Source organism: Lycium barbarum, chromosome 9 (assembly GCF_019175385.1).
Source record: "Lycium barbarum isolate Lr01 chromosome 9, ASM1917538v2, whole genome shotgun sequence".
NCBI classification, from domain to species: Eukaryota; Viridiplantae; Streptophyta; class Magnoliopsida; order Solanales; family Solanaceae; genus Lycium; species Lycium barbarum.
This window is the reverse complement of record NC_083345.1, coordinates 104,588,833-104,660,921: the sequence shown is the minus strand read 5'-3', so window position 1 is coordinate 104,660,921 and position 72,089 is coordinate 104,588,833. Positions and strand designations below refer to the sequence as shown.

At 36.9% G+C, this 72,089-nt stretch overlaps 2 protein-coding genes and 2 long non-coding RNA genes across 4 annotated transcripts; 3 read left to right on the top strand and 1 right to left on the bottom strand.

The window, feature by feature from the left end:
• Positions 1-21,074: 21,074 nt before the first annotated feature.
• Positions 21,075-22,697, top strand: LOC132609239 (uncharacterized). Its single transcript, XR_009570768.1, has 3 exons — positions 21,075-21,207; positions 21,627-21,673; positions 22,498-22,697. It is a non-coding gene; the product is annotated as an uncharacterized LOC132609239 (long non-coding RNA).
• A 12,577-nt stretch (positions 22,698-35,274) lies between these two features.
• LOC132609238 (uncharacterized) lies at positions 35,275-43,822 on the top strand. The gene is made up of 4 exons (XM_060323116.1): positions 35,275-35,664; positions 40,053-40,612; positions 42,253-43,164; positions 43,327-43,822. Exons 1-4 carry the CDS (start codon positions 35,497-35,499, stop codon positions 43,574-43,576), a joined length of 1,890 nt encoding a protein of 629 aa, XP_060179099.1. The 5' UTR covers positions 35,275-35,496; the 3' UTR covers positions 43,577-43,822.
• A 16,915-nt stretch (positions 43,823-60,737) lies between these two features.
• On the top strand, positions 60,738-63,583 carry LOC132611349 (uncharacterized). The gene is made up of 3 exons (XR_009571584.1): positions 60,738-60,881; positions 62,735-63,065; positions 63,192-63,583. It is a non-coding gene; the product is annotated as an uncharacterized LOC132611349 (long non-coding RNA).
• An 889-nt stretch (positions 63,584-64,472) lies between these two features.
• Positions 64,473-69,168, bottom strand: LOC132611348 (cation/H(+) antiporter 15-like). The gene is made up of 4 exons (XM_060325781.1): positions 68,667-69,168; positions 66,601-67,566; positions 65,654-66,345; positions 64,473-65,251 (listed from the first exon to the last, which is right to left on the bottom strand). The coding sequence occupies exons 1-4, from the start codon at positions 68,889-68,891 to the stop codon at positions 64,630-64,632; spliced, it is 2,505 nt and encodes an 834-aa protein (XP_060181764.1). The 5' UTR covers positions 68,892-69,168; the 3' UTR covers positions 64,473-64,629.
• Between the last annotated feature and the right edge of the window lie 2,921 nt (positions 69,169-72,089).

Below are 72,089 nucleotides of genomic sequence, written 5' to 3'. Positions count from 1 at the left end.
TTGTACCTCTGAATGCCTCTTAAGGCGGATGTCATGCATGCTTAGATTTTTAAAAACAAACACTTTCATACATACATATATAATATCATACCCCGCCATATAGGCTCGGTGTTATCATAATTATCCCCCATCCAGGGCATTCCGCGTCTGGGTAACGTCATAACGTAACCACTGGCGTGATATGCACATCTACGTGCCGCACCCTGCCAACTATAGCACGGCTCGGTATGAGAAAATAGCTACATATATAAAGCATGCGGAAGAGTCCAAAGAAAATGTTACAACTCTATCAAAGTGACATAAGGTCGGTAAACCCCCGATTACTATTATGGAACCGTCATCATCGCTATATCTTACCTTGAAGGAATAATTACAAAAGCATGAGATCAACAACAATGAACAAGATCAATAATCATGAAACAAAGTTCAATAATATGATAAGAACATCAAGAACTATAAGCTTTAGTATTTCTAGAAATGGAGTCATCATGGAGGGCATTTGAACATATGTTCGTATCGAAGTGATCATGCCATATAAAGGAAAGGGTTATCCTTAACATACCTTTTTCGTCTCCTTAACTACTTAACATTTTTCCTCCCAAGCTTGAAAATCTACATTCAAGAGGATTCATACTAGAGTTAAGTCTTGAAAACACTCATAAGTTCAAACTAGAGGAATTAGTGAGCTAGCAGAATTTAGGCAGCACTTCCCCTATTTTATCTACTTCCACCAATTTCCAAAACAACTTCCAATCAACAATAACAACATCAATAATACCATAATCAAAATATTTCATTCAAACTAACCTTAAATTAATCCAAATTCCCTTTCAAATTCAACTCATAGCCATCAACTTCAATTTAATACCCTGTGACTTCTCCACTATGATTCTTTTCCTTTCCAAGAATTGTTCTTGTTAAACCTTTAAGTCAACTCAATCATATAAATGAGATGAATAACATACCTTATAATAGAAGAACTTTATCTCACTCAACTCCTTTCAAGACCAAATTCATCACAACATTGAGTAGAGGCAAGAATAATCATCTTCCATGGATTCTCTTGGGGTTTAAGGTTTAATCTTCTCTTGTGATCGTGTGGAAGGTTTTGGAATGATGGAGAAACTTCAAGAAAATTCTAATAATATAGGGAGAGAAGTGTGGAAAGTGGATATGAAAAATGGGATCTTTTGGATATTAAAAAGGCCCTAAAACCATCCCACCGCCCTGTGTTGTGGGGGAGATGCGGCCCAACAATTTGGGACTTGCGGCTGCATACTCTCTCCACAATATAGGGAGGTTTTGGGAAGTAAATTCCCCTAAAATTTGGAGTTTACATCCCATATGCTACATAGCAAACTCAGTATGCGGCCGCAAACTGCCCACAAACTCTAATTTTCGCTAAACATACATTCTTTTCAATTCACTTGACCTCCAATCCTTATGATACCCTCTTGAAACTTATTTAAACCTTTATTAACCATATAAATAGCTCCATCACTCCCTCTCAAGCTAATGTTAAACAATGTATAGCACAAATTATGCGAAATTTTCCCAAAAACATGACACCAATTCCAACCTTCAATGAACTTGCTTCCGCCGATTCATTTAACTCTGAAACCTTAAGGTACATAATTAAAAATATTAGATATCCTCATTAACCTTGTAAGGTCTTCATTTCCACTTAGGGCTTACTTTAGTTTACTTATAATGCAAACGACGCGAATTTTTCCAAGGTGTAACACTGAGTGTCCTTAACGGGAACTAGATGATAACTTTACCCCTTCGAGATGATCTTACGAGCCTTTAGATAAGAAATAAATTTATCCCGAGGCTTAGCTATGTCACCCTTCCATTCGATAACAGCTTCATCAAGAAATTGAAGCCTAACTATTTTGATTGACAACCTAGAGCTTCATAACGCTTGGGAAGCTAGTCTATGCTTATAATCACATCAAATTTCACCATATCTAATTCATACAAATCAGCAGTAATCACATGACCCTTAACTACAACAACACAGTCTCTATAGACTCAAGAAGTAATAACAGGGACATTAGCAAGGGTATTCATAGAAAAGCGTTCTAACAATTGTTTAGGTCCCACTTAGGGAACCTTAAGTGGTCATCCCTTCGATATATTGATGTGGGTATTTATTGGCATGTGTTATACTTTGGTTGTCTGTTAGCGGCTTGCTGATGATCTTGAGTTCATGAATAAGAAGACTTAACGTGACAAACGGTACAATAAGTTGAAATTGATATATTTTCATGTAATTGGCTTTTACTGGTGATTTTACTAAGGTTATTGGCTTACCCTATCTTTGGATTTTGAACTGTTTTTGAAAGAACTTAAGGTATGAAAACAACTAAGGATTCGAATTGATTATTTCTCCATGATTGAATTATGCTGGATGTTCATGAGATGTTATCATTTGTTTTGAATTGTTTCTCAATATTGCTTTCAATTACACTTATTACTTATATATTTTTCTATTAATTCTTGTCCCGGAGACACTTACTGAGTATCCTGTACTCAGGCATACCATTGTTGTTTTTTATGGTATGTCATCTCAGAAAAACCCGTTTGCTAGCTTTTAGCGGGAAACTGAGGTATGTCTACTTTTGAAAACATTTTCTTATATATGTCTATATTTTGAAATCTTCTTTGAAGTAATTTTATGTTATGAAAGCATGATTGATGATTGAGAATCCTTCTTTGATTGTTTGTACAAGTTTAGAACCCTAGTTTAGTGGTTGTTCTTTGTTGAATTTCTTTTTTAAACTAAAGGATGACAATTGAACAAGGTCATGCGCAAGCAGGGTTTATCCCACATTGAACCTTACACGAATTATGCTATAGCGATGAACATGTTTTTCCCTGATGTGAACGATTAGACTTATTTTTATAAGGGTTTAAACTTTAAACAAGTTTTTCCTTGAATGGGTTTCTTGAACTTGAATGAATGGTTTGGCCATCAATTTCAAAATTGGTTATGACTTGAAATACCTCTATTGTGAGAAGGTGACTTGAGAATTTAATTCGGCTATAAGCCATGATTGATGATTCGGTTAATATGCAATGATATATATTTGTTTTTGTTTGGGCCGATATGGGCAAGTTGTGCTAGTCCAGAGGATGATTAGTTGTTACAGATCCTAACTTATCGCGTTTGAGGATTGAAGCGTCTCTGGGGTGTATAGCATGGTGTATCTATTGTTGTGTAAGTCCAGATGATGATTAACCTCCTAGGCGGGTAGCCCGTTCATCTTTTGTTGTGTTAGTCCATAGGACGATTAGCCTTCGAAGAATAATAACCCCGGTGTATCGAATGATTGTTCGCTCGTGAGTTGGAATGTATTGGTTCTTTGGCCATCCATAAGTTGGCTTGTTGATGATTTTTGATTCGTAAGTGAAAGATTTGATGTGGTAAACGGTAAATGAGTTAAACGCATGGTATTCTTTGTTATTGGTTTCTCTCTGATGAACTTAGTTAAGTTTGATGTTTTACTCTACCTTTGGTTGTTAAATTGTTACATAATCCATTTGTTAAATTGTTTGATATTTGATGTTTGATGTTTTACTCTGCCTTTGGTTGTTAAATTGTTACTTAATGCTTTATTGAGTTTTACTATCTTATTTTGTTTTATTAATGTCAAGACTGAACCGAAGGGCCGTGACAGGCACCCGAAGCTAACCTACCGAGCACCTCCTGACTTACATTCCATAATCCATATCTAAGTGGACCACAAAAACAACTCATAAATACCATAATCTGTAAGGGGCATAAGTCCAAGAGAACATGCATATGTATATCACCATCAAACTATGCCCACATATACAAACCGACAAAGCTCCCAAAAATGACATAACAAAATGCGAACCGAAGAAGTCATAGATTATCTAACTATATGCATCTGTCTACGAGCCTCTGCATGGAGTGCATAACATCATAAGGATAGGACAGGGCCCCTCCATGCCCATATATACACAAAAGAAATGGCAGTCTGAAACAAGCAGAGCGCTGCTGCACAATCACTGATAAAGCAGCCTAGGGGTTTGGTCAGTCTCCCTGTCTACCTGCAGACATGAACGCAGCGTCCACAATAAAAGGATGTCAGTACGAGTAATATGTTGAGTATGTAAGACATGAATAACAACATAAAAAAGATATAAAAGAAACATGAGATATAACTTGTACATCTGAATGCCTCTTAAGGCGGATGTCATGCATGCTTAGCATTTTTTTTTTTTATTTGAAAAAACATTTTCATACTAAAATATATAGTACTGTACACGGAAATATAGGCTCGGTATTATTATCAAATAATCATCATCCGACGTCCAGGGCATCTCGCTTCCAGGGTAACGTCACAACGTACCCACTGCAGTAGAGTGCACATCTACGTGCCTGCCCAGCCGACTATAGCACGGCTCGGTGTGAGAAAACATAGATATACATATAAAGCATGCATGAGAGCCCAAATACAATTTATGACTCTATCGGAGTAATGTAAGGTCGGTAAACCTTCGATTATCATTATAGATCTATCATCGTCAACATATCTCATCTTGAAGGAATCAATTCATATGATGAGTTCAATGTCAATAAACAAGATCAATGATCAATAATCATGAGACAAGGATCAGTAATATCATAAGAGAGTCAATATCATAAGCTTCTAGCATTTCTATGAGTGTAGCCATTGTAGATATCCTTCGTGTAAGCTCGAAACAATGGAATCATGCCATAAGAAAGAAAGGGACAGCCTTAACATACCTTATCGTCTCCATAACTACCTAATGCTTATCCTCCCAAGCTTGTAAATCTACACTCAAGATGATTCATGCTAGAGTTAAGCCTTGAAAAATCTCATAAGATCAAACTAGAGTAATTAGTGAGCCAGCGAATATTGGGCAGCATTTACCTAACTTCGACTACTTTCACTAAATTTCAAAACAACGCCAAACAACAATAACCACGCCAAAAATACCATAGTCAAAAATTTATATTCAAAATAAACTTAAATCAATCCAAAATCCCCATTCAAAAATCATCCCATAGTCATCAACTTCAACTTAATACTTTGTGACTTCTCTACTTTGATTCTCTTCTTTTATAAGACTTGCTAAACCTTCAAATCAACTTAATCATGAGAATTAAGATGAATAACATACCTTATTCTAGAATAACTTCACCTCACTCAACTTCTTCCAAAATCAAATTCGTCACAACATTGAGTAAAGGCAAGAGCAATCCTTTTCCATGAATTAGCTTGGGGTTTTGGAGTTTGATCTTCTCTGGTGATGGTTTGGAAGGCTTTGGAATGATGAAGAACCTTCAAGAACACTCTTATAATATGGAGAGTGAATACATGAAATGGGACCTTTTTGGACTTTAAAAAGCCCTTGGGCCGACATTCCGCCTCAACTTGCGGTGGAGATGCAGTCCAACAAGTTGCAACTTGTGGCCGCATCTATCCATCTCATCTTGGGGTGATGTTGGGTAGTGAGTTCACCTAAAATGGAAAGTTTTTGGCCATTTTTGTGCACCGCAAACTCAATATGCGGCTGCAAACTTCCTACAAACTCCAACTTTCGCGAAAATACGTTCTTTTCGAATCATTTTCCCTCCACTCCTTATGGTACCTGCTTAACACTTATGTAACCTCTTGCAAACCATATAAGAAGCGCTATAACTCCCTATTAAGCTAATGCTAAACAATGTATAGCACAAACAATGCAAAACCTTCCAAAAACATGACACCAATTCTAGTCTTCAACGAACTTGCTTCCACCAATTCATTTAACTCTGAAACCTTAAGATACGTACTTAGAATTTGTTATATATCTTCCTTAACTTTATAAGGGTTTCATGCCCACTTTGGGCTTACTTTAATTTACTTATAATTCAAATGACACAAAAAAAAATTCCAAGGTGTAACATCCTTCCCCCCCTTAAGGACATTCGTCTTTGAATGTTAGACTCTTACGGGTCTCAAAAAAATTCCAGCAGAGTTTCCCCTATAACTATACCACCATCATCCAGTCACTACAACTCAAAATATATATTGCCTCACAGAACCACAACAACAATAACAATAATGGCCTCATACGACCAAGAAATCATAATAAAAAAAAAACATTACGTACCTAAAGACAATGGTGTCCCTGTCTTATTCTCCTCTGGCAGTGGAAAAAAGTGTGCATACCTTGACCTTATATCTTCTTTAGCTTCCCAAGTCACTTTTTCATTATTACAGTTTCCCCAAAGAACTTTGACTGAAGCTACATCCTTAGTCCTTAATCTCCGAACCTGCCTATCTAGGATAGCAATGGGGACCCCTTCATAAGATAATGGCTCGATAACTTGAACATCATCTACGGGTACAACTATGAAAGATCTCCAATACATTTGCGAAGCATTCACACATGGAAAATTGGGTGGACAGACTCCAAGTTTGAAGCTAGATCTAACTCATAGGCCACCTGGCCCACTCTAAGCATAACCCTGCAAGGCCCAATGTACCAGGGACAAAGCATTTGACAAAGCTTAAACTTTTTGCCAAATTTCATAACACCTTTCATAGGCGACACCTTCAGGAATATCCATTCATCAACTTGGAATTCTAAGTCTCGTCGGCGATTATCTGCATAAGACTTCTGACGACTCTGGGCTGCAAATAATCGATCCTGAATAAGCTTGACCTTCTCCACTACTTGCTGGATCAAATCTGGCCCGACTAACTTAGTCTCCCCTACATCAAACCACCCAATTGGTGATCTACACTTCCGCACATATAAGGCCTCATACGGGGCCATCTGGATACTGGAATGATAACCCTTATTGTACGCGAACTCAGTAAGTGAAAATAATCATCCCAGCTACCTCTGAAGTCTAGTACACATGCTTGTAGCATATCTTCGAGAGTCTGAATAGTACATTCAACCTGTCCGTCTATTTTAGGATGAAATGTTATGCTAAGACTTACCTGAGTACCCAAACCTTTTTAGAAGGACTTTCAGAAATTAGCTATAAACTGCGCAACCCTGTCGAAAATAATGGATACCGGAACACCATGGAGTCGAAGTTTCTCCTTGATATAAAGCTTTGCATAATTTTCAACCGAGTACGTAGTTCTGATAGGTAGAAAATGAGCTGGTTTTGTAAGTATATCAACAATCACCCATATGGAATCAAACTTATGCTGAGGATGAGGCAAACCTGTAATGAAATCCATATTAGTTACTTCCCATTTCCAAGTTGGAATCTCAATAGCTTGGAATAATCCACCGGGCTTCTGATGCTCAATTTTTACCGGTTAACAGTTAGGACATTGGGCTACAAATTCTACTATGTCTTTCTTCATTCCGTCCCACCAATAAACTTCCCTAATATCATGGTACATCCTTATTGTTCCCGAATAAATAAAATAACAGGAATAATGAGCCGCCCCTAAGATCTGGCGACGTAATCCTGCAACATCGGGAACATATAATCTGCCTCGGTATCTGAGGACTCCATTTGCAGAAATCTCGAAGGGTGACTTATTTTTCTTCTGAAGAGATGTGCCTCTGTAACGAACTAACATGGGATCCTCATACTGGTGCTCTTTCACCTCAACTACTAGAGACGAGACTGCTAAATCTTGAATAGCAACTCCCGTATCGCCTGAGTCTAATAATCGGACTCCCAGGTTAGCTAACTACTGAAGATCACGAGCTAACTCCCTTTTCTATGGCTGAGCATCACATAAGCTGCCCATGGCTCTACGGCTAAGGGCATCAGCTACTATGTTCGCCTTCCCAGGATGATATAAAATGCTGACATCATAATCTTTCAACAGCTCCAACCATCGTCATTGTCGTAAATTTAACTCTTTCTGATTGAAAATATACTGGAGACTCTTATAGTCTATATAGCTATCAACGTGAACACCATACAAATAGTGTCTCCACATCTTCAATGCATGAATCACCGCAACTAACTCTAGGTCGTGGGTTAGGTAGTTCTGCTCGTGTTTCCGCAACTGTCTCGAAGCATAAGCGGTAAGCCATAACCTTTCCATGCTGCATCAATACACAACCTAGTCCAACACCTGAAGTATCACAATAGATAACACAGCCTTCTGATCCTTCTAGAAGTGTCCGAACCTGGGCTGAAGTTAATATGTTCTTCAACTCCTGAAAACTGCGCTCACAAGCATCCGCCCATTAAAACTTAGCCGATTTCTAAGTCAGCTTCATCAGTGGTGCAGAAATGAAAGAAAACCCCTTTACGAATCTTCTATAATAAAATGCAAAGCCCAGAAAACTACGAACTTCCGTAGGTATTGTAGGTCTCGGCCAAGTCTTCACAGCTTCAATCTTCTGGGCAGCCACCCGACTAACATCAGCTGAAATAATGTGCCCTAAAAAGTCAAAGAATTCAACCAAAACTCATATTTGGAGAATTCCGCATACAACTTCCGAGCCTGAAGAACATTAAGGATAGCACGTAAATGATCTACATGTTTTGCCTCAGATCGAGAGTATACCATAATATCATCAATAAACACAATCACAACAAATCTAGGAAAGGCCTGAATACACTGTTCATCAAATCCATAAATAACGCTTGTGCATTCATTAACCCAAATGACATTACATGAAATTCAAAATGGCCATATTTGGTTCTGAAAGACGTCTTCAAAATGTCTTTCTCTCTAACTCTCACTTTGGTACCCGGATCTTAAATCTATCTTTGAGAACCATTCGGCACCTGCAACTGATCAAATAAATCATCAATCCTTGGAAGTAGATACTTATTCTTTATTGTAACCTTATTCAACTACCTATAGTCGATACACATCCATAACGAGCCATCCTTCTTTCTTACAAACAACACAGGTGCTCCCTACGGCGACGAACTAGGCCTGATCAAGCCTTTCTCAAGCAAATCCTTCAGTTGCTCCTTCAACTTCCTCAATTCAGCAGGTTCCATTCTATATGGAGGAATGGATATTGGCTTAGTATCTGGTAACACATCAATGGAAAAATTAATCTCGCGTTCTGGTAGAAGGCTTGGGAACTCGTCCGAAAATACATCCGAAAACTCATTAACTACTGGAACAGACTGAATAGTCGGCAGCTTTGCTTCTGTATCCTGAACTCGGACTAAATGATAAATACAACCCTTAGAAATCATCTTCTTTGCCTTGAGATAAGAAATAAACCTACCTCTCAGAGATCCTGTATTACCCTTCCACTTTAGAATTGGTTCTTCTGGAAACTGAAATCGAACCATCTTCGTTCTACAGTCAACATTAGCATAACAAGAAGCCAACCAATCCATAACCATAATTACATCAAAGCCTATCATATCTAACTCAATCAAACATGCCATAGTATGAGGATCACAGACTATAACCACACAATTTCTATATACCCGTCTAGCTATCACTAGGTCACCAAAGAGTGTAGACACTTCAAAAAGTTTAATCGACTCAGGTATAACCCCAAACCGACCAGCAATGTAAGGAGTAACATACAACAATGTAGAACCTAGATTAATCAATACATACACATCATGAGAAGACACTGATAATATACCTGTAACAACACCAGGCGAAGACTCGAAATCTTGTCATCCAGCCAATGCATAAATACGGTTCTGAAGACCGCTCGAACTGGACGCTCCCCCTCTACCTCTACCACGGCTAACTGATGTCTGTGAGCTTTGCCCCAGAGGGTGTAAAGATGATGAAGAACCTGCTACTGATCCTATGGGCTGAACTATACCTCTACCACCTCTCGATAGATAGTCACGCATAATATGGCCTGGCTGACCGCAGGCATAACAAGCATCTCAACCCAAGCGGCACTGTCCCAAATGTATCTTACCACACTGGGTACATCGTGGTAAAGATGGACTTATCTATCCTAAATCACCCCCTATATTGAGAACCCAAGGCTCTAGAATACTGACCTGGTCCTGAATAACTAGGTCGATCAAATCTCTGACCTGCAAATCGTGGAGGTGCACTAGTCGCTGAATGGCCTAAGTGCCTAGAATACTGACTCCCTCTGAACTCACTAACAGCACCTAAGGATCTGACACTCTTACTATAACCCCTATAATACTCACGTTCAACCCTCCGCTGCTGCTGACGCTCCTCAAGATTCTGAGTGTGGGCCTGAATGTCGGAAATATCCATACCTAACTGAAGTGAGGCTGTCAAAAAAACATTAATCAAATGTGCTCCCAATCCACTCACAAGCCGGTAAATACGATCTCCCATATCAGCTACCGTAGCTGGAGCATACCTAGCCAATGAATTAAAATGAAGGCTATCCTCCCGAGCACACATGTTCCCTTGTCTAAGGTTCAGGAACCTATTAACTCTGGCCCGTCGAATCTCTGGGGCAAATAATATCGAAGGAAAGCATCTAAGGACTCTTGCTATATGGGTGGAGGTGCATTAACCCCTCTAGAAGACACCCAGGTATTATACCAATGAACAACTGTCATGACCCAACTAGAGGGCCATGACGGGCACCCAAAGCTAACCTACCAAGTACCCCTAAACATACACCTCATAATCACATTTAGGTAGGCCATAAGCTAGCTCATATGCATCATACTCTATAAGAACATGTATTGCAAAATAATGGCACGTCTTCATGTAATCATCAACAACCATGCCCATAAACATAAGCCAACAAGACTGTCTATATACTGTACATCAATACGTATTGTTAAGACTACGGAATATCTAGATACATGCACCGGTCTACGAGCCTCTAAATAAAATACATGAATCCATAAAGACGGGGTAGGAGTCCGCCATTGCCAAGTGTATATACATACAAAGGGGTAGTACCAATAACCTGCAGCTCCGGGACAATTGGAGCCTTTCTGACACTCCGCTGATAAAGCTCCTAAGAATCAGGTCCGTCTACCTGTCTACCTGCGGGCATGAACGCAGCGTCCACAAGAAAGGACATCAGTATGAGCAATGTACTGAGTATGTAAGGCATGAATAACAACATAATAAGAAATATAGCATTATAACAGGAGATAAAGATAACATGTACATCTGATTGCCTCATAAGGCAAAAACCATGCATGCTTAGCTTCAAAAGAAAACATTTCTCATATATATATATATATATATATATATATATATATATATATATATATATATATATATATATATATATAATAACATAATCATTAGCCCGCGTTCAGGCCTCCCGCATCCGGCGTAACCATCTCACGCCACCCACTAGTGATGCTGCCCGGCCATATAGGCGTGGTGTTAATATCCTATATCAAGCATGCATGAGAGCCCAACTAAAAGCTACAACTCTATTGGAGTGACGTAAGGTCAGTAACCTCCAATTTATATTATGGAACAATCATCATCACTATATCTCACCTTGAAGGAACAATTACTATAAGGTGAGATCAACAACAATGAATAAAATTGAGAAAATCATGAAATAAGCTCAACAATCTCATAATAGCATTAAAATCATAAGCTTTGGAACTTCTAGAATTAAAATCATCATCATCATGTTCATCATAGAAAACATCTCATCTTTAGTATCATAAGAAGATTTTAAAAATCATGAACTTCAAACTTTTGGAAGTAAGAAGGTTATGGAAACATCTATGGAATCATAACATAGGAATCATATCTTTTGAAAGAAAGGGACTAGCCTTTCACATACCTGATTGATCCCCTACTACTTAACGCTTATTCTCTCAAGCTCATAATTCTATATTCAAGAGAAATCATACTACTGTTAGACTTATTGTCATATGCCTATCTTAAGTCTTTAAATTAAACCCTCTTAAAATATGTCGGAATTCACTTCCACTCAACTCAACTCAATCCAATACAATAACATCACATCAATCATAATGCATATTCACGTTGCCATACTAAGTTAAATCAAAAGCCATCTGATAGATTCTTCCAAAGCAACCCATATGCATAACATCTAATTCCATAAATTCTATTTCAAGTTTACATCCAATTCTTCCATCAAATCCTCATATAAACACATGGACAGGTACCACAACATCAAGTCCATCATATTCATTATTATCTACTCTGATTTCTAGCCACAATAACATGTATGTAATACATCAAAACAGTCCAACAACACAAGAACAACATACCTATGATTTTCAGAAAATCGGGCAGCACTTCCCTTATATCTTTTACCTCTTTCCAATTCAAACCAACACCAAAATAATAAGAACAACATCAACAATATAATAACCAAGTTATTCCATCAATTTCAAGCCATAAAATACCACAAGAACAAATTCAAAACAGTTCAGCAACTAACAACATCACAACTACGATTTTCGAGCTTTATTTCACAAGTTTTCAGTTGTACAAGTTAGTCACGACTTCTATAGGCTCAAATACATGGAGGAGAGAAATATTCTTACCTTTACTGACCTTTCTTCACCTCTAAGAATCCTCTAAACCCGGCAACAACAACAACAACTCAAGCTTCAACTTGCATCCAACACCTTAAGAGTGCTTCTTCTTGCTCTCTTGGAACTCTTGAGATAGAACTTGGGTGAAACCTTATTTTTTTGGCTTAGGGTCTTTATGATCTGAATTGGGAGGGTCTTCGAAGCTTATGGACAAATTTTCAAGTGAAAATGACTTAAAATGGCCTTTAAAACGTATTTAATATACAAGAAGGTGGGCCACCGCCACAGTGGGTCCCAGCAAGGTTGACTGCGCAGTCTCGCTAAAACGCAAATATCTCTCTACTCTGATGTCGTATGGACGAACGGCTTGTTGAGCTGGAAACTAAACTTCCTGAACTTCAATTTAGGCCTTTGTTTCACTTCAAAACTCCTAATATACTAGTAGATATACCCCTCTAAAGTTGACTCAAAATTTCTGTCCAAAATTCTTCCAACTTTTTTTTTCAAATTTTGGACAAACTTATTTGCTTCGATTTGCTTGATCTCGGAACCTTTAGACACTTGCTTAACACTTTTTAAGAGTGTTCATTAAACTTGTAAGGGTTCCATGGTCTCTCCGAGTTTACGTTTGCTTACTTACAATGCAAATGACGTGAAAGTTTTTCGAGGTGTAACAACAGCCATATCCCGTAATATGTAAGAGGCCAACTCCACCGACTTAATATCTAAAGCATGCATCACCCACAATGTCCTCAACATCCCATCTATAAAGTTTTTTGGGTCCTCATCAGGTTTCAACCTAAAGAATTCTGAAGGGTCTAAATTAATGAAATCACGAACTCTGGCACTAACAGCCCTATCACCATGACCCATACCTTGTCACTAAACCTGAGCAGCTACTAACTGGGTCAACAAGTGTATAGCCTACCTCATCTCTTGGCCAAAAAAATCTGTTGAAGGAACTGGGGTGCTGGAGCTAGAGCTCTCCAATGCTCTTTCAGAGCAGGCGGAGTGTGAGAGGACCGAGATGGAACCTCATTTAGGGACTCGCCCTCCTCTACATCTGTAAGCGGTACCACTCCAGTTCTTCTACCTGCCACTAACTTGCCCTTCTGGGACACTATAGCTTTTCTCTTCACAGGCATTGCTGAAATCATAACATATTGTCAGAAAATGAGAACCCTTATAACATGACTCTATCGCACGATCGGAGATCATTCCTAAATGCCTCGCAGCCTCCTGTTTATAAGTGTGGCGCTCTTCACACCCATAAATAAGACTCTACTGGACACGGCTCGTAGACAAACCCTAGGACGAACTGCTCTGATACCACTTTTGTCACGACCCAACCGGAGGGCCGTGACGAGCACCCGGAGCTAACCTACTGAGAACCTCTTGACTTACATTCCATAATCTATATCTAAGTGGACCACAAAATTAACTCATAAATACCATAATTTGCAAAGGGCATAAGTCCAAGATATATATGCACATGTATATCACCATCAAACTATGCCCACATATACAAGCCGAGAAAGCTGCCAAAAATGATATAACAAAATGTGAACTGCAGAACTCATAGATCATCTAAATATATACGTCTGTCTACGAACCTCGGCATGGAGTGCATAACATCATTAGGATAGGACAGGGCGCCCCCATGCCCATATATACACAAAAGTAATTACAGCTCTGAAACAAGCAGAACGCTCCTGCACAATCACTGATGAAGCGGCCTAGGGGTTAGGTCCGTCTCCCTGTCTACTTACAGGCATGAACGCAGCGTCCACAATAAAAGGATGTCAGTACGAGTAATATGTTGAGTATGCAAGGCATGAAGAACAACATAATAAAGATATGAAAGAAACATGAGATAAGACGATGTCATGCATGCTTAGCATTTTTATTTTTTTTGAAAAAACATTTTCATACTTACATATATAGTACAGTACCCGGAAATATCGGCTCGGTGTTATCATCATATAATCATCATCCGACGTCCGGGGCATCCTGCTTACGGGGTAACATCATAACGTACCCACTGCAGTAGTGTACACATCTACGTGCCTGTCCGGCCGACTATAGAATGGCTCGGTGTGAGAAAACACATACATACATACATACATACATACATACATACATATAAATCATGCATGAGAGCCCAAATAAAAGTTATGACTCTATCGGAACGATGTAAGGTCGGTAAACCTCCAATTATCATTATAGATCTATCATCGTCAACATATCTCATGTTGAAGGAATCAATTCATAGGATGAGGTCAATGTCAATAAACAAAATCAATGATCAATAATCATGAGACAAGGATCAGTAATATCATAAGAGAATCAATAACATAAGCTTCTAGCATTTCTATGAGTGTAGCCATTGTAGATATCCTTCGTGTAAGCTCGAAACAATAGAATCATGCCATAAGAAAGAAAGGGACATCCTTAACATAACTTATTGTCTCCTTAACTACCGAATGCTTATCCTCCCAAGCTTGTAAATCTACACTCAAGATGATTCATGCTAGAGTTAAACCTTGAAACCTCTCATAAGATCAAACTAGAGTAATTAGTGAGCCAGCAAAAGTTGGGCAACATTTACCCAACTTCGACTACTTCCACTAAATTTCAAAACAATGCCAAACAACAATAACAATGCCAAAAATACCATAGTCAAAAATTTATATTCAAAATAAACTTAAATCAATCCAAAATCCCCTTTCAAAAATCATCCTATAGCCATCAACTTCAACTTAATACTTTATGACTTCTCTACTTTGATTCTCTTCTTTTGTAAGACTTGCTAAACCTTCAAATCAACTTAATCATGAGAATTAAGATGAAGAACATACCTTATTCTAGAAGAACTTCACTTCACTCAACTTCTTCCAATATCAAATTCGTCACAACATTGAGTAAAGGCAAGAACAATCCTTTTCCATGAATTAGCTTGGGGTTTTGGAGTTTGATCTTCTCTTGTGATGGTTTGGAAGGATTTGGAATGATGGAGAACCTTCACGAACACTCTTACAATATGGAGAGTGAATATATTAAATGGGACCTTGTTGGACTTTAAAAAGCCCTTGAGCCGACATTCCGCCTCAACTTGCGGTGGAGATGCGGTCCAGCAAGTTGCAACTTGTGGCCGCATCTATCTACCTCATCTTGTTGTGGTGCTGGGTAGTGAGTTCACCCAAAATGGAAATTGTTTGGCCATTTTTCTGCACCGCAAACTCAATATGTGGCCGCAAACTGCCCACAAACTCCAACTTTCGCAAAAATGAGTTCTTTTCTATTCGTTTGCCTCCAATCCTTATGGCACCTCCTTAAAACTTATGTAACCTCAGGTAGCGTTGAGGAGCTAGTTCGTGATACGCGTGTGGACTAGGAGAGCTTGCTACTTTCACGCTTATTGGTGAGCCTACACCCTTGTTTGGGGGACGCCTCTATCTTAGTTATTGCTTTTAGTTTTCGGGCTGCGTTCTGTAGTTAGACTATTCGTTATTTATCATCTTAGAAGCTCCATAGATGGACATTGATATTGTGGGTAGTTGTTAAAGTCGTCGTTTGACTCATTGGGTATTGCTACATTCTTATGATGCTATATTTATATTAGACTTCTATTGTTTTATTTCATAGTTGTGATCATGCTCAATTAGCTATTTATAATTTGTTGGAATAAATCAAGAAAGATTATTAAAAAGGAACATGATGTTAACAATTCAAATAGTTCAATCTACAAGAATCATCAATACCAGTTAAAGTATTAATGCATGAATGCAATGCAAGGCCTTTCTGTCCATCAGCCAGTACACACACGTTCGAACATTAAGGAATCATAACCATGGGGGACTCGCGAGGTCCACAAACCACCCGGAATACTAGGTCTCTCAGATCACATCGAGTCCTTAGTCACATTAGGCTCCAATCTCATAACATAGCCCTGTAGGCTCCATATACTCTATCTCTTAGCCAATCTGCTAAAACATTATCACCACTTAGTCCGAAACTAGTTTTCCACAGACCCACAATTATATCATCAATAATAATAAGCATGAGATACAAAATAAGCATGAATATGACGTGCAACAGAATAAGAAGCAAGAATATGCAACAAAGATTCCATTTAGAATTGCATAAGTCATAAAGACCCCATCTTAGCTTTTTATTTACTTTTAACGAGTATTTAGGAGTGATGTACCACACATATATCAAATAAAACAGGCATATAATCAAGATAGGAAATACGGGCTTCAGACCCAATCACAGATCCATAGGATCGTACTATCTACTAGCTAGTGCCCACAGTATGACATTCAGACCAACTATACAATTTAAGTACACAATTACTGTCACGACCTAAAATGAGGGCCGGACGGGCACCCACACACTCTCCCCTAGTTGGCGAACCCTTCCCTTACCCAACATACAATCTATGTTTGTGGAAGAATAATATAAATGCTAATAAGTCTCAAATATAAAAGGTAATAGTTACGGAAATACATAAACTACCCAAGGAATCTGGTCTGAATAGTACAAAAGCTTCTAAGTATACAACTTGAATAAAATTTACAACCACAACCTGAATACAACTTCTATTTAGAAAGAGAATTTAACAGAGAAGTCTAGATGAACTCCGTAAGATCCTTGAAGCCCAACCGAATCTCGCTCAAGTACCTGGAACAACTCTACAACCCGAAAAAAATGTAGCAAGAGTAGTATCAGTATAAACAACACGTACAGGTAGGCATCATAAGCTGACAATAAATAGCTCACATGTATAAAATAAAGAAACTGAAAGATACGTAGATAAGCAGTCCAAATGCAATCACTAAGCACATCCATGTAAGTCTTGCAATAATGTGAACCACACTACATCTCAGTAGTCTACAGTCATGGCCTAGGCAAACCTCTAGCCCTCGAATCCATCAAGTGTCTAGGTAAGTGATTAACAAGAATGCATGTCACGCCCCGAAACCCACCACAGACGTGATCGCCATCCGACGTCATGAACAACATCGGCAGAACCAAAACGATGCAATAACAACACTTGAACCGCCAGGTTCAACATTCACCTCCGATAGTTTATAAAATACTTTTAAATGAATCATAAAGTAAGAATAAAATCAACGGAAGTCTTTATAATATTATAAAGCTAAATCAAAATGTATCACATGCCCAAGAGTTAAACAACTCAACGACTACCCACAAGAATGTATACTATGGAGCTTCTAAAACAAAGAATGATTGTCTAACACATCAGAACGCAGCCCGTTAAAATACTAAAATAATAAATAAATGAAATGATGGTGTCCCACGAATGAACATGTGGGCTCACCAAGTCAGCAGCAAGTCCTTCCAAAGCGCCTGAAGTGTCAAGAACCTGCTCTTCTCTGTTACCTAACATACCATAAAAAACAACAATGGTATGCCTGAGTACTTCGTACTCATTGAGTGCCTCGGGGACAACAAGTAATATGAAAATAGTGTACAGTAATATGTAAAGAAATTAGTTCAGGAAACCGTATGAAATCAATGTAAAAACAATTATTCCACTTGTGTATCTCAATAGGAATTATCAAACTGATTATAAAGCCTCTTATCAAGTACAACTTTTAAATATGTCTTTCAATTGATCATGATTATCAACAACAGTTCCATGAAAGAATAAGGATATCCCACATGCCAATACAGGCCAAAGAGTCAAGCACATCAAAGGGATGACCATAAAGGTTCCCTAATAACAGCGCAACACACCGGAATAAGTAATTCTCGGTGGCTATCCTTCCTTCCGAATAGCTAGGCATAAACCGCACTCCAGGTAGCGAACCCGGTAGTGGCCACTCTTCCTCCCGAATGACTAGGCAATTACGACACTAGGATCCATAGTGGCTACCCTTCCTCCCGAGTAGCCAGGCCAAACACAATAACAAAGTTCATAGCATAGAAGCCGATTCACAATTTGTCTCAAAGTATGTCACACCATCAATTAGCATTAAAGTTCATTATGCCATATCGTAAAGATAAATCATTTCAATGAATGTCTTGAAAATGTTTACACTTCTTTAACCAAGATTTCAATGTCATAATTCATCATGAAAAAATTGATACCAATCCTTAGCCATGATTATTGATTATCTCTTATAGAGGAAAAACAATTATGATTTCATATACGTATATAGAGGATAATACAATCAAGGCTTAATGTGGGCTTGTCCCCTCACGCCCACCAACCATAATCAAATCAAGGAATAGAGTTCAAAAGCCTGAAAAGTTCACCTTTTTATTCAATACAGAACTTTTAAAAGGAAATATACATCCAAAACAAGTTTTCAAAAAGAGACATACCTTAATTATGCTTTAAGTATCTTAACAATTCACCTTCGTAGCGAAGAACACCCAAAACCCTAGCTTTGGATCACTTGGGAAGGATTTACCTTGGAAATCCTATGTTTTGGTCGAAGAATCATGTTACTAATCATGAATAATTGTTGGAATTATTTAGGAATCGTTAGAGCGATCTTACCTTGACGTGGGAGGATGAGGAGAGGAGGAAAACGGCTACTTAGGGCTTTAGAATGAAGTTGTAATGTCTAATAACTGAAATTTCGAGTTAAGTGTTGAATTTATAGCACTGGGAAAATTGGACCCCCTAGCTCACCGAGCGAGCCCCAAAGCAGGGGTGACCTCGCTATAGGTATTATACACCATTTTAACCGGGTCAAAATAGAGTACAACATATTGGTGAGTCCTATATTGTTTAACTTAAGGAGCCGCCACCTAATTATTTTAACGGTGAATTAGGGCACCTAGTTATTAACTAGATAAATGTTTAAAATAGGCTCCGTTTTTTTAAGGTTTATTTAACTTAATGATTCTAGGTAAGGGTTCTAAATATCCTAATGGGAAGGTCTTAGGCATCCATCAGAATCCGTTAATTACGGTTAACCGGCCAAACATAGGTTAAAAAAAATAGTCTCAAAATATAAGTATAGCATTTTAGATACTTTACAACCATTTGAGAAAAATAACTTGTAACTAGCAAGCTTATAGTATTAAAACATAAATAATAGCAGTTAACTTTATAGTTTTGAAGCCAGAATAAAATATAAAAGAAATCTTTACAACTCCCTGGCACTTTCACATATTGAGATATTATTGAATTTGAATGATTCGAAACAAGTAGCGGTCAATTCAAAACATGAGCAAGGTTTATAAAACAGTATTCTTTTTATCTCAAAATATGCCAAAATTGAAAACGGAATTTTTAATTTAGTTGTTCCAAAGCCACTGTTTTAGCGAGAAAATAAAATAAGATTTGCAAAATAATAATAATAATAATAATTAAAAAAAATACCAGTCCAAACAGTGCACTAATATATTTCAGCGGATATAATACTGCCTTCGAAGAATTGTTTTCAGATTCATCTTCAGTTCTTGTATAAATATTACCACTTTTTAAGTGATGAAAATATTACTTTATTAATAATAAATGATTGGGATAGTCTAAATGGGAGAATAAAACCTACACTAACTAAGTTTATCCTAAAATCCCAAAACAGGGATACACCAAACATAAACAAACTAGCAATTGTATTTAACAAATAAATTAAAAAAATAAAATAAAATAAATGAAAATGGAATGACTGGTAATAGAAAGATAGCCAAAAGAAGTCCCGAGCAATTTCGCTCGTTCCTCTTGATAGATTTGATGCATTTAAAAGAAAATCTGCGGAATGGACTCCATGCTCGGTAATAGGAGAGTCTTGGATTAAGACTCCAAGTTTGCAAGAGTCCCGAATTAAGACTTCATTTGCTCTCAGTGTGCACATGTAAACAAAGACGAGGAGGAAAAAAAAGATTAGAATGCAAGGTACATGTATAAATTTATAAACACGGGAAACTAAACAAATTCTTCGTACAAATCAGCCGTTTAGTTTAAAGTATGAAAACTATCAAACTGAACATATATTTTGACAAAGTTCCATAATGTTTTCATTTAGCATATGAGATTTTGACACATTCTTTCCAAGCTTCGTGTACTTAAATAGATAATATACATAAGCAATTTTTGCAGTATATTAGTCAAAGAAAAATCTTTGGATTTATCAATATACCATCTTCATTTAGACAAAATACGGAGATTACATTCTATTATACCCCGTATATTTATACGTCGAATTATCCGCAAGCAAATCGACTCAAGTTAAAGGCGGAATTATTTTCGGACATGAAATAAGAACCTTTAATTTTCAATTTTAATTATTACATAAATTGTTTGTAAATTTTTCTTAGTATGGAAATATTATTGGAGATTAGGGACTAATTAATTGTGATTAGATTATTAGATAAGAATTAATTATTAGTTAAAATTAATTAATTAATTTAATTATTGAAAGTGGGCCCCACCCGAAAATTTTAAAAAAAAAAGAATGATAAAACAAATCAGTTGGTGATTCACTATGGGGAGGGGGTACGTGTCCAACAAATGGACAAGGTATATATAGTCAAAATTATGACTAACCTTGCCATTCATTTCATTTGTAAATTTCACTTTTTGTGAAGAAAAAAATATCTAACCATGGCTGCCTAGCTTCGGCCATGGCAGCCCCATCAAAGAATTTTTTTTTGTTCTTGTTAGATTAATTCTAAGGTGGTTTGCAAGTTCAAGGAGGTGATAGCAACATTGGATATTGAATCGAGGAAGAAGAAATTGCGAAATTGAAGCAATTAAGAGTAGAAATTCCTCCGAGAAAATTTAGGTAAGATTTTCTTGTTTTATGGTGTGATTATGTTAATGGTGTTGTAATGGGAGGATTAAAATTGGATTGGACGAAATTGGAATTAAGAAAATGCATGAAATCGTTGTTATACGAAATTGTGGGTTGAAAAGGATTAAAAAGGGTTATTGGATTGTTAGGATTGTTATGGGCTGAATTGTGAGAATTTTGTATGTATATCTCTATTGTTGGTATTTCTGTGTTAACAGGAGAACAATTGGAAATTCGGGTTAGGCGAATATATAGGGGAAATGCTGCCCGATTTTCGTTAAGTCCTTAACTAATGAAAACCCTAATTGAGAAAGTATAAGTTAAAGAATGAGTACTATAAGTGATGGGCTACGGATTTACGAACTAGAAAGTATAGTTACTAACGATAGCGTTACTTTTATATTAAATAGGCTAAAAGAGCGACGAGGCGAACGGGTTTACGAATAGTCGCTAATAGGTATGTAAAGCTGTCCCTTCTTTCTTTTGGCATGTCTTAGATTTAAGTGACGAATGATATGAGCTTTGGGGTAATTCTATTCATAAGTTTCGAGTGTGATTCATGATTCCTATTCACTTCTTGATGTTAGAACTCTTGAAATGATTGAGCTTCCCTCTCAAGTTTTCTATACGTTGGATAGTAGTCGATATATATAAGCACCTATTCATAGGGACTCTACGATAATTGATGTTCTTGACTTCTATAAGTTGTTTCATTCTATATTGACATATGTCTATGGTTCTTAAGGCTCTTTTGATATTATTTATGATGACGTTCGAGGGATATTTGGTATGATTGTCACTATTGATACTCAGGTGTAAATCCCTTCTTCTTATTCTGTTTGGGTCTTGATAATGTTTTAAATTGCATATGGTTGCTCACTACTCTGCTCGTGCATGCCTCAATATATCTTTCACCGAGTCCCGGGCCGGGTATGTTATCGTGCACAGTTTCACTGCATTGTTCACCGAGTCCCTCACTAGAGGGCCGGGTACGGTATATATATATATATATATGATGATATGATGATATGTTATGGCGGCCAGGAGGGCATATGATGACTTTATTCACCGAGTCCCATAATGGGTTGGGTATGATATATGATATTGACATGCATGATTTATGTTTCAAAAGGCAAGTGTTTTGGTATTTTGAACGTTATATTTGTCTCCTGCACTCCCTATTTCAGTTATGATCCTCTTTACTGTATTTCATGCTTTACATACTCAGTACATATCTCGTACTGACCCCCTTTCTTCGGGGGCTGCGTTTCATGCCCGCAGGTACAGATAGTCGGTTTGGTGACCCCTCAGCATAGGACTTCTACTCAGCTGTTTTGGAGAGCTCCGTTGTTCCGGAGTCTAGACTTTTGGTTCAGATCTTATGATGTATATATATATATATATGTTTATCCAGGAGTACGACGGGGTCCTGTCCCGTCATATTTCGCTACTAGTACTCTTAGAGGTCTGTGGACATGTATGTGGGTTGTGTACAGATTTGATCAGTTGTGTCTATATGGTTATTGTGGATGTTCTGTCGTGGTAGCAGCCTTGTCGGCTTGCGTAATACAATGATATCATTAATAAAATGAGACACGGAACAGATTACATAGCAGGACATATCTTCCTTAATGTTAAACTAAAAATAACCAAGGATGGCAAACCTTATTACACAAGATCCTCCAGATATAATCATGTAAGTACATACTAAGGTTTCATGATTAGCACGCATGATAAAATCTGCCTTCAACCGATATATTTTAGATCCTATAATATCTAAGACCTTAAGTACAACTACAGGCATTTAATCACAAAATCAGTCGAGTTATAATCTTTAGCATTTCATTAAATAAAGATTTTTCCATACAATCATACGTTTGGACCAAAATTTTCTTAAGTCTTAACAGATGAAAGAACCCCTAAACTACCTTAAGTAAATGGTTTCTATGTTAAACTTAATATGTGTTTATCCAGGGAACATAATGACTTGTGGACATGATTTTACATAATAATAATACATGATTCTTTAGGCAGAAATGATTAAACTCCTAAGACATGATATATCTGTTAAGGACGTCCAGAACAAAATTTCGAAACATGCATTTCCAAATAGGCAGAACACTTTGAAACAGAAAAAAAGAATAAATGAGCGGATTTACCTTCCACAATGGTAGTGACTAAGGCTTTGAGGTCTCGAGTCTACTCCTTTACGAAAGGGATCGAAACGGACAGACCAAAAGCAAATTTTAGATGCGACTAAAAACTTAGGGTAAAGAGGAGGCAGCTCTCAAAACTTCTCCAAATGGACTCCAAATGCTAGTATTTGTAGGACGAAATTAGGGTTTTAGATTTTTGGGCGGGATCTTGAATTAAGGGCTTAAACCGAGTCAAATGAAAATGTTCAAATCTGAACGTTGTATTCTTGGACGGACTTGGTCAGATTTCTCAGAAAGAGGAAGGGAGCAGAGTTGGAAAAAATGGAAAAAAGTCGAAAATCAAGATAAAAGCAACGTGTAGTCCTATACCTTTCTGATATAAAAGCAAATCTTTCCCGAAATAAGGCATGCATTCTTCTGATATGGCTAAAGAGGGATGAATTTTGTGTAGAAGAAGAAAACTGTGCAAGGGCGCCGTTTGGATGGCAAGTGAAACCCTAGTGTTGTGTTTAGATTTATGAGATGGGCTGATGGTAGTGTAAAGCTATTAGGATTAACTTGATGAATGGGCTTAGACAGATTTGGGCTCTCCCTTGGGCTAATATGATGTCTTCTTGGACTGGAAAAATACTTTCTTCTTATATTGTTTTGGGCTTCTAAATTTAAATGAAAGATCTTCTTTAGTTAATTATATATTAACGCGTGCTAAAATATTACTCAATATAAAAATATATTTATTAGTACTCAAATAAAATGAAAAATATATGATATTGTAATAGTTGTGTGATGATATTTATAAAGTTTAAAAGTAAGAAAAATGCTATCGTTTAGTTGTATAAAATAAATGCGATGCGTTTTTGCGTAAGACGATAAATAGAAAAGTTAAAGTGATCATGGCGAGTATAACATTAAGAGATGGCAATATAATAATAATAATAATAATAATAATAATAATAATAATAATAATAATAATAATAATAATAATAACGATAATAATAATGATAATAGCCAACGACTATAGTTGGATAATGAAAAACAACGATATTAATAAAAAGCTAATAATTGTAATAAAATATAAATAAATGTTCTCAAGTTGTCAAAAATATTAGAAGCGCAAATAAATATTTTGGAAGAAAGGCGGGACAAAATTGGACGTCAACAATAGGCCGCGCTCAGTGAGGTCCTACCTCGCTTTGAGCAGCGCTCCGCGAGGTCCACCCTCCAAAAAGGACTTAGTCAATTTTTTATTAAGTTTTCACTTTTGGACCCCCCTACCTCGCTGAGCGAGGGCTATGGCAAGCCCCTACCTCGCTTTGGGCCGAGCTCAACGAGCTCCCCTATTCATTTCACACTTAGCCAAAATTTTATGATTTTTGACTGCTTCGACATTGCTCAGTAAATTGGTCATAACTTCTAGCACAGAGCTTTGTTAGAGCTCCACAATATACCATTGGAAAGCTATTTCAAATATATACAACTTTTATGTTTTAAGTTTTCTCAAATTCCTAACATATGTTAACGAAAATGGCCCAGAAGACAGACCTACCGAAACTTTGGCGAGTTTAAGACCCCTTAAGAACTTCACCAGTTGGTTTGACTTCAAAACACCTACCTACCACCCGAATTCATCCCGAATGGATTCATATAGATAAAATATCATCTTAATACTAGTTTTTACACATTCACACCTAGCTCAAATTTATGGGGTGTTACAATGCAACATCTCAAATAAATCAACAACCAAGGAATCAAGGCTAAAACACACCAGGTAATACAACAGATACAACAACCAGAATCAGAGATGTGAATGGATGTAATATGAATGCGTGTGCGATGCAATGTTATGCATTGGACAATTGTCTCATACCGTACACACATGCTACGGACGGAATACCTCCACGTCGCGATAGTCATGCCTCATAGGGGACCCGCGAAGTCTATGTATCAGTCACTCTGCACACAGCCCAGAGATGACTACACCACTCCGGCCTCCATACATATAGCCATTCCGCACACAGCCTAGAGATGGCTACTATACCCAATCCTTCCATAACTCTAGATGTTTCTTTAATATTCATCACCATTAGTACTAATCACTGTTCATATCAAGTGTCATGAGAAATGCAGGATGAAATGCATGCATAAATGCCAATTTCGATAATAATCATGAGGGTGTATAAGCATAATAACATCCGTAAATTGATTACCAATATGAACTTATTCCCTACTATGTACAATGCCACGTCCGGAACAATTTCCCTCTGGACCACATAGGTAACACCAAATATATATATGTATATATGAAGAGTGGCCAAACGAAATATGTACATAGCAAACGCCATAATAAGAAGCCTCGGATGTTTCACTTTCCCTCATATCATTATTTATATCAAATCACAGCTCACAACAATGAATCATGTAAAATGTCTATGAATATGCATGTATCAATCTCAACTGTAAATCATAATCAAATCTCAATCATGCCACACATGGAAACCTATCATAATACCAATATCAAGTCAAGTCCTTTCCTCTATCCATGTTAATTTCAAGATAAGTGAGAGACAATCGTATCATAATCACAATATGGAAACTAAGTACAAGTCCAATATCACACACATGACAATAAGACAATAAACCACAAAGAGGCAACAAGCCCACAAATCAGTCAACAATACCAATCCTTAGAATATCCATCCAACTTCATACCATAAGGCTTAGCATGGTTTCTCCGTCAATAACTAACTTCTACATATGCTTCGCTAAGTGGAGTCTAACCAAAAGGTAAGTCATAACCTACTTGGCTGTCGAGCTGGAGCCACAAACTATCAAACCTTTGACTTGCCTTTCCGGAAAGACTCCAAGTATTGAAAGTCTATCCATTATTGAATTTTAAGTTAGAAATGAGAAGCAACGATACCCATAGTGCTATACTATTGTTCGAATAAAAAACAACTAAGAAAATTTGGGAAAACGGGCCTACAAGGTTAAAATAGGTATTTCAAAGGTGAAATTGGTAACCCAACGGTCTAGAAGCTCAATTCTACTCCTTAATTGCTAAATTAACTCAAGTATAGGTTAATTTCATTATTCAAGTCAAAACCCCCAATTTGGGTATAAACCCTAACTTTCAATCTTTCAATTCATCAACTATAATTGAAGACTCAACCCTATTGGTCACTAATTCATCAAATTCCATGCTTAGATTAGTCAAATCTATCAACAAATCTCATATTGAAAGACTAAATTTTAAATAATGAAGTAAGTGTCTAACCCATCTTCTTCCTTAAGATTCTATAGATTTTCTATCATGGATTCATGCTTAAGATAGGTAAATGAATGAAATCAAGGTTAGAGAACTTACCCTCAAGAGAAATCTGCTTAGAACCTCTTCAATTTACCGGAAATGAAGGATTTTAATAAGCATTAAATAGGGTGCTTGTCCATGTCACCCGCCACAGCGGTCGAGGGTCCGCCACAGCGGAACCACTCCCACGGCTCTCCTCCCGCCACAACGAGTACGCTGCAGCAGAACCCTGTCCCTTGTAGCGTCTCACTACGATTCCACACATCTAGCCATAGCGAACCATGCCTTGCTGAGGCAGGTCCGCTACAGTGTACAAGGTCCAGCCACAGCGAGCACCGGACACCAGAAAATACGAGTTTTTCACTAACTCATTTCCAAAACTTAACAATCACCCGAGACCTCACAGATGCAAACCGGATATCCAAACACACATAATAACATGCTATGGACTCACTCGTGGTCTTGGAATTCCCAGCGCTGGTCTATTTGACTTGGTCAACACCCAATGGTCAAAGACCAACTATCCAACTAATAACCCAAAATGCTCCTGAGTACCTCAGGAACCAAACTGAGCATCCTAACAAGTCATAATCGACTATCCGGACCTCTTAGAATCGACAGAATTCCGAAAAAGATCCATTTACACAAAAAATCAACTATCGGTCAACCGTTTTTCGCTTTAAGGCTTTAATTCACATAAGCCATCATAGATCTAGCCGGACTACCTCGAGAATCGTGCCACCCATCCTCGCGGGTCAAAATCAAACTAATAGGGCTCGGGAAAGGATTAACAGGGGTAAATAGGTCGGAAGCACTATAACGACCAAACGGGTCGTTACAATTACCCATATCATGGCACCGGTACCTGATACAAGTGCTCGTCACCTCACCAGTATCGGGACCCCCTTAGTCACCCCATTAGCCCTCTTAATTAGATTCATTTCGACCAACTATGATGCCCTACATAAGGTACAAAGTCTCAACTTTCCTGCAATTGGAAGTCTAAATGACAACACTTGCTTGCCTTTTCGTACGACCTCCGAATGATCCCAATCTGGTAAATATGGACTATACCTTAGAACGTGAGTCTATCGGTACCCATATTGACATAGAAATAATTCGGACCCAATGTTGACACCCAAGTTTATCCCGCCTTTCTTCCAAAATATTTATTGGCGCTTCTAATATTTGAACAACTTAAGAACAGTTATTTATATTTTATTACAATTATTAACTTTCTATTAATATCGTCGTTTTCCATTATCCAACTATAGCCATTCCCTATTATCATTATTATTATTGTTTTTATTATTATCATTATTATTATATTGCCATCACTTAATATTATAATCGTCATGATCACTTTTAACATTTCTATTTATTATCTTACGCAAAAACACATCGCATTTTTTATTTATACAATTGAACGACAGCATTTACTTATTTTTAAAAAAAAAACTTTATAAATATTATCGCAACTATTACAATATCATACAATTTTATTTTTATTCAAGCACTAATAAATATATTTTTATACTAAGTAATATTTTAGCATGCGTTAATATTTGATTATCTATAAAGTGTCTTTCATCTTAATTAAGAAGCCTAAATAAATATGAGGAAGAAAGCATCTTAAGTCCAAAATAAAAGACTTCATACTAGCCCAATTCATATAAAATCTGATACTTGATTTGGTCAATAATAGCCCAAAGAAGAGCCCAACACACATCCCATTTCCATACCCTTCTTGCCATGTCGACACCACGCGAGCGCCCCGTCAACACCACATAAGTGCCAAACGGTCACCAACACACAACCAGCACACGTTTCACACTCCTCCCACAAGCCGTTTTTATTGGTCATTTAATTCAAACTTAAAACCCTAAGATCCCAAATGCCATGAGTTGACCATCCTACCCCAACTTAACCCTCCTAAATGACCTAAATAACCCTCCACCATCCGTAAACCCTAACATTTTTCCATATACGCCTCCTTTCTTTTTCTTCCATGGCAGAAAATATTTGTCTCTTTGCCCATTTTGATCGATTTTCACCCTCCCATCAACCAAGTTCAGATTTTGCCCTTCAAAATTCGAGTAAGGATTTTTCTTTGCTACTAAGTTCAGCACCTCATAGGAAGATTTTCCAAATTTATGTATTAAGAGAGTCAAATATCTCCGATTTAGACCAAGACTTCTCCATTTTCGGGTAAGATCTGAAATCTAATCTTCAATACAAGACAAACATTGATGAGTTCGAGCAAGGTCGACATACGTTTACCTCTGCACTTCTGTTTATATTTCTCTTTTCTAACAAAAATGAAGGTTTTTTGCTCTGTCCAAAAATAGCTATGATGCTTGCCCATAGAGATTTATTACCGTTTGAAATCCTTATCTTCAAAATCCCGCCAAAAGTCGATCCTAAGAACCCTTGCTCGCAGCTATAAATATCATCCTTTAGCATTCATTTAGAACCATGGTTGAACAGCAGCGAGCTCACCCCTTAAAAAAACAACAAGAAATAGTTACATATCACTCAAACTACTACATTTTTCACCCTTTTCGGTTTGGAACTTTGGGTGAATCTGAGCGTGCCCGTGTTCGTCGGCTTTGAGCGTGGATCCATGACCTGAAGCCTTAGTTCACTGCACTCGAAAAAGTTCAGTGTTATTCATTCCTTTTCTCTCTTGTCGATTCAGTTTAGAGCTTTGCTGTTGTGTTCATAATGTTGTTTCTGTATTAAAAAAATAAACGCTTTCAATTTCGAGTTGCTTCTCCTATGTCGGATGTTATAAAAATAGCGTGTTTGTTGTCTTGTATGATGATTGCTGGTGATCTTTAAATCAATATTACTGTCATTTATTTGAAAACATGGTTTGGGATCTCTGATTCACTATTAAGAGGAAGCCTATGTGTAACTTTATGGTTATGAAATAAGAGGTGAAAGTGTGAGATTTTACCGCCTTTCTGTGGAAGTTAATAAACTCAAGGTGCTCCCGGATATGTGCATGTGGTCGTTTAAGTATGAGGCTGAAAGTGTATGGTTTTAATATCTTGTTTGTCACTGTTTTTTTTTTAGTAATCAACCTGGTCTGAGTGCATTTCCCTTTCGAATTTAACTTGACAAATCCCTACAATTTGGTCTGATGTTGAGAGTTGTCTTGAGAATCTATTTTGGTTGGGATTACCTTTCCTCAATACTATAGAGTACATTTTCCAGAAACTAAACGAGAGGATTATCCCTTAATGACATATGACTGGCCCCTTTCTTTCCTACACATGCTAGTGTAATCTGAACATTTCGAATCAAGTTTAACTTCTGCCTGTTTGTTTTTCAGCCTTTAACTCCTTTATTTGTAAAATAAAAATGAGTATTTAAGCACTTATTCTTCATTTTGTTGTTGCACTAAAGAATATAGTGGGTTTGTGGCTTGAGTTTTCACTGTTCTGTCACAATAGGAATTATTATGAATCTTGCAAATGGTACATGCTCTAGTTTGTGTTAATGTGTGTTTGGGGCTATTTTCTCCTGTTCTTATAGGAAGTTTAAGTTTTGTTTTGTATGTGATCACCAGGTTAGATTAAAGAGAAGTAAAGCATGTTAATCGAGTAATACCTTTCCTTTATGTTTGCTCTCGAGAATAATTCAGTCGTTCCATAAATAAGTATATGTTCCTCATTAAAAACGAGCTTTAAATGTTGGGGAATAATGGAAATTAAGCTTCCTAAGTGATTAAATGAACAGTTAGTCTAAAATTACTCCTCTGTTGCTTTAAAATCTGTGAGTACATTTCACCTTCACTTCTAATTATGCTTTGGCCTTGAAGCTTTGATAAAATATGAACCTCGTGATTATGTTTTATGCGAGAGTATAGGTTCTTGGGCTAGTCCGTATGTCAACCTGGAAAAGAGGACTTTTTAAAAAAAAAATGGTTTAAAATATGGCGTAATTTGCTATGATTTAAAAAATAATGTTCGGACATGTGAGCATTTCTTTCTGTCTAAGATTCAAAGGATGAAAGAAGAAAAGCTTATTTTCTGAAAATAGAAGTACTTTGTTTGAGATTCTGTTTGTGTAAAATATAGTTTAATCACATGCTTTCTAGTGGCTTGAGGTGCAAATTACTTGCCCAAGTTTGGTCCTACGTTGTGATCAAGGGACTCTATGTATTGAAGCTACCTTTGCTATTTATTTTTTTATTAAGCACCGGGTGTCCGGGTCTCTTTGAGCCCCAACTAATTCCGGGGGTGCACAGGCCCTCGGCAAGGAGTTTCCCGCAAGTGCACCACGGGTAATTCAGGGTTTTACCCCAGTCCGATGGCCCTCAGAAATTGTTTGCACCCAGTGGGTTTCGAACTTGAGATCTTGAAAGGGAGCACCTCAAGGCTCAAGCCAATTACCACCAGGCCAACTCCTGAGGATTAAAGCTACCTTTGCTATTTATCATGAATCATATGTTATTTGCTCTAATTTTCTCTTTTCCAACTTCTTTTGCATGACATCCGGCGTTGCGAGGAGTCTCAAATGAGACTCGATATCACCGTTAGATCAAGGAAATTTGCATTTCGTCCTCTCAAGCACATCTTGCTTCCTCCTGCTATGCGGCCGAACAGAAAATGGAAAGAGGGGGGGGGGGGGGGGGGGAGGGGGGCGAGAAAAGATTTGAAACTTGCAACCCTCATCGTTCATCTACTCGCTCTCTACCATTCGAATAAAAATGAGAGCCAGGGAGTTACTTCTACTTTTTGCTTTCTCTTTGACTTCTTTCTGTTTAGTACAGCTTGCTGAACTTTTTTTTTTTTTCCTTACTTTGATAGAGGAATGTGACCAGTGCTAGCATTAAGTTAGAAAGGAATGTTATGCAGGAGAACTAATAGCTTTTTTTTTTACCGGGAGCCTTTACAATACCTATAACGTTTTTTTTTTTAGTGTTAAGAAATCAGATTTGTTTATGCAGCAACCTCTTGTTTCATTGTTGGTCTTTTGAAAAAGAAAACATCGACTTAACCTTTTTTAACTGGTTGCAAACCAATTTTTTTTCAGAATCTGGATCATTTCCTTTTAGTTAATAAAAGTTGATTTTCTTTAAGGAGAAAGATTTAGCAAATGTCGGTTGAAGTTTCTTTGCCAATAACTATCAAGTTCAAATATAGAGACAAGCGAGGGATGACTCAGTGGTTAAGCACCTCCACCCACGACCGGTAGGTCCTGGGTTCGAGTCACAGTGGAGGGGAAGTGTGGAAACACTATAAATCCTCCTAAATGGGAGGGGAAAAAAAAAAAAAATTGGTTTATCAAGATCGCACTTGGAAGAACTTATCAAAAGTAGTATTTTTTTTGCCATCACTAGATCACTTTTAAAGCTCATATTTCCTTCTATAACGTTCTTGAATCAAATTTTATACCTTGGTAGCTTTCTTTTCTAAAAATTAATCACTTTCGATTCAAATCCTTAACTTCATATAAGACATGGCGATTGTCCAGTTCCTTTTAAACAAAATGAGGCGAAAGATTGAAATAAAAAGATGTTGGTTGTCATTTGCTGAAAATTTGTTATAGCCTTTCTCTTAAATTTGGACTGATATCTTTCTACTTAATCACCTAAACAGAAATATATATACATTTTTTTTCTTTCTTTTCTTTCTTTCCTTTTCTTTACCTATAAAATATTAAAATATTATTTTTATCAAAATTTCTTATATTAACCTAAGTTCGGTCGGTTAACCGTAATTAACGGATTCTAATGGATGCCTAAGACCTTCCCATTAGGATATTTAGAACTCTTACCTAGAATTTGTTAGGTTAGTAAGACCTTTAAAATTGGAGTTTAGTTTAGCAATATTTGGTCAATAATTAGGTGTCCTAATTCACCGTTAAAAATAATTAGGTGGCGGCTCCTTAAGTTAAATAATTAGGAATCACCAATATGTTGTACTCCGCTTTGACCCGGTTAAAATGGTGTGTAACACCCAAAACGACACCCAAAATAGGATTCCGACTCAAAAAGGGCAAAATAGGAAATTTAATCCAAAATTGGTCTACCCGTGATATATAGAACCTAGCTACCAAAAATCAATTCAATCCCACATCAAATTCATGATTAAATCAAGATTCCTTAATTTAGACTTAGGGTTCATAAACCCCCAATTTCTGTTAGGATTTGAATCCCAAATCCGACCTTTGTAAGCAGGTTCCCAGGAAATTGGAGGGTCACAGCTGGACCACTTAAATACCAACCTCCTTAGACAGAACCTACTTACGCCGTGATGTAAGCGAAGAATAAATAGCACACACAGATTTATAGTGGTTCACCCTCAATGTGAGAGCTACGTCCACGTTGCTGCTGCAGATCTTATTAAAGAAGAAATATTACAAGTGTTTACAACACTCAACCTCACAACCCCAATCCCAATTTCACTCAAGAATTTTTTTTACTAAAAATTCTCTCAAAAACCTTCTCTTACTTAGGCCTTTCACTAAGAGTATTTCTCTTAGATTTTTTCTCTCTTTGGGATGTGTTGTCTTCTTCAATTTTTTGGTGTGTCTAGCAAATGAGAAAGCTTCCCTATTTATAGGTATGAGATGGACTTATTGATGTCATTAGTGACTCAAGCAATCACTTGGCAATTTTCCAAAGACAAGGAAGATGTTTTCTTCCTCAAAACAAGGGAAGTGTTTTCTTCCCTAAAATAAGGGAGATGTTTTCTTCCTCAAAATAAGGGGATGGACCCAATAATTTCCCCACCTAAATTCATGATTTCTAGCATGAAATTCCTCAATAATTAATGATATAATCTCAAAACGAATGTTAGGAACTTACCCAATCGTTGTATCTTGCCAAATCTCCCAAAACCCCTTTAAATCGAGCTCTCAAAGCCAAATTTGTGAATGAAAAGCCTAAGGTTTGAAGTGGGTGATAAATATCTGATCCTACCAGCGATTTTGTAGATGCAGCCAGCGGCACGCAGAAGTGGCCTCGCACTTGCGCCCTTTCCCTCACATCTGCAGAATTTCATTAATTCTCTCACATCCGTATATGCGGACCAAATGCCACAGAAGTGACCTCGTATCTGCGAGACAAGTACCGTTGATGCGACGCATCAGACGCCAGAAAAATCTAGTGTTTTCACCCATCCACCTCGAAATCCTGAGACTCATCAGGAACCTTCCGGATACAAACCAAGTATGCATACTACTCTAAAATCATGCTATAAACTCATCCACGCCCTCGAAATTTTGAAAAGAGGTCATCTTAACCTGATCAACCCCGAACGCCCAAAAACCAACTTTCTAACCAAAAGACAAAATGCCCTTGAGCCCCTCGGGAATTGAACCAACTACTCAACCAAGCTATAATCGATATTCCGAATCAAATGGAATCGATGAAATTGCTCAAAAGTCTCATCTACCCCTGATGTTGACTTTACTTAAGAATTCTAAAAAATTTCCACTTTCTCACTCAAAATACATCCGAACGCCTCAGGAGTCACGCAACCTATCCCCACAAATCAAAAACACTCTAGAAAGCTAGGGGGAAGGTCCACAGGGGTAAAATAGGCAAAATAGCAAAACAGTCAAACTGACCTAACAGGTCGTTACACACCCGAAACTCATCCAGAACCCTCCGGACATAAACCAAATATGCAAACCAGCCCTAAAACATGAAACAAACTTGCTCGCGCATTCAAATAAATCATACAAGGTTTCCTTGACCTGATGTTGAGGCTCCTCACGGCTTAGTAAATTTGGCCGTGATAGGGTGGGCATGATAAAGCCACCAGCCCATTTCCTTTTACATTCATATGTTGTGTATATCTATATAAAGAAATATTTGTCTATTATTGAAACCTTGTTAGAACCTAAATGAAATAAGATTAGGCAAACGAAGCTGATATCATGAGAATGAATAGGAAACCCACCTTTATAACTTGGACCTACACGGAAAGATAAGAGCAATACTCATTTCATAAAAACAAATACTTCAAGAAAAATGCTTTTCTTTTCTTGAGGATGAGAATAAAATGGTCTTTTTCCTAAAACCAAAATTTCCAGTTTTGAGTTTTTATTTCCAGTTTTGGTTTCTTATTTTTCAGTTTTTAGTTTTTATTTTCAGTTTTAGTTTCCAATTTTGATTTCTTATTTTCCAGTTTTGTTATTTGATTGTTTAAGTGGTGGTTTTTCATTTGTATAACACAATAACACTTTTCTTCCTATTTGATGTGTATAATTAAAATGAGTGGATTTTCCACGTAGGATGCGATTGACATTCACACGCAAGGCTAAAAATTTGAGACTTACCATATATATGTTATGTAAGTTGAATTGTGTTTGATAGACACACTTGAGGCCAAGTTGAAGGGTTCAATAGGAACAACACTTAGTTGCGGTGGCAAAATAAAAAAAAAAGATCAAGTTTAGGAGGCCGCATATGCATTAAACCTTATATAAATATTGAGATTTTGTCACTTAACACTTAATAAGAATAAATATAAAAAAAAAATAATTCTTTCTCGATTTAATAAATCATAAGTGAACACTCTTTTTAAACCAAAAAATAATATTAAGTGACACTCCTTTTAAATCGGACGGGAGTACAAGAACACTTATTTCCCTTAACCCCTATGTGAAAAAAAAACCTAGCCGACTCGCATCTAGTCTTTTTTGTTTTTAACTTACATCAATTCTATTGCACTTGGCATTAGTATTTAAACCTTGGATTAGATTGAAGGGGTCGAATTGTTCCTCAGCTAAAACACAGCAGAATAAAGAAGAAGATTGAGCGGCAATAGAAAGCAAATTGAATCTTGAAAAAAAAAAATGTCGGCTCGTTTGATGAAGAAAATCTTGAAAGAACAAGAACCTCAACAACAACAACTACTCAACAGCGAAGAAGAAGAAGATGAATCTGAATCATCTCCTCCTTCTGCTACCTTTCGCAATCCATTCGATCTCCTTGACGACGACGAAGATGATGGTGTTGACCAGGTTTTGTGTTAATCCTATTGACAAAAATAAGGTTTTTTCTTTATTGTTGATGATTTATTTCGTAGAATTGCTTTCTGTGAGTATCGGTTTTTCTTTTTCTTTTTTTTTTCTCTTACCCTGGTCACCACATAAATCACAGAAAATAAAGCTGATAGTGCCTAAAACGTAAGTCTCCCAATGAAGTAAACCCTGATAAAAATTTAGGGTAGATAATCTACATTAGAGGCTGACCGCGAGCTATTGCTCAGCCTAAGGCAGCTGCATCTAAGGTTATGATGTGCCACCATCTGCACCGTCTCCTATGTCCCAGTATCTGTTCCGCCATATGTGGCGTTGTCCGTGCCGTATTCTATTTCTCCGTCTATGCCGCCACCGGCATTTCAATTCTCTGTGGCGCCTGAGACAGGCTATTCAGTTTGAGGAGGGTGGAGTCTATGATATTGAGGCAGAGTGGTCCTCAGGCTACTTCTTAGCTAGATATTGGCATCGATAGTCCAACTGTTTACATTCCGGCATCACAATCCGCTCCACTTTTTCATTCACCATCTCCAGCCCCAACAGTGGCACCTCAGTCTTTTATTAGCTAGTTGGAGAGAATGGTTCCTCGACAACTGCTACTGGATATTATGTGGAGCTGAAGATATTTAATATGAAACCTCCAGTATTTGATGGTACCTCAGCCAAGGCTAGCCCATAGGCTTTTCTTGATAAGTGCCGAAAGATTTTTTCTACCACAACGGGCTTGCTCGAAACTAAGGTAGAGTTCACTATGTTCCCATTCTCGCTGGGAAGGTTGAGGTTGAGTGGTCAGCTGTTCAGAGCTCTCGTCAGGCAGGTTCTCTAGGATGTTCATTCCTCAGAGCAAGAGGGATGATATAAGACGATGCCAGTTTAATATGATCAGGCAGAGACATATGACCGTGGAGGAGTATGATATCGGGTTTTCAGAGTTGATTCGTTCTACGTATTCGGATATTGCTGAGAGCGAGAGGACGAGGGGTTTTGTGAATGGGCTTCGGCCTCATCTCCGCTAAGCTATTGTGGCTAGGCCTGTGCACAAATCGGTTCAACCCGAATTTCCGAACCGATTCGAAACAATTCGGATAATTGAATTTGGATAATACAATTCGATTTCGATTTACAAATGCAATTGTAAAATATTACGGTTTGACGGTACGAATACGGTTGGCTTCAATTATCAATCGAACTGACCCGAACAAACCGAATTGATATGCCACTAATGACTAATATGACTAATACTCTAATAGTCTAACTATATATACGCTTAATACTTAATAGTGAATTAATATTTATTTAACTTCAGAAGTGGTGCAAATGAATGTCTGCATGCACACCTTTCACTGGATATTCATGGCCTTCTTGTTGGCCTTAAGTTGACTTCCCTTTTGGGCTTTCATCTTTTCAGCGTTCTTCTCATGAGCCATCTTTGCCTTTTGGCCATTGCCTCCATCCATGGCTTTGTTTGTTTTTTGATCTTAGCCTATACAAATTAGAGTGTTTTTTGTTTTTGTTTTTTTGAGGATGCAAACTGAGTTATTATGCTTGTCTGCTTGCAAGTTGCAAGATTCTGGATTATTAATTTGGTATATGTGATGTGGTGTTGGCGGATTTGTATGCTTGCACAAGTTGTCAAGCTCTTATGTTTATATTTATATGCTATTATGCTTGCAAGTTTATGATTTTTTCTTGGTTAATGTCTTAGTTATAAGCTGCAAATTAAGGATCTCATTACTTTTGGGTATGTTTACTCTAAAACTGAAATGAAAACAGTTGCTTGTTTAATTTTCGAACAAGCTGAACAAATCGATTTGTGTAACCGAATCGAAATAATAAAAAATGAATTGAACTGAACCTAGAATTGATCGAGTTTGATTGAGAATTTTAGAAAGTTGAAATTCGAAATTTCAACTCAATGATGGACAAAATCGAACCAAACCGATTCGTGCACAGGACTAATTGTGGCCGAGCGCCATTCTGTTTTTTTTTTAGAGAATTGTGGACACTGCGATGCATGAGGAGTCTTATCGTGTGCATAATCGGGAGGAGATAAAGGGCTAGAGGGCCTGAGAGGTTGGAAGCTTGAATGGTAGTTCATCTAGTAGTTGAGGTGGTTACGACCATGGTTATCCTCGTCAGACTCCGCAGTCAGTGAGTGCTTTGCTTGTCCATAAAGAACATCATCCGACTCAGTAGAGGTGGGATATGCCACGTTATTCAGAGCCACTTTAGACTTATGCTCATGGAGCCACCCTAGGGCACTGCCTAGCATAATTACCCAACTCTCCACAAGAATGGCAGGACCTAGATCTCTCTGCTAACCTGAAGCACGACCTGGGTGGCTCCTACCTCAACAAGCATAAGTCTGAGGTGGCCCCGAATAAGGTGGCCTATTCCGCCTCTAATGATGGCAAAACACACATGTATGCTCAGTCTGACGAGGATATCACACGGCCTCCATATGAACTACCATTGAAGCACACGATGAGACTCTTCACGTATCACAGTGTCCACAATGCTCTCAAACGAACCAAAATGGAGATTACCCACAACAGTTGAGCGGAGATGAGGCACAAGCCCAGTCACAAAATTCCCCAACAATATCCGGATAGGCATAACGAATTAACTAAGAACCTGATCTCATACTCCTCCATGGTCATATGTCTGTGCTTGATCCTATCAAACTGGCGCCTCATATCATCCCTCTTGCTCGGAGGAATGAACATCCTAGAGAACTTGGTCCAAGAAATAAGAGGAGACACTTGCCGGACGAGAGGTCCGAACAGTTGACCACCAAACCTCGATCTTTCCTGAGAACTGGAATATAGTGAACTCCATATCCTTTGTCTCTTCAACCAAACCATGGTAGACAAAAAATTTCAGCACTAATCAAGAAAATCCTCTGGGCTAGCCTTGGCTGAGGTACAGTCAAACATTGGTGGTTTCATAACCTTAAAAATCTTCAGCTCCTCACAATACTCAGAAATAGCTGCCACGGAACCATCACTCCCAATGGGCTGAATAAAAGACTGAGATGCCATTGTTGGAGATGGCAAATGAAAAAGTGGAACGGCCTATGGTGCTGGAGTGGTAACAGCTGGATGCCAATATTTGGCGGAGAAGTAGCCTGAGACTGAGTGTCACTCGTTAACATAGACTCAACCATCCTCATAAACTGAATAGCCGTCTCAGGCTGCACTGAGAGTGGAAAATCCTATGGCGGCGTCATAGACAGAGAAACAGAATATGGCACGGATGGTGGCACATCATGAACCTCAGGTGCAGTTGCCCGGGTTTGAGCAGCAGCTCGGGGTCGGCCTCTAGTGGTAGCTCTAGGCTGGGTGGCAGTCCTACCATCGGATCTACCCCGACAAGATAGAGTTTTAGAAGAACCACTTCCCCTCGCGGCAGTAGCAGAATGCGTGTTCGCCATCTGTGAGAAAAGAATTCAAATGTTAGAAGTCATCTAACTATATTGCACAAATAAAGAAGGGAAGGCTTTCCTAAATATTAGCAGCCTCAAGTTTATAAGTATGGACATCTACATACTCATGAAGAAACTCTACCGGTCATTGCTCCGCTCCATGACCGAGGACCTAAAGTGTAGGCTCTGATACCAACTTATATCTTACATGTAAGCAAAAAGTATTCCTATGCATAAGCATATTCGCACATGTTAAATAAATATGAAGGGGAGCCTTGGCGTAACTGATAAAGTTGTTTCCATGTGATCAGGAGGTCACGGGTTCGAACCGTGGAAACAGCCTCTTGCAGAAATGCAGGGTAAGGCTGCGTATAATAGACCCTTGTGGTTTGGCCCTTCCTCTGACTCTGTGCATAGCAGGAGCTTAGTACATGTTAAATAAATATATTCCATAATTACCCGTCAATTGAATAACCATAGTTACGGTTAGAGCTCAAATTCTTCCAAAAAATTGAGGGGTTGTTACATATGTGTACTGTTCTTACTTTTTGTGTGTTTGGCTTGGGGTGCATAATCTGAGGAGGGGATGTCATGGTAAGTTGGTGTTCTGGTTCTTCACTATAGACATGAGAACTATAGATTTGGTGCTTTTCCATGTAATTTTATATGAATATCTTAATTTTAGTAACCCTAGATTCCAATTTGATTATTTAATATTTAAACCTATCAACATTATAGAAAGAAACTAACCTTCTTGAGCCAAGGGAGGCCTTCACAACATCTAATGCCGGCTCCCAGTTCCTTTAAAAGTTTCTGACCAACCCTTCTCTCTTCCTAATATTTTTTTTTTCTTCAAAGAGTTCTCCTTGGTTAAGTTCTCCTAGTTCATTGTTGATTTTATACTTTGTTGACAGAAGCTATGCCTAATGATGGATTGTTGTTGCAGGAAGACAAGGCAGATATCAATGATGGATCCTCAATCAACAACAGCGATGAGAAGCAGTACTCCACCACAAAAACGACTCCTGAAGCATTTGTCTTGTCAGATAGCAAATTTAAGAAGAAGAAAAAGAAGAAAAACAAGGAGAAGTCACAATCAGGAGCTAAGGATAATGAGAACTCTTGGAATGAGTCATTAGAACAGTCATTAATTAAAGATGACTCTTCTCATCCAGAGCATGTTGCTCCTGATCCTGGAAAACATAATCCGACAAATTTAAATGGCAGAGGGAATGCGGTCAAGCAGTTTACATCTTCTGTCTTACAAGTAGACCCGAAATTTCTTAATGCAGAAAATGAACTTCGAAGAATATTTGGTTCTAAAGTGGTGAATTCATTCGAAAAAGGTCATCAAACTGGAAGTTCTAGACAGTCAAGAGGGGGACGACGTGGAAGCCAGAGCCATCGAAAGACTATTCTTGTTAGTCCTTTAGAACATTGGCCAAGGTGGGATGGATCACTGTCGATGGAACTTGTGGAAACCAGAGATGGGATATCTGAGTTTAGGTAAATGTCATTGCTTTTCTTGATAGTGTTGCGATGTCAATATTATATGCTCTTGCTAGTGGTACAGGGGCATGAATGCAGGATGGGGCATAGCCTTGGATGTCCAGTTTAATGTGCTAGATAAAACACTATTAGAAACTTTTAGACCACATTCTAGAGTAAAGAGAACTGTAAGTATTCACCATCAACACCAATGTGTTCTTTTTTGTAATTTGTCTCTGGATGATTTGATAACATATGTTAACCTTTAAAGTTGACTTGCGATCTGTGTTCCGTATAAACTTCTTTTGGTTGATAGTATTATCTTAAAAAAATGGATGGAACTCTTGTTAGAAAGAAGATAGCAAAATAAAAAGCAAGGCAAAAAAGAAAAAAGGAAATTGTCTACTATAGTAAATTCCACCACAAAATCTAATGCAAATTTGTATAACGGAATGGCTAGTTTATCTGGATTTCCTAAACAATAGTAACAATTTTGGGTAAGAAATAAATGTGACATAATCTAAATGTACTTATAACGCATATATCATTATTTACTTTGTTTTTCCTAGCCTCTATACTATTACTTCCGTAAATATGATCTCTTTGCATTTATATGCTGCCATTCTGATTTTTTCCGAGTCTGATTTGGCGCTTCCTAGTATATGCTAGCAGAGCAGTTTTGACTACCGTGGTAGCTGCCCTCCGTTAAGCATCAAATGTTATATTATTTCGTTTACGTTGGTGGAATGCTTGTAGTCAGTAGTGGAGCTACCCATTGTGAGAGGGGGTTCAATTGAATCCCCTTTGTTGAAAATTTATACTGCATAATAGCGGGGGAAATAACTTTTGTTGTATAATTAACATTGTTGAATCCCCGTAACATGTGGTAATTGTTGCATTCTAGCATTTATTGACTCCCTTTGACTTCCTGGCTCCCACTACTTGTAGTCACTAATCATTGACATGTTAAAGTACAGAAGTAATAGTTCTAGTTTATGGATGTGTGGAAGATATTACCTAATTGTGAAGATCCATCCGTGCGCACCCGTCGGGTAGCGGCTACAGGTTCCCTTGTCATTTATTAAAAAAAAAAAAAAAAAAAAAAAAGATCCATCTGTTGCCATACCACTTCATCTGAATGAGTACTAATTTGGCTGCATGCATAGTTTCTGTTTATCTGATCATCTTGAATATTGTTCTTGAATTAGATTTTAATGTATTATCTTACCTTATATTTTTTTAGGATATTTTCATGCTTCTTAAAATAATATCCTGCCAACAGATTGCTGCATGGCTTAAACTCATGCAAAACTGTGGAGTGTATTGAAATTCGCCATTTTTTGCTTTTAGAAAGTTTCTAACAACTGAAAAGAGAGCCTATCTATGAGTGGACAATTGAAATAAATGGGCTTCAGCATCTTGGGTCTTTGGCGTTATGACTAGTCACATTTCTTGATTATCGTTTTATTCGGGGCTAATTGCTCAACTTACTTTGACTCATGAAGTTAAAAATTAGTACAAGAGCTGACACTTCAGCTTTGTATTTTTTACTCATTTTATGATAATGCTTCTTGTCTTAGAAGGTGGACGTGCATCTAACAAAAGTTTGTTTTATTGCGTAAACATGTGAACTAATTTGGTTCATGTCGTGTTCCTAGGTATGTACATACATCATCCTACAGCCAAGCCCAGAAAGCATTTGAAAGTGCTAAGGCAGTTCATGATTTTAATGGTATTGTGAATATTCTATTGCATCATCCGTATCATGTTGATTCACTCATTACTTTAGCCGAATATTACAAATTCAGTGGTGAACAACAAATGTCGGCTGATTGTACTGCTAGATGTCTGTATGCATTGGAATGTGCTTGGCATCCAATGTTCACTCCTTTGATGGGCCACTGTCAACTTAAGTTTAGTTGTGAAATCAACAAACCGTTGTTCTCTGCGCTTTTCGTCCACATGAAAAACATGGATAGACGTGGCTGCCATCGGTCTGCCCTTGAGCTCTGCAAATTATTGCTTCAGCTAGATTCAGACGATCCAATGGGTGTTTTGTTCTGCATTGACTACTATTCTTTAAGAGCAGAGGAGTACACATGGCTTGAACAGTTCTCTGAGCAATATAAGAGTGATAATTCCTTGTGGTTATTTCCAAATTTCTCCTATTCTCTTGCTGTGTGCCGATACTACGTCGAAAATGAGGAACATGCTAAAGAAACAGAGGTAAAAGATTTAAAAGCTTCATCAACAGATCTTATGAAGCAGGCATTGATGCTACATCCTTCAGTCTTGAAAAAGTTGGTGTCGAAGGTACCCTTGAAGGATAAAGCCTGGACTAGCATAATCAAGCACAATTTCTTTAGCTCTGATAAAACAGGGACACCTTCCTTGGATCACTTGATCAATATATATGTCGAAAGGAGCTATCTTGTATGGAGGCTTCCTGACCTCCAGAAGTTTCTTAGGGATGCTGCACTTTCGGTGATTGAGACAATGCAGAATGATGGAACTGATGCCAGAGACTGGACGTGTGTTAGAAGAGAAGCGTTTTCATCTGAGAAAAATGAGTAAGTACTACCTATAACTCTGCCCTTATCATCAATGAAAAAGAAAATGATATTGCTTGTTTATCCCATGTTACAGTGTTATCTTCCGTTACTACTCATTAACCGTGTACAACCTTTACTTATACATGCGGGATTTAAAAATTGGCTTTGTACTTTTACCAGGTATTCTCACTTGATGGTATCAGATTTCTCTGATTCAGTTCCGACTTTGCCTCCTGATAACTTGCAAAATTTCATGGTTGACCCGAGGGGAGAGGTGCCAAATGATGCAGTACAGCCTGCAAACCACCGTCTCCAAGATCTGACAGATCGAAACGCAATTGCTGTCTTGCTTGAGTCTATGTTACCGTGGATCAACTACGGTTCAGGCCATGACCAGCATAATCATGATGAGCAGGCCAATGAAGGATAGTTTTATTTAAGTGAGGTATTAATTTCTTCCAAATTGGTATCTGGCATTGCATCGATGCTGATATCTTTTAAGTTCAACTTATGTAATGGGATGAAGTTACTTTTCTGTCGTTATAGTCCGAAGAGTAATTCAGGGGCAAGTTCTGTATATAGCTGAATCCCCCCACCCCCAGTTATCTGCAGGTTTTAATGCTGGGAGGACACCCATTTAAATTTTCTCCGGTAATAGAATTTTACTCCGCCAGAACTTTCTTATCCTCTTCCTCCTTTTCATTCTTCTTTTTCCAATAAATCATGAGCACTACTAAAATTTGAAATAAAATATACAATGTATTGTAGAAAATTAAAGATTCATTGCTTATTTATGGTTGGAATTGGATTGGTAATGTTCGATTAAACTTATATTATCTATCCTTGACAATATAGATTGGTTTTGTTGGAGAATGTTGAAAACACCTTTATTGGGTTTGTCGAACTTAAAAATAAACTTTTTAAAGAAGACAATGGTCTATTTAATGTTTGAAGGTTTAAGTTGAATCTTACTGTTGGAAACTGTTAGGGTTACTATTAGAAAATTGTGTATCAGATTGAAGTGTTATTTTGGAGTTGGTTTGCATCAATTTTAATGCAAAATTGTGTTGGTAAATTTCTAAACACTGTTGTGGTGATCGCCAAGATTAGGCCACAAAGGCTGAGAATTTCTTGTGATTTCAAGGCAGGTCTTGGTCAAATATCAAATAAGTAATTGTGGCGATGATGCAACAAAATCCTGATCAATCACCATAACTCATTCTGGCAACCGTCAGGGCTTTCAATTTTTGGTGGGGAGGCTATCTTCCCAAAACTTTTCACAACTGGTTTAATCTCTAATGGTGGAACCATAAAGTTTTATTTGTGCAAATGACCAGTTATCTGATGCTTAGGGGTCGTTTGGTAGGAGGGATAGGATTATTAGTCTCAATGGCATTGGAATTACCTCATGTTTGGTTGGTGGGATAACTCCTTTGGTATCCTATCCAATCTCATCTATATGGAATAAAAGGTAGGATAAGTTCTCCCGTACTATTCTCACCTTAGATCTTTTGGATGCCTATGTTTCCCAACCACTGTGAAAACTCATATTTGAACCAAGAGCAACCCCTCATATGTTTGTAGGATATCCTTTCAATACTAAAGGCTACAAGGTACTAGATTTAGTTACCAAGAAAGTTCATGTTTTTAGAGATGTTGTTTTTCATGAAAAAATATATTTCCCTTTGTCATAGCACCCGTAGGCTCTAGTTTCAGCACTGTTTTGAAGTTGCTTGTTCATTCTTCTGTCAACCCTACTGATATACCAAGTGTTTTTGATAATGTATTGATGAATCAAAATGTATCACCCTCAGTTACTTCAGACCATATGCCAATTACTCCTAGTACCATCCCACAAGCACATGACCACACTGATCCTGACACTAGCCATATTGATCTACATCCTGCAACACCTAGCACCTATACTGGTGTACCCACTAGCATTCTACTCCCTCCAAATCCTCACCCTGCACCTAGAAGAACCTCTAGACAACATCAAATACCTAGCTATCTGAAAGAATACAACTACAGTCTTCCAAATTTACACTCTCACTCTCTTGCCTCCACTATGCACAATCATCCTCAGTTCTGTTTTACTACTTTGTGTCCTGAAAGTCAGCAACTAGTTAAGACCATTTCCCATGAGAGTGAGCCTACTTCTTATGAAGAGGCAATTTTGAATCTTTCCTGGCAACTGGCCATGACACAGGAATTTGAAGCACTATATGCCAATGATACTTGGGAACTAGTGCATTACCTGATGGAAAGAAAGCAATTGGTTGTAAATGGGTGTACAAAGTGAAGCATAAGGCAGATGGGAGGATAAAGAGGTTTAAGGCCAGATTAGTGGTGAAGGGGTACACTCAACAAGATGGGATTGATTACATTGAAACATTCTCACCAGTGGTCAAGATGACCACTGTGAGAACCTTGTTGTGTTTAGCAGTTAAACAAAAGTGGGACTTGTATCAGCTAGATGCAAATAATGCCTTCCTTCATGGTGACTTACATGAAGAAGTATACATGTCCTTACCACAAGGACTCATGGTAGATGCTGGGAACACAATCTGCAGACTAAAGAAGTCACTGTATGGGTTGAAACAAGCTAGCAGGCAGTGGTATGATAAGTTGGCAAACTGCCTGTGTTCTAAAGGTTATACACACTCAGATAGTGATTACTCATTGTTTTACAGAAAGAAGGGATCATCCTTGGTATTTGTTGCCATCTATGTGGATGACATTATCTTGATTGGTACAGATGTGGAGGAAATTAACTCACTTAAAGCCTTTCTACATAACCGGTTCAAAATCAAGGACCTTGGTAAGCTGCACTACTTCCTAGGACTGGAAATATTGTATAGGGATGATGGAGTGTTGATGTCTCAGAGGAAATTTACTGCTGGCTTGTTGAAAGAGTTTGATTCTATGGACTACAAGGCAACCACATCCCCTCTCGATTCCGCAGAGAAGTTACAAGCCACAGAAGGAAAACTTTTGGAAGATCCCACACAGTATAGGAAGTTAGTTGGGAAGCTCAATTTCTTAACCAATACAAGGATGGACATAGCCTATAGTGTGCAACATCTCAACCAGTTCATGCAATCACCAAGAGAACCTCATCTCAAGGCTGCATATCATGTTCTCAGATATTTGAAGCAGGATCCTACATTGGGAATCTTTATATCTAATAAGCCTGAGTACACAGTCACTGCTTATTGTGACTTTGACTGGGCAGCCTGTGCTGATTCAAGAAGGTCAGTAAGTGGATATTTGGTGCTCATGGGAGACAACCCCATTAGCTGGAAGTCCAAGAAACAAGCAACTGTGTCATTATCCTCAGAAGAAGCTGAGTACAGAGCTGTGAGGCAAGTGGTAGGGGAGCTTGTTTGGTTTGAAAGACTATTGAAAGAGTTTACAGTGCAAGTTCCTTTGCCCATACAGGTGTTTTGCGATAGTCAGGCAGCAGTTCATATAGCCAAAAATCCTGTGTTTCATGAGAGAACCAAGCATATAGAAATGGACTGCCATTTTGTTCGAGACAAACTACAAGAAGGGCTGATTTCACTTCATCATGTCTCCACAGATTCACAACTTGCTGATATCTTCACAAAGGCTTTGACTGGGATCAAACATGCTACTGTTTTGAGCAAGTTAGCTTTGATTCCATCCCCTCCAACTTGAGGGGGGGGGGGGGTGTTGAGATTACTTGTCATTATTTGATTATATTTTGTATTAAGTTGGTTTAGTTAGATTAGTTTTGTTATTAAGTCTAGTTTGTTATTAAGTAGTCCATGTGGCAGCAGTAGTCGGTTGAGTTAGTTATTGATTCTAGATATTTTTGCATTGTGTATATATACACACACGATCTGTATTAGAAACCAACTTCATATAACAAATCAATGTATTGATTCTACAGAATATTCTTCCCACTTCATGGCTTCCATATCTGTCTTCTTCCATCCCTCATCTTAGCTTCGAGCTCCATTAATGGAGTCACCAACTTTCCTTGTTTGATCGCCACTTCTCGACATGGTTGATGTCTTGATGACCTGTGCTTTTAACAACACCCTGTCCACCTATCTGGATGCTGAGTTACACTCAATGTTTCACAACTAGTTTGTGGGAGGACATTCTTAAAGAGTTCCGTTTTTTCCTCTTCTTCTTCTTCTTTTTTTTTTTTTTTTTGGTGGGTATTGCACATCCTTAAAACATTTTTGTTCCTTTGGCCATCTGCTGTGCATATCTATTGGAGTAAACAGTTATCCTAGTTTTATTTAAGAGTAGCTTATGTTACAAAATTATAAACAAAAGTTTTTTAGCTAAAAATCACGTGAGGAATGAGAAAGACGAGAGTTAAGCACTAGCACGAGATTCTTTTCCTTCTTCTCTCTGCTAGTATTTGGATTTGATTTTGGATGTGTCTTGGATTAATTTGGTTTCGGTTTTCTGATGATAAAAGTTTTATGAAAATAGTGAAAAAATAAAACCGAGGTTATTTGTTGGAAACCAAAAGAAATTGTTTGTAGAATTAGAATTTTTTGTAAACACCAAATGTCTTTTTCTTCCGCATATCAAGCCAAATCCAAATAATCTTTTGTTTGTGAAATCTTTTATTCTACTACATTAAATTAGGTTGATTGTTAGATCCAAAATAGACAATTAGAAATGTTTCTATATAACCTTTTATATTTTTAGATGAGACAATTCACAGAATTCACATGGTATTACAACAAGAAAATGTTCTAAGTTTGAATTTCATAACCATCCATTAACAAAATATTTTCACATACTTGACCCAACACAATAATATACTACTCCCTCTCGCGTCCCAATTTATGTGGCACCATTTGACTTCATGAAACTTAAGAAAGAAATAAAGAAAGACTTTTGAAATGTATAGCCCAAAACTAGTCTTAGATAAATGTGTGGTTGTAAATTATCTCATAAAATTAAATTGTTTCTAAATATAGAAAGATGACATTCATTTTGGACACACCAAAAAAAAAAATGGTGCTACATAAATTGAGACAGAGGGAGTAGTTAAACTCTCGATGTGCCGGACGTGTTGCAAACATAGAATAAATAAATATTATAAATAAATAAATAATATATTTCCGCCCGTCCATTTTACTTCTTATGGTTACTAAAATTAGTTGATCCAAAATACTTATCATCTTAGAAAATTAAGATAAAATTATAACTTTTTCACCTTTATCTTTACTCAAATAAATGTAGAGAAAATTAATGTAGTTAATGAAAAGTAGTATTAATTGAGATCAAAAGAATAAATAAGAATGTGTTAGTCAAATTATCTTTGTAATTAACATTTTATTAAATAACATGTAAATGGTAAACATGATAAGTAAAATAGACCGTAGGGAGTAGTAGCAATCATGCAAATGACACATTTCTTTAAGAAAAAAGTCGATTATAACATGTATCTGGCAAGACGCCATAAATCACAAAAAGAATTATTCTCAACTTCTTTTTATCGCTTCTTTTTTCTTCTTTTTCAAACTTTACATGCTCCTTTTAGGTACAGCTTGAATCTGAACCTAATATTGGGAGTGATAGTGCTACACCATTTCATAGTGGAAATATATTATGATGCCCAGCCTTGAGATTCTTCAATCTCTACTGGACTACTTCTAGCTAGCTCTTAGGAATAAAGGTGCATTACGTTCTCATTACAAGGAAACTGCTTTTTTTTTTTTTTAAACTTATCCGATCAAATTAATCGGTTATACATTTTAGAATTTAATTAGTGAGTTCAAATGTTCGATAACAGGGTATATGCGCTAGAATAATTGAGTGGATTACTTAGGTAATCTTGACAATCAAATTATTTCATATATAGTATATTTTGGCAAGAGAGCATAAATAGAGCATGCGAGTTGAATATATAAAGCAATGTGGTAATTTTCTTTTTAAAAAGTGTTTGCAACGAAAATCGAAATAGTATACCTACTGAATAAAGTAAAAGTAATAAAAAGGAAAGAATCTTGGGCGTTATACCTCTTCAACTTACGTTGAGAAATACTTAACCTTTTTACTTGTTTAATCATCGTTTACAATGTTTTGGACATGTTATAATCATTTCAAAGTATAGCCGCAACAACTTATGTCGTAAAATACTTAACCTCTTTACTCGTTTAATCATCGTTTACAATGTTTTGGACATGTTATAATCATTTCAAAGTATAGCTGCAACAACTTATTTTGAAAAATACTTAACCTCTTTACTCGTTTAATCATCATTTACAATGTTTTGGATGTTATAATCATTTCAAGGTATAGCCGCAAATAATAAAACAATTAAAAAAAAGTGTCTCCATAGGAAGATTTTGGATAGAGTTTAATATTAATATATCTGCCAAAGCTAAGTGTCTCCGCACAGGGTATGTTGTTGTTGGATGAATTAAAGTGAAAAAATTAAAACTTTATTATTTGGGTTCTTGAAAATTTAGTGATTTAATGAATTGTTTGAAAAATTGATGATTCGAGTTTGTCGAGGATGTCATGTTGAAGTTGTGGTTAAAATTTGAAGTTATTCTATAAAGTTATTTGGTGAGTTTTCTTAACCCATTTTCATAGGTTGAAGTTTGTATGAGATCCCGAAACTCAATTTTTTATATAAATTTGTACTATGATTATGTATAATAGCGCAAAAGTGTATATAAACACCTCTTATACGTTATTATATATTTTATACAAGGTTAATACATTGTATGCAAAATAATTTTGTATAAACACTGTTGCGTTAAAAAAAGTTGATTATGCGGGTGTAAACTAAAAATATAGCTACTTAGGTGCAATGTTGTGTTGAGCTGTATATTTTAAAAAACTATTTTAATATGGGTAGCTTATTAATTTTGAAGCCATTAACTCAAAAGAATTAGAAGCCATATCGCACAAACTACACTTTACATCTTGTGTCCCAGTATACAACGTGGACTCTTTTTTTTTTTTTTAGCGGGAGAGGGGGTTGTGAAAGAACGAGGAAGAGTCTACTTCAATTCAAGGGTCTTAAGAAATAGCCAGTGCATACATATCTTCTACGTAATTCCCAATTTAATGGAATTCACTATTTATACTAACTGGACTTATTCTACAAGGAGCACCAACGCACGATTCCTGCCTTTTATTTGACCCACTCATGTCCATTATTCATTAACGCGCAACTAAAGAGAAGTTATTCATACACTTTCTCTAGCCCCCCACTTTTGACTTTCCACAAATACCCTTATTCCACAACATTATATATATTCCAAAACCCCTCATTGGCTCACCAAAACCATCTATTATTCTCTCCAACAAAAAGATCCAAGATACAAACTAAGTTAAGAACTCAATTGATTTTGAGAATTCATACGAGGACGGTCCCTAGCCAGATTCAATCCCTAAGGTCAATCAGAGATCTTTGAAATTAGTGAAAATAGTCGTCACAGTCTGCATTCCTAAGTCAAGAAGCCAATTGATTTGAGAATTTATACAAGGCCTAGCCATATTCAATCCCAAAGGTCAATCAACTTCTTGAAACTAGTGAAAATAGTCGTTACAGTTTGAATTCTTGTTACATTCAACTTTCATTAAAGTTATTTAAACATGAAAGCGGGTGGTTACTTGTTCTCATTCAAGAGGCTAAACAAGAATAATGGTAATATTGGTGCTCCTAAAAGTGTCAGTGCTAGTGGTTTTCAAGGGGAAATAATAACAAGAGATCATGATAATAGTTCTAGTAAGCCATCATCATTGAGGTGGAGATTCAAGAATAATTTGTCATCTGGTTTAAGGTGGAAAAAGAAGATTCTATACAAATTGCGCCATTGGTTCGTTGACTCCTTTCTATTCAAGATTGTATCTGTTTTTGAAGCCATTGCTTTAGTTTCAACCTTAGCTTTCTTCTTCTTCTGTTGTGGTTGTCATATTTGATTCTTGTGAATTTTCATTTCATTAACCTCTTTTATTCTCCTTCTTCTTTTTTCCCTTTGTAAGTTAAGGGTTCGTTAATATTGGAAAAAGGTTGATTTCTAAGGTTCCTTTGATTTCTTTATCGAAGTTCTCAATGTTGTGAAATGTGATGTATGCAAAACTGTACTAATTTGCATTTCTGACTTAGAAATGCTTTTGTTATGTAATCTTGTTCTTTTCGTATTATGTTTCCTCTCTCTCTCTCTCTCTCTCTCTCTCTCTCTCTCTCTCTCTCTCTCTCCATCTTTCTTTAGTTTAATAGAGTATTGTTTATTTTTTTGTTGCTCAAGACGTGGTTTGAGGAGTTCAACAAATTTTGGGTAGGATTTAGTAGTAAAGATCTATTTCGATAATGTAAAGTCAACTAATTAAATTGTAAAATCTATTTGACCTGGTTCTTGAACGATTATATCCAATTTCATGAATGAAAAATGGTAAATTTCAAAATAAAATTGTGCCGAAATAAAAGAGTTGCAAAAACCCGACCAAACAGATGAATTTTCACAATCAAACTAGTACTGCTATTATTTTTGCGAGAGTAAAAAAAAAGTTTGAAGATATCAGTGTGTTTATGGGTCAGTTTTGGGTTAAAACCAAAACCAAACCATTCTAGTCGGTTTTTAAAATTCTTAAAACCAAATCAAACCAAATATAATACATATCCATTGGTTTAGTTGTAGTTGGTTTGGATCCGTTTTTCAGTTTTTAAGAAAACTAATGTTAATTTCTCTCTTTCATGTTTTTTTTTCCTACAATTAAAAGAGAATTTTTATCCTTTTCCAACTTATAATCCCGTTATTACCATTTTATTGTGGTAGCTATATAATGGTAAATTTCATAGTTGTTTTTTAAACAAAAGAGTTTGAATTCATAGATCTGTTTTTTGAAATGGGCTTAAGGTATAAAGTTCATAAGCCTATTAGATATAAATAAATTTTTTACTGAAAAGTATACAAATTATTTGAAAGTATTTATAAAAATTAATATATTGTATATATATAATTACAAAAATTATGTATAAAATTTGTCGGTTTGGTTTGATTTTTTCTTCGATTTGCTTTTAGTAAAACCAAAACTAAACAAGATAATATTGGTTTTTAAAAAATTTAAACCAAACCAAGCTCAACCCAAAAATTATCGATTTATTTAATCAGTTTGGTTCAATTTTCGATTTGGATCAATTTTTAACCAAACCGTGAACTCCTCTAGACATGATTTTAATTGTGCTTTCTCGCGGAGGGAAAAAATAAAAAATCCTCCCTTGAGATCATGTCCTACCTAGCTCTCCAACTAATTGAAATTAAGTATTGATTATTGCTGCACACCCACATTAGCTTCAGTGTTTAAATATTAAGATATTTTTTAGTTAGACATTTTGGTGATATCGATGATGTTGATGCTAATTTATGTGTACCTCAACTATTTTATCCAGTATCTGCAACTTATCACCAGTACAATTATCGAGTAACTTTGTCCATTAAAACTTAACAGATGAAAAGAATCATCTAGTGTTTCTCATTGCCGTTGAGTTTGGAACCCTAATATTCAAGGTTTACACCCATTTTAATTAACCGACTAGATCACACCTTTGGGTGCGTAATTTTCTAGTTTGATTAGATATTATATGTAGCAATATAAGGATGAACGAGAGATATAAATAATCCCTACTGTTATATAACTATTTTAAAGACAAAATCAATGAGTATTAAAATAAACAGCTGCAAATCAAGTGAATGAATATTGAAACTTCACCCAAATTATCTTGAATCTGATGCACAATGTTAGAACTTTTACATTGGGACCATCTGTTTAGTGCCTATGTTGTCACGGGGGCAATGACAATGAAAGTTGTAATAATTCAAAGTTCACACAATAAAGATGTTATGTTGGAAGCTTCTTTGGAGCCCCCCAAAAAAAGGTGTAAAGACAAATATTGTGATGAAACTCCCAGGAGTTCATTGCGAAAAAAGCAATTATTTACAAAAAAAAATTGGTTGAGGAAGCACACTCACAATTTGTGGTTTGGAAAATCCCGAAGATATCAGCTTCAAGTTGTCATGTAATTTTTAGTATATTAAGGTTTTGCACCCAATTATGCGTAAAATGGTGAAAAGGGTCCAAATTTTGAAAATCGGGGTTTAAATTTTAGTTGCAATAAAAAAATATGAGGCCACTTTTTCCGATTTTTAAAAATATTTTGGTGAACAAAAAATAACTCAAATATTTATATTGGTAGAAAGTAACATATCTTTGGTGAAATAAATCGAATTTATCCAAACTGATACTTACGTTATTGTTATTGAAAAGAAAACTATTTTAATTTCTAGGGTTGAAAAAAGCAATCCAAAGTTGCATACTGTCAAAACTCAAAGACCTTAATAGATCAAAAGTAAAATAACATAAAATAACTTTTTTGTCACACTATCCTTTTAATAATTCAACTCAACGGCAATTAAAGTCATTAATTAGGCGGCTAGTATGACAAGAGGTCAAATTCTATGCTCGTGTAATATTAGCTGTCACAGCCCTCTCCGCCGTCTTCAAACATATATGAGACATTTCTTCTAGAAAAATAATCTCTTGGATGAGGTTTCTATTTATAGTGGGTTGAAAAGTCACACATGTGATGTGAATTTGAAAATAATCGCAAGTAATTATAGTGCTTGATTAATTTATCTAGCTAAGCAATTATTTGATCAATAATGAATTGATTGTAACGAGAGGAGTACACCTACACTTTCCAGTTCTCAAAATGGATCAAGAATTATCGGTAATTGCATCATAAGACTAAATTCAAGATGGGAAATTTCGGATTTCTTTTTTATTTTTCCAAACAATATGAGAATTCCTTTTTATGAGGATGATGTGTTGAAAACACTTGTAATTTCAAAGTTGAACTGACCATAAGTCAGACTTTCCAAATTCCAAACCACATAATAGGTCACTTTTGTTAGAATATTATGTAAATATTTAATTACCATCTTTATTGATGTAAATATCTTAGAAGAATATTCTAGGCCACCAAGTAAATATATTAGAAGAATATTTAATTATCATTATGGTTAGGTGTATATTTAGTTACATTCACTATAGCCTAGGATCTTTGTATATATACACATGTTGACAAAGATTAATGCAAGCATATTATTACCTTCTTACATGGTATCAGACTAGGGCATCTCTTCCTCCATCTCTGCGTCAACTTCATCATCTTTCTCCGACAATCAGCCACCATGACTGATTCCTCCTCATCTGACTCCACCAAGTCCTTCTTCCACCCAGCTTTGGTTGTCTCCAACATCAAAAATCACATCTCCATTACTCTTGAGATGGAAAACGTCCAATATGGGACATGGGCGGAACTCTTCAAAATCCACGCCAAGTCCCACAGAGTCCTCCACCATATCATTCCACCGGAGTCCGCGAAAGAAAAGGTGCCCAAAACCGATGCTGAAAAAGAGTTATGGTCGACTCTTGATGCCACGGTTCTTCAATGGATTTATGCTACCATCTCTATTGACCTATTGCATACTATCCTTGAACCCGACTCCACGTCCATGGAAGCTTGGAATAGGCTGCGTGACATATTCCAAGACAACAAAAATTCTCGAGCCGTCACTCTTGAGCATGAATTTTCTCACACTAATATGGAGGATTTTCCTAATGCTTCTGCGTATTGCCAACGACTCAAGATTCTATCCGATCAACTCAAGAACGTCGGTGCTCCAGTCTCCAACAATCGCCTCGTCCTTCAAAAGGTAGCCGGACTCACTGACGCCTATAATGGGGTGGGTACACTTATCCGTCAAAGCAATCTTCTTCCGCTCTTCTATCAAGCCCGTTCCATGCTAATTCTTGAAGAGACAGGCTTCACCAAACAGCTAGCCACGGGATCCGCTAATGCCATGATTGCTCGAGATTACGACGATAATCCCTCTTCTGGAAATAACTACCCAAACCGTCAGAATAACAGTGGTAAAAGGCATCAAAACCGCAGCAACAATGGTGGAAAGAACCGTGGCAGAGGCGGTGGCAAGAGGGGCAGCAACAACCGAAACAGTGGTGGTTTCGGTGATGGATGCAGCAGCTGGCAGCAGCACCACGACCAGCAGCAACAGTGGCAGCAACCTTGGATGGGGAATGCACGGCAATGGCAGTAGCCCTACATGCCGTGGCCTGTGCCTCCTTGTCCGTATCCAACTACTCCACGGCCACGGACCAACACTCAACAGAGGCAGGCTGGCATACTTGGGCCACGTCAACCACAAGCTTACTCTACCGACGTTCAGCCCACTCCAACCGATATCGAGGCAGCAATGCACACACTTGGGCTCACTCCTCCGGATGTAAATTGGTACATGGATACCGTAGCCACTTCTCATATGACATCCGCGCAAGGTAACCTCTCGTCTTATTTTAATTTGAGCAATAATCGTGGTATAATTGTTGAAAATGGTCATTCAATTCCAATTCGTGGTTATGGTCATATCAACTTAGCTCCCCCCAACCCACCTTTAGCCTTAAAAATGTTCTTCATGCTCCTAATCTTATCAAGAACCTAGTCTCAGTTTGAAAATTCACCATAGATAACTCAGTTTCTGTTGAATTTGATCCTTTTGGTTTTTCTGTGAAGGATTACCGAACAGGGATGCGTCTAATGAGATGTGATAGTCGGGGCAAGCTTTATCCCATCACCACCACACCACCATCGTCTTTTGCAGCTTTAACTTCATCTATGTGGCATGATCGCTTGGGTCATCCGGGAGCACCTTAGGCAAAATAAATTTATTAAATGTAATGGACTGATTAAGTCTCATGTTTGTCATTCCTGCACTCTTCGAAAACAGATTAAATTGCCATTTATTGCATCTCATTCACAAACATGTATGCCATTTGATATTATCCATAGTGATCTTTGGACATCTCCCGTTTTGAGCTCTTCCGGCCACAAATATTATGTTTTGTTCTTGGATGATTACTCTAATTTTTTGTGGACATTTCCCTTATTAACTAAGTTTCAAACGTTACCCACTTTCTTAGTCTTTCAAAATTTCATTTGCACTCAATTTGAACGAGAAATAAAGAACATTCAATGTGATAATGGTAGGGAATTTGATAACGGTCCATTCCGGGAGTTTTGTAAATCTAATGGCTTGTCTTTTCGCCTCTCCTGTCCTCATACCTCATCACAAAATGGAAAGGCCGAAAGAAAAATTCGAACAATAAATAACATGGTTCGTACTTTACTCACTCATGCGTTTTTACCTCTTTTTTTTGGCATCATGCATTACAAATGGCTACCTACCTCCTCAACATTCTTCCTTATAAAGGATTAGCCTATCAATATCCTCTTAAAGTACTCTGTCACAAAGACCCATCCTATTCTCATCTTCGGGTGTTCGGTTGCCTATGTTACCCCCTATTCCCATCTAATACCATTAACAAGCTTCAAGCCCGTTCCACCCTATGTGTGTTCTTAGGCTGTCCATCCCATTATCGTGGTTACAAATGTTATGATTTACCATCCAAGAAAAACATCATAAGTCGTCATGTCGTGTTCGATGAAACCCAATTTCCTTTTGCTAAGCTACATACTCCCTTAGATCGTCACCATTATGATTTTTTGGATGATGGACCCTCTCCTTATGTAATCCACCATTTAGCCTCGCAAAACAACCCACCTTCCAGCGACCAGACTCCGCTGCACACTGGTCCTAGTAGCCCACTACCCACTGCCACATCTGCCTCACCCTCAGCTGCTACCGCCAGCCCTACTGTCCATCCCCCGTCCGCCACAGTCCACTGCCTTCTCCCAGTCCAAAAACGGATCACTAGGAGTCAACATGGTATTGTCAAGCCTAACCCAAAATACAGCTTCGTCACTCATGCGTCCAAATCTCTCCTTCCTCGTAACCCCGTGTCTGCCTTACGTGACCCGAATTGGAAAATGGCTATGGAAGATGAATATAAAGCTCTTATTAAAAATAAGACGTGGGAATTAGTGCCTCGCCCACCTAATGTGCATATTATTCGGTCTATGGATTTTTAGACATAAAGAACACTCTGACGGTTCCTTTGAGAGGCATAAAGCCCGACTTGTAAGTGATGGCAAAACTCAACAAGTTGGTGTGGATTGTGGTGATACTTTTAGCCCAGTGGTGAAACCGGCGACCATCCGCACTATTCTCAGTCTAGCTCTCTTTAATGCTTGGCCTATTCACCAACTTGATGTGAAAAATGCATTCTTACATGGTGAACTCGAGGAAACTGTTTACATGCATCGACCGGTGGGTTTCCGAGACCCTACACATCCTGACTATGTCTGCTTACTAAAGAAGTCCTTATATGGCCTCAAGCAAGCTCCCCGGGCCTGGTACAAACAATTTGCTGACTATGTTTCTAGTATTGGTTTCACCCACAACAAGTCTGATCATTCTTTGTTCATCTACCAAAAAGGTATTGATATGGCATATCTTCTTTGTATGTGGATGATATCATCTTAACTACCTCCTTTGATGATCTTCGCAAGTCTATTATGACACTTCTCAACTTTGAATTTGCTATGAAGGATTTGGGACCACTCAGTTATTTCTTGGGAATAGCAGTTACTTGTCATGCAGGTGGTTTATTTTTATCTCAAAAGAAGTACGCCGAAGAAATCATAGAACGAGCTAGCATGTCGTCTTTTAGGCCAAGTGCCACGCCAGTTGACACCAAACCGAAGTTAAGTGCCACCTCTACCTCACCATTTAAGGATCCTTCACTTTATCGCAGCCTGGCAGGTGCACTGCAATATCTCACGTTCACGAGACCATACATTTCATATGTTGTGTAACAGATTTGTCTATTCATGCATAACCCGATAGAGGTCCACATGAATGCTCTCAAACGTATTGTGCGCTATATTAAGGGCACCCTTGATTATGGCTTGCATCTTTATCCATCTAAACCCACCACTCTCATTTCGTATACGGATGCAGATTGGGATGGTTGTCTGGATACCAGACGTTCGACTTCTGGTTATTGTGTCTTTCTTGGTGATAATCTCATTTCTTGGTCCGCCAAGTGGCAGACCACCATGTCTCGATCTGGTGCGGAGGCCGAATATCGAGGGGTAGCCAATGTTGTTGGCTACGCAATCTGCTTCTAGAACTTTATTGTCCAATACGAAAGGCTACGTTGGTGTACTGTGATAATGTTAGTGCCATATATCTATCTGGCAATCCTGTTCAACATCAACCCACTAAGCATATCGAGATGGATATTCACTTCGTCCGTGAACAAGTTGCTCGTGGTCATGTACGTGTCCTATCGCGCGATCAGATCGCGGACATATTTACTAAAGGTCTCCCCTTGGTTCTATTTGAAGATTTTCGCGACAGCCTAAGCGTCCGCAAACCTCCCGCTTCGACTGCGGGGGTGTGTTAGAATATTATGTAAATATTTAGTTACCATCTTTATTGATGTAAATATCTTAGAAGAATATTCTAGGCCACCATGTAAATATATTAGAAGAATATTTAGTTACCATTATGGTTAGGTGTATATTTAGTTACCTTCATTATAGCCTAGGATCTTTGTATATATACACATGTTGACAAAGATTAATGCAAACAGATTATTACCTTCTTACAACTTCTAATGCACAAATTAGTTTCTAATCACAAAAGGATCGAGTAACGCATGCATAATAATGCTTTATCTCTAGGACTAAAAAGAAGGCACCTTAACTTTTCTTTATTTTTTCTTTTCTTGATTTATCTAGCCAGCTAGTGTCGCTACTCACTCCTAAGCCCTTTTGTGTTCTCCTCAGGTTTCAATTGAAAGTAAATCTAGGTGAATATTTCTTTTATAATCAATTGGTCAACTATCGTTATTTAGATAAAGCAAACTCAATGAGGTGCAGATGATCAGCAACCCAATTAGATTTTTGCTTTTCCACTCGGTATTAATATTTGTATTGGTGCGCCATTAAATTCGGATTCGGGCCACTACCCAATTGATGATAAGATTGATATCAAACTATTACACTTCTTTACATATTGCAGATATATTATATTTAATTTAGCTAGGCTCCTTTTGCTTAGCTTAATGAGTTGATTGTCATATTTTATTAAGCCATCATTTAGCTGTTGTGTCTCAACAGACACTACAATGGAGGAAAGTTAAAATTTCTCGGAATTAATTAAACGTTAACTAAAAAAGGCCCATATAGATATTTTGGGTAGTTAAAATTAACCCTCGTTAGTGTTGCTGCATTTATATTAGGTCTAGTACTGGAAATGATCAGTTGCACTTCGTGTTGGAATAAGTTTGAGATTTAAAGAATTTATTTTATAGAGTACCTAATTTATTAGAAGAAAAATTATTATGCATTGAGATGAAACCTGTCTTTATGGAGGGGAATGAATATAAATAATCCATATAACCGATGCTAAAAAAATTAGGCTGAGAAATAGTTGACAGAAATAAAATTTTAAAAAGCAATGCCGCTACGTCTACCAGGAATTGAGAAAATAAAATTAAAAAAAGCAATGCTACGTCTCCCAGAAAATGAAAAAATAAAATTCAAAAAAGCAATGCTACGTCTACCAGAATTTGATTGTTGTCTTTCAATTTGCATAAAACATTTCATGGGACATAAAATGTCAAAGATTCAAGTTTTCAAATTTTCGAAGCTGTAAATTGTCTAAGTAATTAGGGAGGAAGAAGGAATTGAAGTCCGTTCACTACTAGAATTAGATCTATGATTACGGATTAACAAATTGCAATGGACAATCTATTGCGATGGTTATACATCGCAAAAGGATCTTGACTTTCTTAAAACACTTTCTCACAAGATGTATCCATTGCAACAAGTATTGTAACTGTTACAATGGATACACCAACAACAACGGTTAATTGGATAAAAATGCTATTGCATCGACGGTAAATACTAGGACTGTCACTTGTTCTTCAAAAATCGATTGAATCGAGCCGTATTGAATCAATTATTAGATTTCTTTTAATAAAACCGCAGGTTTTTATGTAAATTTATAACTATACCGAAAATTAGGCTGGGTTCGTAATTTTATAGAAATAAATAAAAAACATACAGAACTGTACCGAATAAATTTATATGTATAAAATATATGTTGTTTATTAGTTTTAAATAAAAGGACAATAAATTTTTTGTCATGGGCGAGGGTGATAGAAATTTCTACAAGTCAACAGGTAATTAACACGTTCTTAGTTATAAACCTATAATGTAATTTCTATTGAAATGAATTCATATCAGCATCTTGAGTAGCAAGCAACAAGGTATTCCAACGATCTTAAGTAGCAAGCCATTATGTATTGGATATTCTTCCTCTCATACTATTTATATTTCTCTTATTCAATACTTAATCTTAGTAAACTTAGTTCGTGAATCTCATCTTGCAATGCATTCTACCGTGCTAACTTTTATTGATCACTTTTACATGACATAGAAAAACACCAAAAATTAATTGAACCATACCAATGTCAAAAAGAAATTGAGATGATTAAAATGTTTTTGAAATTTTTTTAATTATATAAAATAGCATAACTGAAAAATTAGTATGACATAATTTTTTAAATTAACGGGCTGAACCGCACCATCAACACCCCTTTAGCCTTTCTTATTTTCCCAAGTCTCCCGCCTTCTTTTCTAATTTTTTATTACTCCATAAGTTTTGGAGTCTCTACTTGGAACACATCGACCCCAAAAGACCATCGACCAAAGCTTCGCCAATAGTTTTAAGGTTTGTTTCTTCTTCTCTATGTTTCTTTTACTTGAGATTGTTCCTCCTTTGTTTGTATGTTTTTGTAGTTATGTTTTCAAACTTCTGTGTACGTTGAAAATGTATTCTACTGTAATGGATTCTTTGAGTTTTGCTCTATTTGTCCTAGTTAGGGTTTGAATTGCATATTACTTTTTTAAATATAATACGCAATTCAAACCCTAATAATATGCATATTATTTTTTGCATGTTGCTATCAGTGTTATTGTGTGGCCGTGTGCAATAGCCGATCCAAGATTTTCATTCAGGGGTTCCAAAAAAATAACAAAAGTTAAATATAAAAAATAATGTTAATGGGAATCAAGGACGCTAGAGACAATTTTGAATACCCTGGACCGCTTGAGCTAAACTTTTGTATTTGTTCAGGGTATTCAAAAGTTAATATATGTACATAAACACAGAAAATCTATCCTATATATACACTGTAACTTTTTGCTGAGGGTGAACACCCTCGGCACCCTCTAAATCCACCCCTGGCCGTGTGTTTTGTCTCACATTCATATCTGGAATGTTGTCCAGAAGTCTAGTTCCACTAGATTACACAAAACGATTGTGTGTAACGCTGATGATATTGTCTATTTATCTGATGCAAAATTATAGTTGTCAATTATTTATGTTATTGCGTCCTCCCACTGTCCTTTATTTCGTGAACTTGATGATTGCTTGTCCTACTGTTGAGTGTTTTCTCGCTTTTCAGCGGGGTAGGCTTGGTGGTAATCTGGGCACCGTGTCTGTCGTAGTATTAGCTTTATTCGTGTAGGTTCTTGCTTTTTGATATCTGTTACCATATGTTGTTTATTGTGTATTGGTTATCGCACTATTTCGTTGTTGTTTACTGTTCTTTGCTCTGTACTGCTTTCCGTATTAGTTGTCATGTTTTCTTCACTGTCGTATTTCCTTTTTCATAACTGTTGTGATTTGCTACACTTGAGCCGGGGGTCTTTCAGAAACAGCCTCTCTACCTCCTCGAGGTAGGGTAAGGTCTGCTTACACTCTTTCCTCCCTAGACCCCATTTGTGGAATTACACTGGGTATGCTGTTGTTGTTGTTGTTGATGATGATGATTCCTCATCCTACGGTTACAACATCTCAGTTAGAAATGCTTTTCTGGTACACTGTTTGTTGTTGCATCCATTGCTCTGCTTATGTACTGCCGAATTAATGTAGTTATATTCGCTTGTGAATTTAATCCTAGATTTTCAATAAATATACTGTCCTTTTTTGGATTTGGTGTGTTGTGCTTCTAGTCTGATGCTATAAGTTGAAGATATTTTAATATGCTACTGAAAGTTGGCTTCACTTTAGCATTTCCTGAGTAATATTCTGGCCATTACAACAATATATTCAAGATGCAAAACATATCATAAATATTGAATTCTAAGAAAGAGGGAAGAGGGGGAAAGTAAAGGCCAAAGAACAAAAGACAAATAAGGGTTGCACAAGACGAAAAATCAGAGGTAGTGCTACGCTGCGAGGGGAATGTAGAAAACAACAATAGTTCCACATGAAGGTCCTTATATGGAATGTGCCGAGAAGCAGAGAAAGGCCAAAGATTATATAAGAGCACAAAATATAGTTCCACAACCAGTATATATAGTCTGTTTAATAGTTGCTTAACCCTGGTTAATTTATGGCATTTAGAGCAGCAATTTAACTTCTTTCACTTGTAAATAAAGGTCTACTTCAAATTAGAGTAGCATACATGTGGTTGTATATTTGCATATTGCTGATTTATACCTGATACAATGGTTTTTAATTAGAGTTGTAACTATGTTTAGTATATTCTAACATATATTCTGTGTGCTTGCTTGTAGATCTGTCTATATGGCTAGTACCGAGGTAGAGGGAGATGTAGGAGTACCAGCTGGTATAGAGGGAGACCCTCCCCTTTTGCTCATGGCTGCACAGATTCATGAACGTAAAGAGCTGTTGAAGATCAGAACTGCAGAGCTGTCCAGCAAAAGTGTAGATGAGATTGCTGCAGAAGTACGAGAGAGTGTTGAAGCTGTGGAAAGAGTGGTGCAAGGAGTGGTGCAAGCTGTGAAAAGAATTTTATCGGAGTCTGAAGCAAAGGGGGAGGAAGTGGTCTATCTTTGCAGTAATGTTGCGGCGGCTCTTATGAATCATCAAGACTAATTCTGTATGGTAAGCTCCTTGTTGGACAACATCTCTAATAATACTTTGTTATCAGTTGTGGTTTTTTAATACAATGAAATGCTCAATTCAAACTTGCCCCTGATTTTTTCTTATTGTTGCAATTTTATGAAACAGGGAAAGTGTATTTGGAGCAGAACTAGTTGCTAAGTAGAACTAGTTGCTAAGTTTCCCTCATTGGGGAAAGGATTTCTTCTTTCATTTTTTTTTTTGGCGTCATCTTTAGGTGCTAATTTTCCCTCAGGGGGAATTACTTCTTTTTTTGCGTCATCTTTTGGTGGAGCAATTAGTTGAATGCTAGGGCTTCTCAATTGCAAATGAGAATACTCTTTTTTTTTTTTGTGGATATGGAAATGAAATGCTTGGTTGAAATGTTATGGACCTACTCAGTAGGTTACCCGTATGGGCTTTTTCTTTGATACAAATGTGTTTCAAAATTATGTGAGAACATTAATTTCTGTTCCTTACTTTAGAACGTTAATTTCTGCTCCTTACTTTAAGATGAAGCATCTCAGTCGTGTCAAAGATTGACTGAAATTTCCAAAATTTCTTATTAGCCTGTATTGACCTGAGGATTGTATATTACTCCCTCCATTCCATAATAAGTGACTTTTAAAGTTTATGCATACCTCTTAAAAAAGTGCTCACTCCTAGAAAATTAGGAGTATTTTTACTAACTTACCCCTAATTAAATGCCTAGAAAAAGAAAAACTTAATGATTCTTGATTATGTAAACAAGGGTCATTTTAGAAGAAGAAGATCAATTTCTTCTTGAAATCCTAAAACACTACTTATTTTGAAACAAAATAAAAAACCTAAAAAGTCACTTATTATGAAATGGAGGGAGTAAATAACTAGATGTGATATTGTTGAGGGGAATGAGAGGGCTACATGAGGACCGGGTAATTCAGTCACATATCAGGGCCTGTTTGGTCGGGGATAATTCACTTTTTTTCTGAAATTTTATTACGGAATCATGTTTGGACTTAGAATTGTTACAATTTTTTCGGATTCAACTCCATATTCCGGAATTGAAAAACTCCAAAAACCCATTTTCATATTTTTCATTCCAAATCACTCACAAAAATTCAAAATGTTTCCAAGTTGTATTCATGTCCAAACACTTCTATTTCCAAATTTCATTTTTCCAAAAGTTGATGCATTTCTTTTCCTTTCGGTTTCATTAGATAAAATGTTTTCACTAATAATAAATAGAATTGTTTTTCCAAGTGTGTGTATCTCTGTCTATCAGTCATATATATATATATATATATATATATATATATATCCATTTAATTTATGAGGGATGAAATACTTCTCTATACTTGGGAAATGCTCAAGGATAATGAACTTTTTTGTTATCTTCCCCCTTTTCTTTTAGTTTCTTGAGTTCCACATTTAACAGTGTAGAGAATATTTAGCCGAATATCGCACATTGTTATTACAATTAGTTGAAAAGAAATCAAACATTATCATTCAATCCCGCTTAATTCATCCATTCCAGGTGAAAACCAATACATTTTATGAAGTGTTTGTCATCAGCCTAAGCTAAGACTTAGTTTTTTTCGACTCGTGGCATAGCTTCCGGCCGCCTCCTAAAACTAGAAAACACGTCCCCTGCTTCACTATCTGCGCGCTGCATGTCCATGTCCATGTCCATCCCAATTCCTGCTATCCTTTCACTCATTGATCCATAAGAATTTACTGAACCATCTCCAATTGGTTTAACATATTGCTGCATCACCAGCACGGAGAATGAGGAGTCAAATTCAGATGTCACTAAAAGATCACCAATAGCCCCGAGCTCGGGACAGTCACACCAATCGACTAGACCAGCTGTTAGTGGGGATACCATGCCTCGGCCTTTTCCTACGATGTAGAGATCGTAGTTATGTTGGTCCATTAGTTTTATAGCCTTAACAGCTTCTTCCACATCATTCAACAACAATTCTATGTATTTTACTGATTTGTCATTTGCTATGCTGATCTTGAACCTGTTCAAGAACTCTTCATCCATCAACTTTTCACTCTCTTTGTCAATTTGGATATTCATATGATTTTCTTCAGCAAACTCCGTTGGTTCTATATCAGAAGCACCTTCGTCTGGAATGAACTTTACCACAGTTAAGCGTGTATCTGGACGATCAACCATTCTCGATGCATAAGCCAGAGCTTCCCTGACATTAGAGGTGGCAAAATTAGTCCATGAAAACACGACCTGCCCAACCCGTCTAAGTTTGTGCCCAACCCATTTCAGTCCATGAAAAAAGGGGCTGATATGCAGCCCAAATTGATCCATGAAAAATGTTGCCAAAATATTTTTAAAAAGATATTTTTTTCAATTGATATATTATATATAGCCATAACAAAAGAAAAATAGGTTTATCAGGTACTAAAAATTTATAAAAGAACAAACAAAGAAATTAAATCTTATTAAGAATTGAGCGGGTGGGGTTATGACCCGCCTTTCAGTCCATTTCAGACCAACCCATTTCAACCCATGCAACTTTTAGGCGGATGGTTAACTCAGCCCATTTTGTCCCGCCCAAATTCACATCCCGCCCATTTGGCCCCTCTACCTGTCATCAGGACCTCCGAAGAAAAGGACAACGATATTTTTCGCGTAGTCGCTCGTCTCAGAAAGGCCACGATCGATAAGAATTCCTACAGAACAAGGGGCATTAGCTAGGACACCCTCGTTGACAGCCCGAATTTCAGGGTTGACATCCTCCATTTGACCCTCGAGACTGCGTTGTTTGTGGAAAGGGAGTATGATGAAAGCAACACGCTTGTCTTTGGCAATGTTGCATATATCTTCATCCATAGAGGGCAAAGGGGACCTTGCTGTGAGTACTTGTACCATCACACCATCTGATCGTAGCTCATAGTTGTCGAAAGCAGTGATGATTTGTCTTGTCTGTGTCTCCTCGTGGCCTAGACTTCTCGAGCCTCGTTTGCCTGAGTTGTGCACTTCTAGCATAGATGATGCACGCCCGACTAGTTCTACTATTTGGAGAGCAAAGACGGTTATTGGGCATGCTGGTGTAGAATTTGACGAGCCAAGAAGGTTGATGATTGAAGGGATGTCGTGTACGCCATGAATGCAAGCGAGGACTCGAAGCTCCTCCTCCAATTTTGCTTTCTGTATAGTCCTTCGTTTATGGGGCGCCAATTCCTGGGAGGGACGGCATAGCATGGTCATAGGTGTGACCATCACCGTCATCACCAAAATGCCACCCACCATAAGAGAATATAATTGGGTACTCAAAACCTGATCAAGATTTTTAAAATATGATGGTAATTAGTCAAAAATTTCTAGTAAAGCAAAGGGGGTCTGGTAGGCCAAAATATATAAAACCTACACACTGATTATGTCTATTATATGTATAATTTATGTATGTCTGTGTATACACTATGTATATTATATGTATATTTATACTTAATATACAAAACCTATACATGTGCCGGCTATTATTCTTTTGAGCGGTCCAAAAACATAATTATCCCAAAAATATATTGAATCTACCTGTTGTGCCTGACCAGCTTCAATAATGATCAAGGCCATGAGGCTCTTGGTGTTGCAAAGTACTCCAACAGCCAGGGCCTCCTTAATAGACATATCAGAGAAGAAAGTGGCAGCTACTGAGCTCAATATTTTGGCTGAAACAAATAGAATTATGTAGCCAACAATCTCATAAACGTTACCCATTTCTAGGAAATTTGTTCTGAGTCCACAAACAACAAAGAAAGTTGGCATAAGAATGCCCATCACAAAGTCATCAAGCTTATCGAGAATTTCTGCTTGAAGCACTTGGTTAGGTATGCTAAGTCCAAAGAGAAAAGCTCCGATTATAGGATGCGTGCCCAAAGCATCCGTTACAGCTCCGGAAATAGCCATCCCAGAGAGAACTGAACATATAAAGAACTCACTATATCCTTGTCCTTCTGGCATTTTTCGGATGATCCAGCCAATGGCACGACGGAGATAAAAGACACAGAACAAAGCATAGGCAGTCGTGCAAATTATAGCCCAATGGATATTAGATGTACTACCTGTGACTACGTATCCTAGTGCAAGAATAAACCATGCACCAATATCATTAATTACAGCGGCAGACGTAGCCATTTTGCCAACGTCTGTTTGGAGGATCTTTTGTATGTCAAGTATCTTAGACAGGACAGAGAATCCTGTAACAGAAAGAGCACCACCATAGAAAATGAAACCTCTAGCTTCTTCATCGCGAGGCAGTGAGAAATATAATATTGTCCCCATGACAAAAGGGATGATGATCCCGATAACAGCCACGTTTCTAGCCTTGATTCCGATTCGGAGAACAGATTTTATATCCATCTGCAATCCCATCAGAAACCCAAAGAACACAAGGGCTACATGAGCCATTGTCTCAATCACATGGAAGTTGTAGTTTGGGAAAAGCAGCCTCCTAAACTTTATGATCCTTCCAAGTGCTGTAGGACCCAGCAGTATGCCACTCTACAAAAGAAAATCATTGCTTTGTTCCTTAAACTTTTTCTATAAATGTCCAAATCAGAGTTATTACTTGACATTCAGAGAACATTTTTGGAAAAGTTTATTGCTAAGTGCAAAAAACAAGAACATGAGAATTAAACAACACTGCATCTCAATAAACATCCAGCATATTCGTATATCATTTGGATGAATACTTCTCATGATCCTATATAGACTGGGAATTGGATTATCAAATGGATTCTTCATTCACATGGATTTATGTAAACAACTAAAGGAAACCTAAGTTTAACCATTAACTAACAAGTTGCTAGAATGCTCAATAAAATAGAAAAACCAAGACTCTATTAATCTTGAACTATAATAGATTGAAATAATATCTAAATGTTAGTTGGAACAAGTAATATGAAGTCAAAAGTTCACATAATAGTAAAGAAAACTACATTTTCCCGTTGATGAAAAATGTTTTCTATGTAACCAAACACCAAAAAATGACTTTCTCGTGAAAACCATTTTCGTACCAAATATACATGAAAAAGACTTCCTTTCTATCAAACACACCTTAAATGTACAAGAAAAGACTTCCGTCATACCAAACACACCGTAAATGCAGGGAAGAATCGAGCATGTCCCGTGCAGATTCACCCAAGCGGTGTCAACCGACACCCTTTCGCCGAAAAATTACACTATAAAAAAGAAATTTTTATGTATATATACTAAGTGTTGAACCCCCTTAATTTCATCGTATATATATATATATATATATATATATATATATATATATTTTTTTTTTTTTTTTTTTTTTTTTTTATGTTTTGACATCCCTTAGTAAAATCCTAGTTCCGCCACTGGGGTTCACGGGAACCCAGTAACTTTTGCTCAAACCCGATATATGTATTAAAATATTTATTAAATATTTATAAATGTTTAACTGGGAACATAATTAATATATTAACTTGAAGTCGTTACAGGAACCCGTAAACTTTAATTTGTGGACTCTCCTCTGTGTAAATGTACGCGAACAGTTTCATGCATGGGCAAGGAATAAGAAAATTTCAAGAATACAATTTGAGGAATTAGAAAAGAATGTGAGTAAATATACTTACAATAATTTCAGCAACAAAAGGAGGTTGCCTGGTGGGTTTAAGGCAAAATACTACAAAACGGGTGATCAAGATAGCTACGGAAATCTGAACGAAGAAAAGAGGGATAATTGGTGTCAAAGGATCTGGTCCTTCCCAAACTCCATTAAACCTGTAAATGGTTTGTGCATAACATAATATTTTTTCATTTAATTTTCCAACATCAATCAATGGTTCTGGATCTGCCATTTTTCTTCTTCTAAGGCCAAAGATTGATGCTCAACAACAACAACAAAAAAAGATTGTCCCTCTTAGTCACGAACTTTGTGCAAATGAAAATTAGTACATTATTGTGTGAATTAAGGGAAAAGTTCTTTTCTCTTTTCTTCTTGATTTCCTAGATATTTTTCTTGAACCCCTTTTTTGTGTCTAGTCTTGTGCCAGGGCAGGGAACAACCCTGGCTACAACCCTGTATTGGGACTTAGCCACCACAACAATGGAGGTATGTATAAAATGGAACATGAGTAAAACTAAAAATAAGAACAATGATATGGTTATCACCATGTGAAAAATAGTAAAAAGTTATTTTTTTACCAACAAAGCTTTGTTCAAATTGAATGGTTTTCCGCTCACTTTGGAAACTTTAAAACCTTTTTATGCTTTTTGAGGTTGTCATTTGACAGACAAATGAATAGAGATTATTGATAACTGATTTTGGTGTTCATTTGGCAACTCATAATGAGTTTTTTTTTTCTTCTTTTATATCTTTTACTAAATTTAGTGTTGGAGTTAGAAGCATTTTAATATTAGTAAATTATTAAAGTGCATGACATAGATATTGGTGGGCATAAAGTGAAGGAATTTGTCATTTATTCTTTGTAACTCATCTAACCACCATGACATGCTCCTCATTGTCTCCTATTAATTATCTCACTGCGCCTCAAATTATAATCCACTATCTTGACATTTATTATTTGGAAGAAATCCTACACCTGCGTAAAGTGTGCTTTCTTCCTTGTGTTGTGTGCATGAGAAGTATTATGTTATAGATGAAAAAGAACTTTGTATTGTATTTATAATGTGAGATTGATGTAGTGAAAGTAGGGGTATGCAAAAACTGGCTTAATCTATAAATCAAATCGAAAAAATTGTTATTGGTTTATAGGCATTAGGTTATTGGCTTAACGGTTTTTAAACGGTTTGTAACTTTTTTATTGGACTACTGGTTCGGTTTCTGATTTTTAGGTTTTACTTAATGGTTAAATCAATAACCCAATAAGACTGATGTTCAGCCAAAATTGCATATATATATATATATCCATTATTGCCTCACATTCTAGTACTTTTAATTGTCTTTTGAGTATTATTATATTGATTTATGCTTAATAGTATAATTTTATTACGTAGGAATAAAGCGAAGTTGGATAAAAAATGTTGAAATTGAGAAAAGAGTAGAAATTATGTTGGAAGGGAAGAAATTAGTCCAAAGACTATGTGCACAGCAATTTGAAATGGAGGAAGGCCGTCTACGCCACTCTTGCGACGCAAGAGTGGCGCGAGTCCGCTATTTTTTCGGGCAGGCCTTTTGGTACCCTATAAATATAGGGGAAAGGACACAAATGGCTACTGGACCATAAATAATCTCACACGCTGGCCCATCTATTCCCAAACCCAAAAATTAGCCCATAAACTATTTCCATCCACTAGCCAAAACCTGTAGCAACTCTTTTGTGGCGACTAAAAGTCACCACTACAAGCCCAGACGCTTTAAAAATAAAAAATAAAAAAGACTTTTTTTGGCGACTTAAGGGCTGCAACAGAAAAATCAGGCTTTTTAGTGGCAATTAAAAAAGTCTCCACTAAAGGTTAAACATCCCAAAACATGTATAATATGTGTATATTTAGTAAGAAATATCCCAAAAAAATCTGAGGCGATTTTTGTATATAATATGTATCATTTGTGTATAAAAATATGTATCAGTATCTATCTGCAATATATAGAAACTATATAAATTATGAATCACTAAGGTATGTATTATTTTTGTATATAATATGTATCATTTGTGTATATAATGTGTATTATAGAATAGAAAATTGTATCGTTTTTGTATATAATATGCATCATTTTTGTATAGAAAGTGTATATATAATTACAACTTGTGTATATAAACTGTATCAGTCTTGTATAGAAAGTGTATCATGCGTATAAAAAATGTATCATAGAAACCGTATCATTGCGGTATATAATATGTATCACAATTGTATATGTAAAAAAAAAAAAATCATATCATTATTGTATAATATGTGTATAATAAATGTATAATTAAAGTATAATTTATGTATAATAAATGTATGATTAATTCCAGCATATGTATATAAACTGTATCATTCTTGTATATAAAGTGTATAATTAATTCTAGCATATGTATATAAACTGCATCATTCTTGTATATAAAGTGTATACTTAATTCCAACATATCTATATAAACAAACTGTATCATTCTTGTATATAAAGTGTATATATAATTCCAACATATGTATATAAAATTGTACATTCTTGTATATGCTTACTAAATATACACATATTATACATATTTTGGGATATTTCTTACTAAATATGCACATATTATACATGTTTTGGGATATTTAACCTTTAGTGGTGACTTTTTTAATTGCCACTGAAAAGCCTGATATTTCTGTAGCAGCCCTTTAGTGACGACGTTTTTGTGGCGACTTAGTCACCTCAAAAAGTCTTTTTTTCTTTTAAGCGCCTGGGCTGTTGGGCCGGTCGGCTATTTTTTGGCATTAATTTGGGCCGCCCGGACAGCCTGTGGTATTAAGTCCAAATATTGGTCAAATGTGGGATTAGTTTGGCTGACTGAACACACAGTCTCCTTTTCCTATAAATATATATTATACACGGTTTTTACAGAATTTTGGACCTAGAGGGAACTTGGAACCGCCGTGGAGGTCGTAGTTACAGGATTTTACCTTCTCTTCTCTGTAATACTCGTTTTTACGTTTTTATTCGGATGATTTGTTGTTTTTCCTCCATGTCTACGTGGAGCTAAACTCCTTAGTTCTAGGGTTTTGGATCAAACATGAAAGTTGACGTTTGATTATCATTTATATCTATTAGTTTTTCATCTTGGGGTTATTTATTTATTCATGGACTTAATTATTTGATTATTTGACGAAATAGTTGAACACTATCTGTGGCGTGTGAATTGAACTAGGGATAGGGAATTTGCATGCATAATAAGAATAAATAGAGCTTGTTTGATTAATCTTTTGGCTAATGAGGATAGGAATACACCCTTTAGCCTTGCTTAGTTGAATACAGAGATATAAATGCGTTCTTGTTAGTTTTTGATGACCATAGGAATATAGGCGTTAGAGTAACATCTACAGGCTTATGAGTAACTCGGAAGATACTCATAAAGTTA

Bases quoted from the DNA above. Each gene is read 5' to 3' on its own strand.
- LOC132611348 (XM_060325781.1), bottom strand. From the start codon at position 68,891: ATGGCAGATCCAGAACCATTGATTGATGTTGGAAAATTAAATGAAAAA. The intron at 66,346-66,600 runs GTAGATTCAATA...AATCTTGATCAG, and splicing joins AAGCTGGTCAGGCACAACAG to GTTTTGAGTACCCAATTATA. The intron at 65,252-65,653 runs GTAGAGGGGCCA...CTCTAATGTCAG, and splicing joins TTCGGAGGTCCTGATGACAG to GGAAGCTCTGGCTTATGCAT.
- LOC132609238 (XM_060323116.1), top strand. From the start codon at position 35,497: ATGTCGGCTCGTTTGATGAAGAAAATCTTGAAAGAACAAGAACCTCAA. The intron at 35,665-40,052 runs GTTTTGTGTTAA...TTGTTGTTGCAG, and splicing joins AAGATGATGGTGTTGACCAG to GAAGACAAGGCAGATATCAA. The intron at 40,613-42,252 runs GTAAATGTCATT...TCGTGTTCCTAG, and splicing joins GATGGGATATCTGAGTTTAG to GTATGTACATACATCATCCT.